The sequence below is a fragment of the Coptis chinensis genome, chromosome 1 (genome assembly GCF_015680905.1).
Source record: "Coptis chinensis isolate HL-2020 chromosome 1, ASM1568090v1, whole genome shotgun sequence".
Lineage (NCBI taxonomy): Eukaryota > Viridiplantae > Streptophyta > Magnoliopsida > Ranunculales > Ranunculaceae > Coptis > Coptis chinensis.
In genome coordinates, this window is record NC_141456.1 from 952,264 (window position 1) to 1,024,352 (window position 72,089).

Below are 72,089 nucleotides of genomic sequence, written 5' to 3' on the forward strand. Positions count from 1 at the left end.
GAAAAATATGTAATCTTGAGTTGTAAACAAAACTTTTTGACCAATTTTGAAATCTTATTGTAATATGTGCTTATCATGCACTCTTTTCATGTTGGCTTTATAGGATTTCGAGAGATCATAAGCATCATCCAATTTCCTCAAGCTCATTTAACCTGCAATTTCCTCTTTACCGCCGATTAGTATTATTATAATTGAGGCTTTTGATGGCCCATAGAGCACGGTGCTCAAGTTCAACCGACCGATGACAAGGTTTTCCAAAAACGAGGCGATAAAGAGACATCCCCATAGTGTCTTAAAAGTCGCTCAGATGCCCACAAGGCATCGATAATCGTAGAGACCAATCTTTTCTAGATGGATTAACAGTTTTTTCCAAAATGGATTTGATCTCTATTAGAGACTTCTACTTGGCCACTTGTTTGAGGATGATACGGAGTTGCCACTTTGTCGACTCCATATTTTTTTTACTAATGATTCAAAAATTTATTACGTAAATGTTTTCCCCCATCACTAATTATAGCTTTTGGAACGCCAAATCGAGAGAAAATATTTTCTTTTACGAACAAAATGACCGTTTTATGATCATTAGCACAACACGCCAATGCCTCAATCCATTTTGACACGTAGTCAACTGCTACCAGTATGTATAGGAAGCCCTGAAAATTTGGAAAGGGACCCATGAAGTCGATGCCCCATACATCAAAGATTTCCACAATTAAAATGGGATTTAAGGGTATCATATTACGTTGAGTAATGCGTCCTAGTTGCTGGCATCGGTCACATGCTTTGCAATGCTCATGTGCATCTCTAAACAGTGTTGGCCAATAAAATCCACATTGTAGAACCTTGGCTGCAGTTTTCTTACCACTAAAATGACCACCACAAGATTGTTCATGGCAGAAGGATAACACGTCATTGTGTTCCCAGTCGGGAATGCAACGCCGGATTAGTTGGTCAGAACAATACTTGAAAAGGTAGGGATCATCCCAGAAATAAAATTTCACAGTGGATAAGAACTTTTTTCGGTCATTACGAGACCAAGATGAAGGGACTTCCTCGGTAACTAAGTAATTTACTATGTCAGCGTACCAAGGGGACGAAAAAATGGAGTACAAGTGTTCATCCGAAAGGAATCACGATAGGTTCGGTATCGATTCAACATCAATCGACAAGTCTTGATAAATGGTCGGCAACCACATTTTCGCAACCTTTTTTATCTCTAATTTCTAGAGTAAACTCTTGCAAAAGGAGAATCCATCAGATCAACATTTGTTTTGCATCTTTTTTCGCTAATAGGTAAACGGTCGCGCCGCGATGGTCGGTAGACAATTGTTGTGGAGGAACCCACTAGGTAAGGACGAAACTTATCCAAGGCATATACAATGGCGAGAAACTCTTTCTCAGTGGTAGTATAGTTACGTTGAGCTTCATTAAGGGTTTTACTCACGTAGTAAATGACAATTGGCTTGTCTTCTCAGCGTTGCCCTAGTACAGCTCCAATAGCATAGTCGCTCGCGTCACACATTAATTCAAAAGGTTTAGACCAATCAGGTGGTGAATTATGGGAGCGGTAGTTAAGGCAGATTTTAAAGTCTCAAAGGCTTGTTTGCAATTGAAAGTGAAGTCAAAAACGGCATCTTTAAGCAGGAGATTGGTTAAAGGTCGAGCAACCTTTGAGAAATCTTGAATAAATCTCCTATAGAAACCTGCGTGTCCTAAAAATGCGCAAATGTCACAAACTGTTTTTGGTATAGGAAGTGAAGCAATTTTTTCTATCTTAGCTTTGTCGACTTCGATTCCGTCCTTTGAAACGATATGTTCTAAAACTATTCCTTTTGTAACCATGAAATGGCATTTTTCCCAATTAAGAACAAGGTTTTTCTCTTCACAACGTGTAAAGACCTTTTCAAGATTTGATAGACAGCTATCGAAAGAATCTCCATATATTGAGAAGTCGTCCATAAATACTTCCATAAAACGTTCAACCATATCACTGAAAATGTGAAGCATGCAAATATTGAAAGTACCGGTGCATTGCAAAGGCCGAAAGGCATTCGCTTATATGTAAATGTACCAAATGGACCAATGAACGTGGTCTTTTCTTGATCGGTGAGGGTCTATGACTATCCGAAAAATAACCAATAACTATCAAGAAAACAGTAATATGTATGACCGGCTAAGCGTTCGAGCATCTGATCGATGAATGGAAGTGGAAAGTGATCCTTACGAGTAACGACATTAAGTTTGCGATAGTCAATGCATATTCGCCATTTCACTGGAATACGAGCAGAAATGCATTCATCTTTATCATTTCGCACAACTATAATGCCAGATTTCTTGGGAACAACGTGTACTGGGCTTACCCAAACACTATCAGAGATAAGGTAAATAATACCCGCATCGAGTAATTTTAAAACTTCCTCTCATACCACATCTTTCATGGTAGGGTTTAGTCGATGCTACGGTTCACGCGACGTCTTAGCATTTTCTTCAAGGTGTATGTGATGGGTGCACACAGTAGGTTCAATGCCTTTAATGTCATCGAGGGACCATCCAATAGCATAACGATGTTGTTGAATGACATTAATTAAACGAGCTTCCTGATCGTCAGTCAATTGTGAAGAAATGATAACTGGGTGACGACCATTTGGATCAAGCTGTACGTATTTTAAGTTCGAAGGAAGAGGTTTTAAGTCAGGGGTGGGCGGAGTGAGTATTAAAGATTCTTGAGGAAAGTCATCTTCCATAGAGTAAACAAATTGATGTTCATCCAAGTCACTGGACATCACAGTAGTAGGGTCAAATAATGGTATTGACTCTAATAACTCATTTACTTCTTGTGTATAATCATCGTCCTCAAACTCAGATTTGCTAAAGGAAAGAAATTGGTATACTTCATCTTCAGGAAAAGAGTTTGTTAAATACTCTTGCGTAATGCTGTCAACCCTGTTCACCTCACCATCAATGTCAGGCTCTGGGAATTTGTTTCACCAACTTTAACACATTCACCTCGACCGAAAGATTTCCGAAGGACATGGTTATGGAACCATCCCTACAGTTAATAAGAGCATTAGCAGTTGCTAGGAACGGACGTCCTAAGATGATAGGAATGGAATCACACGCAACTTCTGTATCCAAAATAACAAAGTCCACAGGATAGTAAAAGTCTTGGACTTTTACAAGGACGTTTTCCACAATTCCTTTTGGATACTTAATGGAACGATCGGCTAACTGTAGAGTCATGGTGGTAGGTTTGAGCTCATGAAGACCTAGTTGTTTAAATAAGTAATATGGAAGTAAGTACACACTAGCTCCTGGGTCTAGTCCAGTGAGTCGATATATTTGTCACCTAAGGTGCATGGAACCGCCGGGTCTACCGGGGTCCTTGTATTTGACTATACCATTGTGGTTCGGTGATGGATGGAAACTATTCGGTGAGGAACGCTTTTGTTGAGGAACATTAGTTCTCCTTTTTTGTGGTGCACATATCTTCAGAAATTTTGCATGTTTTGGCAATAGCTTTAAGGCATCGAGAAAAGGTAAGTTGATTGTCAAATTCTGAAAAGTTTCTAATTTCAAAGAAAATTCTCATCGCTTTATTCTTTGCCAAGCATGTAGGAAACGGTGCCTTAGGGCGAATTTGGCAAAGGGGTCCATTTGCTTGTTTCCTAAATTCCGAGATGTTGATTTTGTTGGATCCGTGAATCCTCCGTGAGTTCATTATTGGTAATAGATTCATTGAACCTTCTTGATCCTTTGGTTGATCATCCGCATAATGATTTGATTGTCTACACGTTTTTCCGATCGTAGAGTAGTGATTGCATGCACCTCACCCTTGGTTGGGGTGCTTGTACCAGTGCATTGGTGAGTTCAAAGGTTGTGTTTGCTAGTTTAGGGTTTGGAACCGCTTGTCCAGAAACACGCCTTTGACTCTTTTTCTTGCTTCAATTGTTGAAGTGATTGTTGGATAGACGTTAAAATTTGAGATTGTTGGTTCATGTAAGCTAAGAAAGTCTCGCTTTGTCCTATCCGTGAACGAGTGGCAAGTTGTTACAACGGTAGTAGTTCTCGATTATTGCTGAGAAGTTGTTGATTATAGTTGGGATCTGGATTGGCTGGAATAAGGCTGCGGTTGGTTTGATAGTTAGCATTGGAATTATTTTGAAATTGACCTTGTTGGTATTGTTGATTATTTCCTTGGTAGTATGGAATAAAGTTGTTGGTTGGTCGAATAGGTGGATTAGCGAAACCTGGAGGAGCCCCCATCTGTTGGTTATTTTGGCGCCTGATAAACGCTGATATTTCACGTATATTGGATTTATTTTATTTAGTTAAGTCCGAAGACCAAAGTCCAAAGTCCAAAGTCCGTATAGTCGTCCGTTTTAGTCAAGTTACCTTACTTACGTAGATTTTGTAGGATAGGTCGAGTAAGGAATAGTCCAAACCTTAGGGCTCGGAAAGGTTCACAACTGGAATTACAACTTTTGGTGAGTAAGATTTTAGGTTTTTTAGTTGGTTTAATTAAATTAACAGTAATGCAAATAATGTAAATTACTACGGTGATTTTGATGTAGATAAACAAAGATAGAGAAACAGGGAAAGGGTTAATCATACTCATGCAAGAATCATTTTTCAACAGTTTATATTATCACATCACTACATCTCTAATCCATCTCGTGTTCTGAGACGACGTCGAGTATTGATCCCTAGCTTAATGCCCACATCTCTCGAAATGCGATCGACTAGCATAAGGAGTTGAACTAATATTTCATCTCTCGAATATCATTTCAGCCCCTGGCTCGATTCCACATCAATTTGGACAAATTGGAGAGTCATCCCGACACCATAGAGTCACGCCAGACATTTTGGTCGCGACAAGACAAAAATACAAGCATCAGCACTCCAAAATTGTACAGTCTCAGTCATTTTGGGACCGGATGTCTAATTTATGCCTAATTCCTAAGCAGTGATTCTAGAATATTAAAGAGTCAATCCAGATTCTCACACAAGCAACATAACCCTCCCCCTGAGGGGGGGGGATTAGCTCATGGTCATTGAAGGAATAATTAAACTTGCTGTATACATTAAATAAATAAATGCAGGACAGGAATTAAACTAGAAAAGAAATGACTATTATTAAGGGTAAAATGACTTACTATTTGCTAAGCAGAGGCTAAAGCATGAAAATGCTGAAGGCCGAATAATGAAGACTACCCCCTCATATATATAGGTTGGAGACCCTCGTGAAGGGATTTAATTGGGTTTTGTCTATTTCTGAAATTGAGACATTCAAAACTTTGAATAACAAAGTTTTGTCTCGAACTGTTTAAGTTTTTGTTTTTCTCCCATATCAATTCAAACATTTAAGTTTTGTTTTGTCTTTTTCTCCAATTCAATTCAAACATTGAATTGCTACGTGTCTTTCATATTGCGAGGTGGCACCAAATTAAGACCATCACTTGCCACCTGCCTATGCTGACTCGTCATGCCTTTAGGCCCGCAGAGTGGGTACACGTGGTGTAGTGGCAGCGCCGATTTTGGCATTTTTACAACTTTCTGTCCTTGCGTAGAGTTTGTCGCCCTGGTCTCTCTGGCAGTTCACTAGCCAACGTTGGCATCCGGATTTATCAGATGTGAGCTTCGGAAGTTTGCAGCTTCTTTATATGTAGACCCGTTCTGCACTGGTTTTGTTCTTTTTGAAACTTCGGCTCTAGTCAGGCCTTGTTGGGCTTCATTGGGTTTGAGTGGAAAACTTCAAATATTCCAATATTCCCGTACTTCAATGCATGGTTTATCATTATATTCATGTTAACTGCGGAAACCTGCAAAAGTACGAAAATACAATTATTACATGATTATTAAACACATAATTGACCAAAATGCTATGTCTCTCGGGGTTTAATATTACAATTTTGGGTGCTTATCACACCACCCCCAAACAGCACTTTGTTTGCCCTCAAGCAAAGAAGAGACATTAAAATAATAAGTGGCCAAAAATGTGTTGTCCTAAGCTAAGTCTCATTTCACAGAGTGCGGTTGCATTGACCGTATGCAACAAGGCCTTGAACCACTAGGAATTCCCTAGTGGACGAGTTATAGCCTCGTGAGAGTTTTCCAGAGAAGATACTCACAAACTTCATTTATACTTAGAGGTGTAAAAAAAAACCGTTGACCCATCATCCCAGGGGTATCCGTCTTCACCACCACCCAAACCCGCGACCGACCCAAAAAAACCATCCCGCCCGCCCGCCACCGCTTTTACGCGCGGTCGGGCTATGGAGTGTAGATTCTATGCTCAAACCCGACCCGTCAAGCCGCCCAACCCGCACCGTGTCAAAAGCCGTTGACCCAACCCCGTTGACCCGCACAATTTCAAGACTCTAACTCTAATATTTTTGTATTTTGTTTATATTTACTCTTAACTTTTGTAGAAATTTAGGAGATATGAACACAAACTTATGAGTTCAACATCAATTTCAAATATTCAAGTTTGAACATCGGGCAAATATCAAAAGTGTAAATTCAACTTACGAATTTTGGAGAATATTAATCATTCATCTTTGTATTAATTTCGTATTCTTTTAGTTTATATTTTATTGTTTTGTACCATAGATCATTGCTCCTATCTTCATTTTATCATGCTATGAAAAATAATCAATTTACAAATGATAAATCACGAGAAAAAAGTTTCAAATTTACAGATATGGTTTTGGGTTTTAGTTCAAGTTTTTTTATTTTTGTTTATTTTTAATTGATTGATTATATTTTTTTTCTCTATGTTGTGAATTGGAAATATATTACTTGCAGAATTAGAAAGTTTTTTCTGGGTGAAATTGGGTTAAAATGATAATTTCCACCGACCGGATGACTCGCTTTAAAACCCTCGCCCGTAAGAAGTGACCTAACGGGTCGGGTGATGGTACTAAGACATGACACTTCAACCCGCCCCGCCCTACCCCGTTGGTGACCATTGGGTTTGTATCCCCTAGACCCGCCCCGCCCCGACCCATTAATATTTGACCCGCGGTTGACCCGACCCGCCCCGTATTACACCCCTATTTATAATACAACGACTCAGTAACAAAGGCTTGTTTCCTTAATTAATCTCAGATATCTATACATCTCAATAGCGGGGGAAACAAGGATTTAATTCCTTCAAAATTAAAGTTAATATACATACAATAATCAAAACATCTATGTATGAGCATGCATGTAGTGATCTTATAATGAAATGTACGAAAGGGGCGCTTTGGATCCTTTGGATAGCTGTCCTTAAGTAGGTTCTCACAGTATGTGTGTCGAAACACAATTTCTCTTTATTTTTCCACTCAAGTTTTGCTATCTCCAATTAATGCGGTGGGCACACATTTCTCAAGATACTCAATGACAAATGAGGAGCCGAGGTCGAGAAGTCACAACTACTACTTATTATCACACTATCCTACTCTTTTAATTGAGCTAGAGGTCTTTATTAGGTGTTATGGGGCTTAGGAGGTAGTGTAGAAAAAACTGTAATGGAAAATTCAAAAATGATAAGTATGAGAGAATAAGGTCTTCGAGATATTTATATTAGAGAAATCCTTATTTTCTTTCCTGCTTCTAACATGGGTTTCCATACTTGGATTTTTCAAGCTTTTGTATTCCCTTTTGATTTGAATTTTGGGGGGAATTCTAATCTTGATATTTCTTTTGATTTTTTGAAACATATTTCTATTTTTTTTTTTCCTTTTCTTTTCTTCCAAACAGTAACCCATTTGATTTGTGACAAGGTTTTTCTCTTCATTTTTCTTCATCAGACTTCATCATATTTCTCATACTCATCAGCTAGGTAGGCTTATTTATTTGTGGTTAATAGATGGGTAATGATTTTTTTGGTGAAATAGAAAGGATTAATGAAAGGTTCAGTGGTGCGACTAGCGGTAAATTTTTTTTAACAGATGTGAATTTTTGGTTATATCCATCCAAATAAGGCCTAAATTCTCGCCTAGGACTTGGGTAGTGATCAAGTAAGTAGACGTGTGAACTTCTCTATTCGGAAAAACTACTCCTCTGTGTCATTACTCATATATCACACATTTTGAGGCTTTTGGTTAGATTCTTACAGGATATGGAAACTAAGTTGTCTAACCGTGGGTCCCGAAACTTCTTCACTGCGTGTACATTTAATGATAGTCATTGCATGAATGCTCATGAAAATATATAAAAACTATTGCATGCGTGATAAATTAAGTTTCTAAGAACAAGTCCTAATTCCGATGCTAGGTGAGATTTCTAAATATTTTTCATCATAGAAAGGGAAACAAGAATTTGTCACTAAATACGTTTATTTAGACATCAAGTAAACTATATACAACTATGCATGCCTAATTTTTGCAAAAGGTTCTCACCACCCCCAAACAGTCGGACGCTGTGTCCTCAAAGTGTTAAGAGGAAGAAAGAGTATACCTGAGAGGCTTGAGTGAAAATATAGCTGACATCTTCCACAGAAATTTATTGTAACATACTATATATTATACATCATAAAAGTAAAAGCACACTGTTAGAGTAGCACACTGTTAGGCTATTTATTTATCTCACATCAAAACGTAAAACAAATATGTACATGCATCAACTCACATTGCCCCAACCTTGAACTGGGGGATGGTCCATCCTTGCTTCGTCTCTATAGAAATGACATTCCTTTGCATCACGCCAATCTATCATAACTTTCCATACCTCGCTCCACTTCCTCTTCTTTGCACTGTCCAGATGAGCTATCATTTTATCATCATTAGGGAAAGAACGAACTTTCTTTAGATACCTAGCAGGGCGTCACCATGTCCGAAATCGCAAGGAACGAATTATCTTGTTTGTTGGACACATAGAGTCGACCTTTACCCAGTCCTGAAAGGTGGCCGCAAACTGTGGGAAGTACGTCCTCACTATCCTGCATGCTGTAACTGGCAGGGTGATATAGTGCTGCCGAAAAGACCGAGCCCTCTTAAGATTCTCAATTACTAGGTCCTCAGAATGTCAAAGGCGGTATGTTGTTGGGCCAAGGCATGGAACGCCTTACAAGTCGACTTTGATGCGAAAGTGGAAAAATGCCAATCCCCATGATGTTCGGAAGAATAAATAACATGGCAGTTCAACATTCATGGTCATCATCCGCTAGTGGAATAGTGAAGTCGACCCATCGGCCGCCTTTCAAAGACGCTTCATCGACGCTGGGCAAGGCCATCGCCATACCGAAAGCAAAGAAAATCTTCCCTAGAATAGTCATTAAAGTCATTTTCTATCATGTATTGAATGGGGAGGTCCGGCTGAAGAGGAGGAAGGTCTAGAGCCATAGCAACCGCTGGCTCGTAAAAGAGTGTCGGTGTTACCAATACGGATTGTAAATCCATTCAACAGAAACCCCAGATAACGGTAGATCTTCCATGTGATTGTAAAAATAAGTTGCCAAACCTGGGGAATATGTTTGCTCCGGGTGTAGAATAAGGGAGTTCCAACCAACTCGTTGATGAAATCTCTGAAGAGATGTCCATACGCAGGAGAATTCAGCAACGAATGGAAGGATTGCTCTAGAATCATCTTTGGAGATGCCATTGTAGAAGGCGTACAAAGAAAGATGCCACCTGTAGACAAATATTAATAAATATTAGAATAAGATGAGAATGATTAAGTAAAAACAAATTACCATAGGAAAATTTCACTATATTTAAAAACTAAAAAGAAAATGACAAAGAACATAAAATTGCAAAATTTAAATGGTGTCATGGGCCCAAGTAACGTCGAGGGTCCTTTTGTGCGAGGAATCCATTTATAAGATTTTCTATGCCGTCAATCCGTGCAACAGCCCATTGCAACATTTCGCTTTCTGTCTGGTAAATCTCGGCGTGGTTCTCCATTATGAGAGTGTGATTTACCAAGAACTGGTTGTGGCTATGCAAGAATTGTGATTGTTCCTCTTCTTGTATTGTCCGCAGGTCCTGAAATTCAAGAAGACTGGTGATGATAATTTTCTGACGTTTGAATAATGTCATCAGTCCTTGTTGAATTAAACGAAGCCCTTCCATGGGATTAAATACGTTGCATAATGCATTTTCAGCGAAGATGTTGTCAGCGGAACAATCTTCGTCTGTTTCTGCACCGACATAGTTCTTTGCAACGCCGGGTTCCGATCCGCGTCCTACAAACCGAGTGAATGGTAAGAATGTTAGCTGTTCGAAGAGGTGTATGAAGAGAAGTACTAGAAAAACCCCAACGTATCATGATAAGTGTCATAATGGTTGGCAAAGGAGCTGCCTTTTTCCTGGCACGTGTGATCGCGTTCCAGAGAAATTTAATAATGAAAAAATCATTGCAGCTACTCTGTAAGACCCAAAGTAGATGGAGGAGGGGCTTGGTTATTTCGAAGTTTTAGACGCGTCGAGCACATTATGAGCTACCCATTGGATCACAGATAATTGGTTCTTTTGCAAAGATCGCTGATAAACAATACAGTTTTTCCGGTTGTATTCGCCATAAAGGATAGTTGCAAACATCAGATGCCTGATATTGCCGAAAGGTGAATCCTGAAGGTGTACCCCTTGGTTTGTAATAGGAATTTGAAGTACCTCATAGATGATTTCCATAGTCAATTCACACTCGCATCCGTTTGCACGGACAAAGAATTGCCCGTTTTGGAAATAACCGCTTTTATAGAACAACAAGACCAATTCTCTGGAATAAAATGCCTGCTTATGATGTAAAAAAGTGTACCATCCTCGACGTAATATTTTAGTGTAAAAAAAGGGATGAAAAAGACCATTTTGGAAACTTTCCATAAAATTTTGCTCGGGCACGAAACTTCGAGTGAGGGCCATTAAAGATGGAGTGGTGAAGAAAAAAATTTTGGAAAAAGGGAAGTTTGATTTTTGAGGTGTCTATCCTTGTTATAAATAGGCACCAATCCAAAAATGTAAAAGATATGGATTGAGGTGTCACAAGGAAGTTAGACCACGTGTATCTTCTAAGATATGACACAAAAGTGGATGTAGTGTGGATGAGAAGAATGGGGCATGTGACAAGGAGTGTCTCCCTTTAAACGAAAATAGCATAAGTAGAAGGATAAGGAAACATTAGATATAATATCACAATAAGATGTAAGAACGTACAGCGGTGTGGAAACACAACATAATGGTACGGGGAATGAAATACAAACCTAAATATTAGATAGAACTATATGCCACATTAACAACATTACTATAATGAAACAAACGAGCATGAAGACTTGAGTAGCATATTCAATTTGCCGCTGCTCAAACTTTTCTAGGGCATCCATGAAGCTTGAAAGTTGGAGCGGACTAAAAACGATTTTTAGAATAAGAAGTTGATAAAACGCTCTTTACATGTTCCAGACTATCAACCAAGCTAATCTCACCCTCCATTATAGGATCGGGAAACTGTTTCATTAATTTGAACACGTTGAGTTCGACAGAAAGGTTCCCGAAAGACAATGTCATTGAACCGTCCTGACAATTTATGAGAGCGTTGGCGCTTGCAAGGAAAGGACGTCCCAAGATGATAGGGATGGAGTCACAGGCTACTTGAGTATCTAGAATGACAAAATCAACTGGGTAGTAAAAATCTTGGACCTTTACTATAACGTTCTCTACTATGCCTTTTGGGTACTTGATGGAGCAATTCGCGAAGTTGCAGAGTCATATTAGTAGGTTTCAATTCATGAAGACCTAACCGCTTAAAATAAGTAGTAGGGAAGTAGGTTAACACCGCACCTAGGTCTAAAAGTGCGCAAGAATGGGTATACTTTGTTTAACGTGCATGGTACATGGTTAATTCGACTGGTCCTTGTACTTTACCACACGATTGGTAGTGGTAATCGAGGGAAACCGCCGCGAGGAACGCTTTGTCGAGGTACATTCAGACGCCGTTTGGTGGTGCACATGTCCTTCAAAAACTTGGCATGCTTTAGGCAAATGCTTTAGCCGCGATCTAGGAAAGGTAAGTTTATGGTCAAATTTTGAAGGTTTCACGGATCTCATCAAAATGTTCGGCATGTTTGTTCTTTACCAAACGGGCAGGAACGGAGCTTTTGGACGAATCGCGTATAAGGATCCGTGGTATCTTTCCTAGGGACGGGTGTAGATTTTGAAGGTACAACTTCGTCCGCTATAGGTTCATGGGGTAGGAGTTGGAAGGACGTTAGTCGTGGCTTTCGCCGATTCCTCGCCCGCATAATGATATTATTGTCGATGGTTCGCCGTAATGAAGAGTGGTAATGGCATTTACCTCACCCCGGCTTGAATTACTAGGTCCCGTGCATTGTTGAATTCAAAGGCGGTGTTTGTAGGCTTAGGGTTTGAACCGCTTGGCCAGGAACACGCCCTTTGACTTTTATCCCGAAAGCTAACAAACAAGAGACCGGCTGATAGAAGCTAGGATTTGATTATATTGATTCATGTATGTCGTGAAAGTTTCAAATTCGCTTTATCGGGCGTGGATTGTACTCGCGGAGCAGCAGGAACTAGTTCATGGTTATTATTCACGGGTTGATTTTGGTAACCATATCCTTCGTTAAGGAAACAAGGTTGCGGTTGTTTTGGTACCCCATATTTGCGTTGTTGGGGAAAATTACTTGGCCCTTGCTGAAATTGTGTAGGATTTCCTTGACGATAGGAATTGTAGTTCAAGCGGTGGTCGTGACAGAACGCTGTTGCCACCGGCGAGCTTGTTTTTTGGACAAAAGGTGCCCAAGCTAAATTCGGATGTTGTCGCCAAGGTGCATTAGGGATGTTGAAAGCACAAGCCTCTTCGGAAGGTTGGGAGGACACTCGTGATACCAAAGGACAATAAGAATCGGTGTGCTCGGGACTTAAGCAAAGAGGGCATGGGGAAGCGTTGGCAGCCATGACCCGCTTGGGTTTTGTTCATTTACTTGTACCGAAAAGAGCATCGACCTTTTGTTTAGGGACTCGATTAGAGTTTTTAATTCGGATCGGGTTTGACCTCAACATAGACGTAACTTTGGTAGGAGTGTCTTTAGAAGATCTAGAAGAATCGGTGTTTCCCCTAATGGGTGCTTCGAGGCCTGCTTTCAAGAAAAGTGTATGCTTCGTAGAATACTTTGTCCATGAAACACCCACCGCTCATGATATCTAATGTTTCCTTTTGATGGTCGAGACCATTAAAGAATGAACGGACTAATACAAATGTGTCGAAGTTGATGATGGGGACATTCGAGAAGTAGATCAAGAATCCGCTTCCACACTTCCGGGGTATGGATTCCCTGGGTGCCGGGCGAAAGAATTGAATCTTTTGAAGCATTTCAGTAGTTTTCTTTCGAAAGTATAGAACTTTATCATGAATGCTTGAACAAGTTTGGCCCATGTGTCAATGGATTGCGGCGCTTTGTCCGGGCGAGCCAAACCGGCTTTATCAGCTAAGGTAAAGGGAAACAACCTAAGCAAGACTTGTTCGTTGGTAACGGTCGGATGGCGGAAAGTGGTGACTACTTGTTGCATCCGACGGAGATGATTGTACGGTTTTTCATGGTCTAAACCATGGTAAACAGGTAACAAACCGAAAATGTTTGGCGGAATACTGAAAATCACCTACAATCGATCGAAGTTTAATGCAGGAAGCGTGTCCTTCCCCCGTGATGGCAAGATAGAACCGAAAGGGGTTTCGACCGCGGAGATTTCTTTAGCCATAATTAAAGGAGATAATGGAAACGGATATGTTTGACGAGGTTGATTTATGGAGGAGGAACTATGCCTAGGAGATAACATAAACAGTTGTTTCTTGTATTTTCGACGATGATATGTAAGTTCTAATTCCTTATGTTTACCAGACCGTAGTCTCATACAAATATAAATTTTAATTTAGTGCTCATAAGGAACGAATAATGACTGGAGGTTTTAGAAATTAGGAAGGAGGGAGTTGAAGCACGTCTTCCTGAGTTGTTGCTAACTCGAGCAGGGAAGCTAGGACAACGTGTGAATATTCCAACAGCCAAGTTACCTGAGAGAATTGAGGGAGGTTGTTCGTGCTAGCACGTTCTTTAATTAGGCAACCTCAATTTTTTCAAGTTTCCTAGGCACTGATGGAATAGGATGATGATTTATGATGGTGTATTATGCGGGGTGTTATTAAGATGATTTAGATGAAATTTTTAATTACTATGATTTTATTATTATTATTATTTTATTATTATTATTATTATTTTTTTACGTAATTAGTGTATTATGGAGACGTGATTACGAAATATGCAATTAAAAACGATAGATGACAAAATAGAAACTAACTAACATATACTAGTTTACGCAGAAAGTCTACCCATGTAAATCTATATTACTTATACGTGCTACTATTTGTAAGTTATACGTGAGCTAGGGGGATGTTGAGAACGAACTCATGCAATTGAATACCGTGTACGTGAATTGATGTAACATACACGCACATACAAAAATATTCTAAGCAGGTGGTGTGACGCTACGCATATATCAAAATATATTCGAATCATATTAATTGTGTTACGTGAATATGTAATGACGAACCGCCTTACATGCATGGAGTTCTCATGCCAACATACAAATATACGAGGTAAAACAGGTTATAGCAAATAATATCCTCGACAAAGTTTGAGGAGTTTAAGAGTTTGAAACCTGGCGTCCCGCGATTCCTCGTATAGCGATTGACTACTCCCGAGCTTATGCTTACTAGCAAAACAGACCAAAGAGCCCAAAAGAGTAATCGAAAAGGAAAATGGCTCAGACTGAAAACCGGAGTGTTGATACTCCGTGTTAGTCTCGCGTGCTACTAATTCAGTCTCGTCCGAGACTCTTTTGTCTGCTCAAGATTTCAAATTCCTACGAGTACTTTACAACTGCGGCTAATGAAAATAAACAACTTGGTTCACAGATATTTGTTGGTAGAAAAAAGTTAGGGTAAAGAGTTATAGTAAATAGTTAGTATTGTAATAGAAATGAAAATTAAAAAGATGAGGAGGTAGGGGAGGGGGTTTTTATGGATGTATTCCAGTTATTACGTTAAGTCCGTGAGTCCTTCGTGCAATGGCGCCATTTGATAAAAACGCCTTTACACGCTTATTGGTTTTCGCCATTACTTATTTTCTTAAGTCCGAGGTCCACAAATTCAAAGTTCGAGGTCCACGGTCCAAGTCCGGTCCAAAAGTCCAACGTGACGTATAGTCGATCGTTTTAGTCAAGTTACCTTACTCACGCGGGCTTGGTAGGATAGGTCGAGTAAGGGATCGTCCAAACCTTAGGGCTCGGATAGGTTCACAACTGGAATTACAACTTAAGGTGAGTAGGATTTTTAGGTTCCTTTTTAGTTGGTTTAATTAAAATAACGGTAATGCAAATAATGTAAATTACTACGGCGATTAGATGTAAGTAAACAAAAATAGAGAAACAGGGAGAGAGTTAGTCATACTCATGCGAGAATCATTTTTCAACAGTTTATATTTCCATCGCCACTACATCTCTACTTCGCCTCGCTTTCGAGACGACGCCGAAAGTATTGATCCCTAGTGTATGCCCACATCTCTAGGTCGATTTCACTAGCATAAGGAGTTTCAATAATACCGCATCTCTCGTATATTATTTCAGCTCTGGCTCGATTTCACATCACCGGACGAATTGAGAGCTGTCCGACACCGAGAGTCGCTACAGACCGTCTGGAGCATCAGCAATCCAACTTTGTACGAGTCTCGATCATTTTGGGGACCGGATGTCAATTCTATGCCTAATTCCTAAGTAGTGATTCTAGAATATTAACGAGTCAATCCGGATTTTCACATGAGCAGCATAACCCTCCCCCTGAGGGGGGGGATTAGCTCATGGTCATAGGAGGAATAATAAAACTTGCTGTATACATTAAGTAAATAAATGCAGGACAAGAATTAAACTAGAAAAGAAATGACTGTTATTAAGGTAAAAATTAACTTACAGTATTTAAGCTACTGAAATGGAAATGGCAAAATATAAGTACTGAATTAACTTACATTTTTTTTTTTTTTTTATAGCGTAAGTAGAAGGACAAGGAAAATGTAGATATACTATCGCAATAAGATGTAAGAGCGTACAATGGTATGGAGACATATCATAATGATACGAGGAATTAAATACAAACCTAAATACTAGATAGAACTATATGCCACATTAACAACATGACTATAATAAAACAACCGAGCATGAAGACTTGAGTAGCATATTCAATTTGCTGCTGCTCAAACTTTTCTAGTGCATCCATGATTCTTGAGCTTGGAGTGATCTAAAAACGTTTTTTAGAATAAGAAGTGTAGAGGAAAGAATATGAAATGAGTGAATATGGAGGAAGAGTTAAACTTATTTATAGAAAGAAAATTTCCGTTTTCTGACCGTTTTTTAGATGTGGTTCATGACCGTTTTCTGACCGTTTTTTGATGCGTTTTCATTATCGGTTTCTGAACGTTTTAGTTTACGTTAAAATTTGTTGTTTAAGTATGACATTTAAAATATATATTTATATATATAATTTATTATTACCAATATATGTTCCTACCTATATACTAAAATATTAGATATAGCTAATATATCAAGATGGAAATATTTAGGAACCATCTACTATTACGCTGGAAAATGCAAACACGTAAATAAAGTATCTGATAAAAATATTATACAAGACCAGAAAAAAATAAATATAGCTACTGATGATCCTCGGTCTGGCGAGAATCCAATCCTGGGCCGCGTGAAGAAGAACCAGAGTCCCGCGACGTCGCAAGAAGACGAAGCCCCCGCGGAGGCTAACCGCCCCGGATATCACCAAGAGTATCCATCACCGAGCTCGAATCGATGTCGGCTCGCCATGATCATTCGCTGGAAATGGTTTTGGCGAGTAGGCATATTGTCTTGAAATGCAGTCATGGAGGCTCTCATTTCTTGCTGGAATTCGCCCATGATGTCTGTCATCGACTCGTGGCGAGTGGTCATATCTGTCCTTAACTCGCCTAAGGTACGTCTCATCGATACCTGGCGAGTGTACATGTCTCTCGCACCATCGCTCACGCGACGTAGGGCCTCTATGGGTTGGGTGATCTTACTCATGGCAGTCTCATCAAAGTATGGTGGGTGAGAGGATCCTACGCTAGCGTGCTCGGCAGCCTTAGGTGCTGTGGGTTCCTAAGGGTCTTGTATGCATTTCTTAAAGACCAACACATTCTCATATTGTGGTATAGGGAGTAGTGGTGTGGCAGACAGAAATCCCAGATTAATCATGACTTGCGTTACTAGAACGGCGAGGGGGGCTGACCTAAGAGTGGCATGTGTGATAATATCAAAAAGAAAGGTAACGATGCAGAAGTTACCCTTTCGCCCTGGAGGATCCAGAAGGTGGAGGAAGGTCTTGTTGATGTCGGAAGGCTTTGAGGTGCCAATGACGCTCGAATCCGACCATTGAGTCATCAAGTAGCTGGTTCCGTCGCGACCGAAAATGATACGCGATTTCCGTCGATGTTGTACTCTCCCTCGATTAGCGGTCGAGCATTAGGTCGAAGTCCGCGGGTACACGGACTCTTCGAAGTCGATCGGGGTCGACCAGATGGAATGCCCGCGATCCCGAGAGCAACACCGGTGTGACTTCGCGGGCGACACACCCTCGATGGCGACTCCAAAAATGGTCGCCATTAAAGCTTCCATTGTCGTAGAATTTCATCACCAAATCCTTAGAATAATGCCCTCCATTGGCATATAACAAACTCTCCCATCCTCTAGAGTGAATTTCGTGATCAAAGAATGGAGCAAACATCCCGTTTTCAAACAAATTTCCAAAAATTTTTTCCACACAAATACGTCTGTTTCCAGCCATTGCTGATCTAAGAGAGAGGATGGCTATTGATTACTGATGAGGGGAAAAAATGGGATGATCTGACGGAAGGAAAACTTGGTCGGAGCTGTGAGGGTCTCGCGCGAGACCTAGTTTTAGTGTGGGTCTGTCTCGTGCGAGACTAATTCGAGAGGGGGCAAGATCCGGTTTTTTAGGAAGACGAATCGTGTATTTGTGACGCGTGTTATCGGGTTTTGGGTTTAAATGGACCGAAAATCGATATTTTGGTTGGGCCAAAATTTTCGAAGCCCAAATCAAGCCTAAAGCCCGATTTAAACCTAAAAATCTAAATGCTGCATCCACGAATTCGTTTGGACTCGGTGGACCCGAATGAGATATCGAACGATCGGGCACGAAAAATTCTATCCAATTGTCTGAGTCATTCTTGAAAGTCACAATTTTTTTTTTTTTTTTTTTTTTTTTTTAGAAAAGGAGAGTGTAAAGGTTTTATTTACATACAAGGGAGATATACGCGAAAAAACACCGATGTCCGTGGAGTCACCATCTTAAATCATAGACAACTGTCATGTCGGCCTCGAGCGAAACCCAATCCAGCCAAACCGTGGCTTTTACCTTTATGTATTATAGGGTTAGGGGCAGGACGGTACCATCCTAGACCGTGCGCGCTACGGTCTAATAAATTTGCCCTTTTACATAATGGCTATCCTCAAACTGCCCCAAGGGACTCAAAGTAACCAATTCTAGGGTTGGTCCGGTGTAATCCATTGCCCGCTTGTGTTCCAAGTATGCAACATCCGAGGTTTGACCACCTAATCCCTTTGTGCAAAACTTAATGCAAAGGGAAAAGGTAACAAAATAAACATATTTACAAGGTGAGTCTTTTAACGCCGATCCTCAAGACGAATCGAAGTCTTTTAACGCCGATCCTCAAGACGAATCGAAGTCTTTTAACGCCGATTCTCAAGATCGAATCCCAACCTCGTGGAGAAACGGCCCGGCGACGAAGGTTATCCCGCGCGGTGGTCGGACAAAAGTATACCTTAAACCGGCTAGTATCGGATAGGAAGTCGTGGCCTAGATGTAAGGGGTGTTTGGCAATGCATACACCAGCCTATCCTTCGCGCACGCCGTCGTTCGAAAGCAAAAGAACTATGACCATTCCCTATTCGGATGGATGAGTGAGACTTACACCAAATGATTAGCTGAAGTTCGCGAGGTAGAGAGTAGAAAAGGGAAGAGAAGGAAGGAGGTGAAATTTTAGGTACCCATCGCTTACCGAAGGTACGCTCGCTCGTGGTTGCGTAAGACATTTATACTCGGCTCAAAAAAAGAGTTTTCGTGGACTAAGGTTCCGCTTGCAACCACACACTTCAAAGAACTTTGAGATCATAAGATAGAAGATGGCCCGGCTACCAAAATGGCGCACCCTCTATAGAAACAAGATTGAGCACGCCAAATGAAACATCTAGTCGGTAATCGGATTCGGAAGAAGAGTTTGTTCAACATCCGGTGAGCGTAATTGTGGTAATGTTTTAGGCGTTGTCCATCGACTTGAAATTCACCGTTATCTTTTGATTAAGCAAAGAGATTGCCCCATAATGTTTCACAAATGACACAATGAAAGGACCGCACCATCGTTTTTTCAATTTACCAGAAAGATGTGTAACTGGAGTTGACAAGAAAACTTTTGGCCAATTTTGAAATTCTTACGCAAAATGTGCTTGTCGTGCACTCTTTCATGTTAGCTTTGTAGATTTCGAGAGATCATAAGCATCACTCGAATCTCCTCCACCATTTAATTGCAGTTTTAAGCTTCTCGCGCCCTCGATGATATTGTAATTGAGGCTTTTGATGGCCCAAAGGGCACGATGCTCAAGTTCAACCGGCGATGACAAGGTTTTCCAAAACAATGCGGTAAGGAGACATCCCTATAGTGTCTTAAATGTCGCTTCGGTATGCCCACAAGGCATCCGATAAAAGCGGAGAGACCAATCCTTTCTTGACGGGTTGACAGTTTTCTCCGTAATAGACTTTATCTCTCATTGGAGACTTCCACTTGGCCACTCGTTTGTGGGTGGTATGGAGTAGCAACCTTGTGAGTAACTCCATATTTCTTCATTAAAAACCCAAAAATTTTGTTACAAAAATGTGTACCCCCATCACTGATGATAGCTTTGGGAACACCAAAACAAGAGAAAATGTTTTCTTTTACAAATCTCACGACATTCTTATGGTCATTTGAGCGATATGCGAGTGCCTCAATCCATTTGGACACATAGTCTACCGCGACTAAAATGTATAGAAAACCTTGAGAAATAGGGAAAGGTCCCATAAAATCAATGCCCCAAACATCAAAAATTTCCACAATCAAGATTGGATTTAGGGGCATCATATTTTGTTTGGTAATTCGACCTAGGTGCTGACAACGAATTCAAGCTATGCAATGTTCGTGTGCATCGCGAAAAATGGTAGGCCAGTAAAAACCACATTGTAACACCTTGGCCGCAGTTTTCTTTCCACTGAAATGACCTCCGCAAGATTGTTCATGGCAAAAGGATAATATGTCGGTGTGTTCCCGGTCGGAATGCAAATGACGAATGAGTTGGTCGGAACAATACTTAAAGAGGTAGGGTTGATCCCATAAATAATATTTTACAGTGGATAAGAACTTTTTATGATCAGGACGTGACCAAAAGGAGGGAACTTCCTCAGTAACTAGGTAGTTAATGATATCCGCGTACCATAGAGATGAGAAAATATAGTACAAGTATTCGTCTGGGAAGGAATCACCGATAGCTTTAGAATCACTATCGATGTCACCAACCAGCCTTGATAAATGGTCGGCTACGACATTTTCGGTTCCTTTCTTGTCTTTGATTTCCAGGGTGAATTCTTGTAAGAGAAGGATCCAGCGGAACAATCGTTGTTTTAAGGCGTCCTTTTCGCTGATAGTAAGTACCGAATGCGGCATAGTCGAAGATATATCGATGGTCGATGTTCCAACTAGGTAGGGCTTAAACTTATCCAAAGCATAGACAACAGCTAGGAACTCTTTCTCGGTTGTGGTATAATTACGCTTGAGCGCCGTTAAGAGTTTTACTAGCGTAGTAAATGACAACGGGTTTGTCGTCACGTCGTTCGTTGGCTAGCACGACACCAATAGCAAAGTCGCTAGTGTCACACATCATCACCAATGGTTGAGACCAATCGGGGATGAATGATAGGAGCGGTAGTCAAAGCATTTTTAGAGTATCAAAAGCTTGTTTGCAATTGAAATTGAAGTCGAATATCGCATCCTTAAGCGGGAGATTGGTTAAGGGTCGAGCAACTTTAGAAAAATCCTGAATGAATCTCCTCAAAACCCAGCCGGGCCTAAAAAGGCACGGATATCACGAACCGTGACGCCGGAAAGGTAGCGAAGAAATTTTAACAATTTTAGCTTTATCAACCTCTATCCCGCTTTTGAAACAATATGACCTAGAACCAAATCCTTTGGTAACCATGAAATGACACTTCTCCCAATTGAGTACCAGATTTTTCTCTTCGCAACGCCAAGCTAATACTTTGGAAAGGTTGGATAAACAAATGTTAAAGGAATTTCCGTAAATGGAAAAGTCGCCCATGAAGACTTCCATATAACGCTCCACCATATCACTAAAAATGTGAAGCATGCGCAAGCGTTGAAAGTGCCCGGGGCATTACAAAGACCAAAAGGTATTCGCCCCAGATGCAAAGGTTCCAAAGGGACACGGAAAGTTGTCTTTTCTTGATCGGGCGGATCGATGACAATTTGGAAGTATCCGAATAGCCATCAAGAAAAACAAGAGTAAGCATGACCGCTAAACGTTCTAGCATCCGGTCAATGAATGGGAGAGGGAAGTGATCTTTACGGGTTCGGCATTAAGTTTGTGATAGTCAATGCAAATTCTCCATTTCAAAGGAATGCGAAAGTGGAGATGCACTCACCATTTTCATTTTGCACAACTTGAATGCCGGACTTTTGGGAACAACGTGGACGGGACTAACCCAATCACTATCCGAGATAGGGTATATGATACCCGCGATCAAGTAAACGTAGAACTTCCTCTTTGCACTACTTCCTTCATGGCGAGATTAAAGGCGGGCGTGGTTCTCGCGATGTTTTTGTCGCCATCAAGATGTATACGATGCGCGCATATGCTAGGGTCTATTCCCTTGATATCATCTAAGGACCACCCGATAAGCGAGCGGTGTTCACGAATGACATGAATCAAACGCGTGCCTCCTCGCCCTCAGAATCAAGTGAGCAGAAATTATTATAGGGTGACTAACATCGAGATCGAGATGCACGTCTTTCAAATCGGGGGTAGAGGTTTTAAACCGGAGTTGGAGGATCGGGGATCAAGGATTCGCGAGGATCATCTCTTCAATGGAAAAGAGCGAAATCTGTTCTTCCGAATCGGTTTGCCTTTGAAGCATTAGGGTCAATAGTGGTACCGACTCTAATAATGAATGGACATCCCTTTATGTAATGAAGCCATCGCCAAACTCCGGATTATCAAAAAGAAAGAAATTGGTGTATCTCGCCCGGGGGAAAGAGTTTGTGAAATAATCATGTTCCGACTATCAACCAAGCTAATCTCGCCTCCATTATAGAATCGAAATCGTTTCATTAATTTGAACACGCTGAGTTCGATGAAAGGTTCCCGAAAAGACAATGTCATTGAACCGTCCCGGAAATTTATGAGAGCGTTGGCGTTGCAAGGAAAGGGACGTCCCAAGATGATAGGGATGGAGTCACGGGCTACTTCAGATTATCTAGAATGACAAAATCAACCGGGTAGTAAAAATCTTGACCTTTACTATAACGTTCTCTACTATGCCTTTTGGTACTTGATGGAGCGATCCGCTGAGTTGCAGAGTCATATTAGTAGGTTTCAATTCATGAAGACCTAACCGCTTAAATAAGTAGTAGGGAAGTAGGTTAACACCGCACCTAGGTCTAAAAGTGCGATAGCGGTATACTTGTCGCCTAACGTGCATGGTACAGTTTAGTCGACTGGTCCTTGTACTTTACCACACCATTGGTAGTGGTAATCGAGGGAAACCGCCGCGAGGAACGCTTTGTCGAGGTACATTCGATGCGCCGTTTGGTGGTGCACATGTCCTTCAAAAACTTGGCATGCTTGGGCAAATGCTTTAGCGCATCTAGGAAAGGTAAGTTTATGGTCAAATTTTTGAAGGTTTCACGGATCTCATCAAAATGTTCGTCATGTTTGTTCTTTACCAAACGGGCAGGGAACGGAGCTTTTGGACGGAATCGCGTATAAGGATCCGTGGTATCTTTTCCTAGGGACATGGGTGTAGATTTTGAAGGTACAACTTCGTCCATTATAGGTTGCGGGGTAGGAGTTGGAAGGACGTTAGTCGTGGCTTTCGTCGATTCCTCGTCTGGCATACGTATATTATTGTCGATGGTTCGGCCAGAATGAAGAGTGGTAATGGCATTTACTTCACCCTGGCTTGGATTACTAGGTCCTGGTGCATTGTTGAGTTCAAAGGCAGTGTTTGTAGGCTTAGGGTTTGAACCGCTTGGCCGGAAACACGCCTTTGACTTTATCCCGAAGCTAACAATTGAAGAGACCGCTGGATAGAAGCTAGGATTTGATTCTCGTTGATTCATGTATGTCGAAAGTTTCAGCCGTTTTATCGGCAATTGGATTGTACCAAGGAGCAGCAGAACTAGTTCACGGTTATTATTCACGGGTTGATTTTGGTAGCCATATCCTTGGTTAGCGGGAACAAGGTTCGCGGTTGTTTTGGTACCCCATATTTGCGCGTTGTTGGGAAAATTACTTTGCCCTTGCTGAAATTGTGTAGGATTTCCTTGACGATAGGAATTGTAGTTCGGTGGGTGGTCGCACAGAACGTTGTTGCCACCGAAGGAGCTTGTTTTTGGGCGGGGTGCCCAAGCTAAATTCGGATGTTGTCGCCAAGGTGCATTAGGGATGTTGAAAGCACAAGCCTCTTCGGAAGGTTGGGAGGACACTCGTATACCAAAGGACAATAAGAATCGGTGTGCTCAGGACTTAAGCAAAGAGGGCATGGGGAAGCGTTGGCAGCCATGACCTGTTTGGGTTTTTGTTCATTTACTTGTACCGAAAGAGCATCGACCTTTTTGTTTAGGGACTCGATTAGAGTTTTTAATTCCGGATCGGGTTTGACCTCGAACATAGATGTAACTTTGGTAGGAGTGTCTTTAGAAGATCTAGAAGAATCAGTGTTTCCCCAATGGGTGCTTCGTGAGGCCTGTTTCTCAAGAAAAGTGTATGCTTTGGTAGCGCCCTTGTCCATGAAACACCCACCGTTCATGATATCTAATGTTTCCTTTTGATGGTCAGAGAGACCATTAAAGAATGAACGGACTAATACAGCGGTGTCGAGTTGATGATGGGGACATTCGAGAAGTAGATCAGTAAATCTGCTCCACGCTTCCGAAAAGGATTCCTGGGGGTGCTGGCGAAAGAATTGAATCTTTTGAAGCATTTCTGTAGTTTTCTTACGGTATAGAACTTTATCATGAATGCTTGAACAAGTTTGGCCCATGTGTCAATGGATTGGCGGGCGCTTTGTCCGGGCGAGCCAAACCGAAGCTTTATCGCCTAAGGTGAAGGGAAACAACCTAAGCAAGACTTGTTCGTTGGTAACGGTCGGATGGCGGAAAGTGGTGACTACTTGTTGCATCCGGACGAAGATGATTGTACGGTTTTTCATGGTCTAAAACCATGGTAAACAGGGTAACAAACCGAAAATGTTTGGCGGAATACGAAAATCACCTACAATCGCGATCGAAGTTTAATGCGTGAAGCGTGTCCTTCCCGTAAAGGCGATAGAAACCGAAAGGGGTTTCTCGACCGTGAGATTTTCTTCACCATAATTAAAAGAGATAATGGAAACGGAGATGTTTGTCGAGGTTGATTTTACGGAGGAGGAACTATGCCTAGGAGATAACATAAACAGTTGTTTCTTGTATTTTCGACGATGATATGTAAGTTCTAATTCCTTATGTTTACCAGACCGTAGTCTCATACAAATATAAATTTTAATTTAGTGCTCATAAGGAACGAATAATGACTGGAGGTTTTAGAAATTAGGAAGGAGGGAGTTGAAGCACGTCTTCCTAAGCTGTTGCTAACTCAAGCAGGGAAGCTAGGACAACGTGTGAATATTCCAGCAGCCAAGTTACCTGAGAGAATTGAGGGAGGTTGTTCGTGCTAGCACGTTCCTTAATTAGGCAACCTCAATTTTTTCAAGTTTCCTAGGCACTAATGGAATAGGATGATGATTTATGATGGTGTATTATGCAGGGTGTTATTAAGATGATTTAGATGAAATTTTCAATTACTATGATTTTTTTTTATTTTATTATTATTTTATTTTATTATTATTTTTTTTTACGTAATTACTGTATTATGGAGACGTGATTACGAAATATGCAATTAAAAACGATAGATGACAAAATAGAAACTAACTAACATATACTAGTTTACGCAGAAAGTCTACCCATGCAAATCTATATTACTTATAATGCAACTATTTGTAAGTTATAATGCGTGAGCTAGGGGATGTCGAGAACTTAACTCACGCATTGAATACCGCGGTAATGGAATTGATGTAACATACACATACAAAAATATTCTAAGTAGGTGGTTTGACGCTACGCATATATCAAAATATATTCGAATCATATTAATTGTGTTACGTGAATATGTAATGACGAACCGCCTTACATGCACGGAGTTCTCATGCCAACATACAAATATACGAGGTAAAACAGGTTATAGCAAATAATATCCTCGACAAAGTTTGAGGAGTTTAAGAGTTTGAAACCTGGCGTCCCGCGATTCCTCGTATAGCGATTGACTACTCCCGAGCTTATGCTTACTAGCAAAACAGGACCAAATAGCCCAAAAGAGTACTGAAAAGGAAAATGGCTCAGACTGAAAACCGGAGTGTTGATACTCCGTGTTAGTCTCAAGGTGCTACTAATTCAGCCTTCTCGGTCCGAGACTCTTTTGTCCGTTCAAGATTTCAAATTCCTACGGAGTACTTAGATCGTGCTAATGAAAATAAACAACTTGGTTCACGATATTTGTTAGTAGAAAAAAAGTTAGGGTAAAGAGTTACAAGAAAAGAGTTAGTATTGTAATAGAAATGAAAATTAAAAAGATGAGGAGGTAGGGGAGGGGTTTTATGGATGTATTCCAGCTTATTACGTTAAGTCCGTGAGTCCTTTCGGCGGCAAATGGCCATTTGATAAAACGCTCTTTACACGCTTATTGGTTTTCGCCATTTTATTTTCTTAAGTCCGAGGTCCACAAATCAAAGTTCGAGGTCCACAGTCCAAGTCCGAAGTCCAAAGTCCAACGTCCGTGATAGTCGATGCGCTTTAGTCAAGTTACCTTACTCACGGGGTTTGGTAGGATAGGTCGAGTAAGGGATCGCCCAAACCTTAGGGCTCGATAGGTTCACAACCGGAATTACAATTTAAGGTGAGTAGGATTTTAGGTTCCTTTTAGTTGGTTTAATTAAAATAACGGTAATGCAAATAATGTAAATTACTACGGGCGATTAGATGTAAGTAAACAAAAATAGAGAAACAGGGAGAGAGTTAGTCATACTCATGCGAGAATCATTTTTCAACAGTTTATATTTCCATCGCTACTACATCTCTACTTCGCCTCGCTTTGGAGACGACGCCGAAAGTATTGATCCCTAGTGCATGCCCACATCTCTAGGTCGCATTTCACTAGCATAAGGAGTTTCAATAATACCGCATCTCTGGTATATTATTTCAGCTCCTGGCTCGATTTCACATCAGCTGGACGAATTGGAGAGTCGGCCCGACACTGCAGAGTCGTCGCCTTTGACATTTTGTCGCTACGACTGGGTCCCGAGCATCGCCAGGTCCAACTTTGTACAGTCTCAGTCATTTTGGGACCGGATGTCAATTCTATGCCTAATTCCTAAGTAGTGATTTTAGAATATTAACGAGTCAATCCGGATTTTCACACGAGCAGCATAACCCTCCCGGGGGGATTAGCTCATGGTCATAGGAGGAATAATAAAACTTGCTGTATACATTAAGTAAATAAATGCAGGACAAGAATTAAACTAGAAAATAAATGACCAAGTATTAAGGTAAAAATTAACTTACGATTTAAAATTTCGCTTGAAATGGAAATGGCAAAATGTAAGTCTTGAAGAAGAAAATCTAACTAGGCGTAGCTAAAGCATTAATATGCTGAAGGGGTAATAATGAAGGCGACCCCTTCATATATATAGGCTGATACAAGAGTGATCCGTGAATATTTAAGATTTTGTTTTTATGCTAATTGAATGGTTCGAAACAAAACTTTGTTTTCAACTGTTTTAATTTTTGTCCTTTTGTTGATTTAAGGTTTTGTTTTTAGCTTATGTCAATTCAAACCACCTGGTTTGAATTGGTACGTGTCTTCTCTCTTGCCAGGTGGTATCAATTTGAAACCATCCTTTGCCACCTGCCTATGCTGACTCATCATGCCTAATGGGCCCGCAGATCGCGGTCCAAAGCATGCGGTAGCCGATTTTGGCGTTTTACGACTTTTGTCCTTGCGCTAGAGTTCGCCCCGTCGCTATGGCAGCTTCACTAGCCAACGTCGGCACCTAGATTTATCCGATTTGAGCTTCGGAAGTTTCCTTCTTCTTTATATGTGGGCCCGTTCTGCACTGGTTTTGTTCTTTTGGAAACTTCGGCTCTAGTCAGGGTTTGTTGGGCTTCACGGGGATTGAGTGGGAATTCCAAATATTTCCGTATTCCTGTACTTGGCAGCTTCACTAGCCAATGTCGGCATCTAGATTTATCTAATTTGAGCTTCGAAAGTTTGCTGCTTCTTCATATGTGGACCCGTTCCGCACTGGTTCTGTTCTTTTGGAAACTTTGGCTTTAGTCAGGCTTTGTTGGGCTTCATGGGGGTCGAGTGGGAAACTTCAATTATTCCCGTATTCCCGTACTTCGATGCATGTTTTATCACTATATTTATTTTAATTGAGGAATCCTGCAAAAGTACGAAAATATAATTATTACATGATTATTAAACACATAATCGACCAAAATGTTATGTCTCTCGGGGTTTAATATTACAGTTTTGGGTGCTTATCAGAAGTGTAAAGGGAAGAATATGAAATGAGTGAATGTGAAAGAAGTGTTGAACTTATTTATAGAAACAAAATTGTCATTTTCTGACCCTTTTTAGATGCGATTTCATGACCGTTTTCTGACCGTTTTGTAAAACATTTTCATGACCATTTTCTGACCGTTTTGTAAAACGTTAGTTTACGGTAAAATTTGCTGATAAGTATGACATCTAAAATATATATGTATATATATTTATATATATCTATATAAATTATTATTACTAATATTATTATATATCTTCCTACCTATATACTATAATATTAGAGATAACTAATATATCAAGGCAGAAATTTTTAGGAAATAACCTACTATTAAGCTGGAAATGCAAACGCGTAAATAAAATATCTGACATAAATATTATACAAGACCGGAAAATATCTTTGCTTTAATCAAGGCTCCAATTATTTTTGTTGGTTCATTTAATCTACCTTTATTATGTTAGTTGCAGTAAATTATGTTCAACGGAATCACTATTGTGCAACTTCAATGGAAGAGGTGAGTTCAACGAGTTTTTATTCTTACTATTCATAAATTCAACCTTTTTATTTATGCTTATGCTACAAATTTTGGATATGCTTCCCGAATTTTTATTCCACCGCTCCTAAATTTTGGATAGACTTAAAAAATGAACTTCACGAACGACGCCTTTTACGCTTTGGCGATATTCCTAATTAAAACCTGTTTCTCTTCTTCTCATAAAAAAAAAGTTATACAGCAACACTCTGAACTTTCGCCATCCTCTTTTTGGGTTTTCCATTATCTATCATTTGACGAAACTTTCCTCCTAAAACGTGCGAAGCAAAACGTGGTGAAGAACAATGGAGTATAGCACTCTGATGCAAGAAATCATTATATACTACTATCACACTTTCATTTTGTTTACTAGCACACGTAGTCATTCGTATTTCTTTACATTTTTGTCCGCCTTTTTCTTTTTAACTGATTTTCCTCCCAAGAGTTGTGGACGTGTTTCTATTACAGGGCCAAGATTTTGGAGCCAACGGTGAAAATGGAACAACAATCATAGGTACATGTTTCTATTACCAATCCTTTCATTTAATCACCTTCAAAATTTAAGTTTGATCTTCTGAAGTATTGTTATTTGTTATTTGTTATTTCCAATCTGTCTCCGATCTCTTCTCCCAGAATCATTCCTTCCAGTTTCATATTTATGGTTGGTTGTTCCTACTTTCCAATTGAGTGGTAATGCAAACATGTAACAGTTGTGATCATTTTCAACGTGTTATGCTCTACGTTGTTATGTATTAATAGATTTTGCCAGTTTTCTATTTATAGGTTGGAAATTTTTTCTTTGTGAAGAAGTGTCGCTCATTATTTGATTGAGTGCGCTCATTATTTGATTGATTGTCTTAATGAGTGACAATCCTGAGCCAGCTAAATACAGGACCTTGGTAAACGCAATGATCAGCAAAGAACAAGAAGAACGGGGGTTATGGCAAAGAATAGGAAGAAAGCTACTGAGGCCCTTGGGCCAGTTAAGAGAGTCAATCTTCTTTAGTATCCCATCTGTCTATTAGTCAAAGCGGAATCACAACTGTCTCACGAAAGAAGGGCCTACAGCAGTGTATTCATGGTCACTCCAAACATAGGATTTTCGTCTAGGTAATCTCGCTTTCCTCGTAAATGCATTTCAATCGCCCGATTTTTTTTTTTTTCTTTTCGGTTTTATTTTTTGCTTCTTTTCCCATCTTAAGTATTCGCTAATATCGCTACTCTGCATGTTACAGGGTTACTGTGGTTGCGCGCTTCAATTTTTGTATCATACTCAAAGGTGAGTTTAGTTTTTAAGGGATTGTTTCAATTTAAATAATGCTACAGTTTCTTTGAAAGACATTCAATGAGCACAATGTCCATACGATATCTTTGCAATTTGTTGGGACTAGATTATGAAGCTAAGAAGAATTAAATCAAGTCTTATATATAAAGCCGATACTTGCTTCTTAACTTGGTTGCAATCAAGTCTTATATATCAAGTCTTATATATTAAATCAAGTCTTACTGTTCTATTCTAATATATTGGTTGCAATTAGTTTTTTGGTATTAGTTTTGTCGTGCTTTGAATTCGTTCTCATAAAGGTTTGGCTTTCTTATTAACAGAGTACCAGAGAACGAGAAATAAGCAAAAGCAGACATCGATAACGAACGATGCATGATGCTCAACAAGAACAGAATCATAGGGGATAATCACTATTAAAGAAGACCTATCAATACATTGTCGATGATCAAGTACAAAGTACAAATTTTCTCACCTTATCAATACTTAGTTTAACTTGTTGGTTTTTTTCATTTCCTAAACAAATTCAAGGGTATACTGCCCATGCGAAGACTGAATCAGTAGATGATTAAGAAAGAAAAATGAGTAAGTAGTGACTACTTAAATTCAATTCAATATTGAATTCGATAGATCCCACCTACCATATGCTAATATGCTAATGTATAGGTGTAATAGGTACTAAAACTTTTGTGTAGCAGTTTTGGTTAGCTTTAGAGAATATGCTTAAAACTTTTGCTCAGTGGTGACAGCGTGCACGCCGTCGAGATCTTTCCGAATTGAGCTCACAAGCGTGATTCAGATAACCGTAGCCAAAGTTATGGCCAAAATACCAAAACACACCCTAATTACTATGTATAACTCCTAAGTTATATATGCCAACATGCAAATAACCACTCATACGATAATATATATGCTAAGCATGCGACTTATATATATATATATATATATATATATATATATATATATATATATATATATATTTACATGCATATTCACACATGATTCATGCATATTACTAACCTAATACGCAAAATATAGTCCATTAACTACGATATAATGACTACATACATGTGAAGCATGCAAAAATATTGAAAAATTGGAACCTACAAGCTTCCCGCAAGTCCACCAAATAAAAGAAATGTGCACAGCAGACCAAATATTTCACAGTAAGCTTAGTGGTTGTTGTAGCCTAGTTTCCAGGTCCTAGTATTTGGAACCTGTCAGTATAACCAAAACCAGTATGCAGATCAGTAGCAAAAATGAGGGAAATTTCAAAAAAAAAAAAAAAAAAACGAAGAAAACATAAGAAAAAGAAATATATGAAAGGATGAGCGTGGGGGGCTTCCTCTTGGAGCAATTCCAGTTTGCAAGCACAGGTCCTTGGGTCTTTAGAATGGCAGCGGCGCCATTTTGGTATTCACCTTTTTGCTATGTTAGAGATTTGAATCTCTTCCTTGGCCAAAGTACGAATTCAAAGATATTTTTCCTTACTCACGATCTTTGTGTGCGTATAATTTGGAGTAGGGATTCGAACCAACCTAAATTCTAGGACCACTTACAACTTGGTTTTACTTTTTTAAGAAACTAGTGAGTAAGTTTAGCTATGATTGTGTAAATACTAAATACTTGGTTTCTTTACTACACAAAAATTGAAAACATTAAGTTACGTAAACATGCAACTAAGACACGATAAAATTTTACTAAAATGAAAGTGGAGAGTTAATTCTCCTCATGTGAAGATAACTTTTGTTATTTGATTTTAGTAAGTGCATCTAATCTTCCTAGAACTCTTAGACAAGTCCTAATAAAAGAAAACTTGATCCCTAACATATATGACTCATCTCTAAGCTCATACATGCTAGCATGTAGAACCAAAACAATGACTTATCTCTAAGCTCATCACTTTGATCCCTAACTAGACACTACACCAACTATCATTTTGGGATAGGATGTAGGTCTAGTTGTTCTTCCTAAACAACTTAGTAAACCAAATAACAGAGATTTTCCCTCACATGAGTATTATTAACTCCCCACAAAAGGAAGGTTTAGCTCATGATCCTTGGGCTAAAAGATGAGAAGTGCAAAAAATATAATTGTAAAAAGAGAGAGAGAACTAAAAGAAGAAGAAAATATATATATAAACTCACTTGCATGAAGAAGTGAGATTTTTTTCAAGAGGAACACAAGGTTTCCTCCATTAAAACTATTACAATCTTTTTTGTTCAAAAAACTAAAACTAAATAAAATCTAAGACTAAGGAACTAAAATAATACATGGTAAAGGAAAAGAAGTCAAGGGAGTAAATAGAGTGTCCCCCCCCCTTGTTTTGTTTTCTTCTCCATTTGAGAGAAATCTCATTTCCTCCCACATGAAACACCAAACTACATTTACTTCATTTTTATCCACTACATTAAAACAAAGTGACACCTTGCCTTTTTTTCACTATTAACACCTAATCTAATTAATTACATGCAAAGTGTCAACTTTGCACCAATAATTTGGCATTTTTGTCTTGACATGCTCCATGATTAATGACTCATCAAATCTTGCGGGCCCACATAGTGGGTCCATGTGTAGTCCAGTGGCGGTTCGATCTTTTGGCAATTTTACAACTTCCCGCCTATGCGTAGAGTTCATCGCCCTGATTGTCTGAGCAGCTCACTTATCGCATTCGGAGTCCTGGTTCAAGAGGTAGGAGCTTCAGAAGTTTGATGCTCCTGTGCGGATTTGTTGGGCTTTACATGGTTGATTTGGAAGAATTCATATATACGTCGTTCCCCGTGCTTTAACGCAGTTTTAACCAATATTTTCATGTTTACTGCGAATACCTGCGAAAGTACGAAAATATACTTATTTCATGATTATTAAACACATAATTAACCAAATTTATATGTCTCAATGGGGTTTCATATTACAGTTTTGGGTGCTTATCACAAAGCAAAGTAAAGCACATGCGCGCCTTCTTCTTCTCCAACTTCCAGTAACTTTAGGGCGTGCGCCCCTTGGTTTTGGCTATAGTCAAGCGCGTGCGCGCCCTCTTCTCTAAACTAAAAAACGTGAAGGCAACATGGTCGGACACCAGAGCAAAGCTCGACGGTTCCATAACCTAACATTGAAATCTAGCAAAAGCTTAATTAAGCACAATTACATCAATAAATCAGCAGAACATCCGAATAATTATTAGAGGCCGCGTTCTAAATAAACATGAATGGGTATAAGTGAATCATGTACTAAATTATTTTTCAAATAATTTATATGTGTTCTAACAGTATTTCCAATGCTTTCCCCAACAAGTCAAGAGCGTTCTTATGTCTTGCAACAGTTCCCATGCATTGCCAAACCAGTTAAAGATGCTCTCCAATGATTACTCTGCAAAACTCAAAGTAATTGTCGAAGGCCCTATATATATACCTAAAAATGTAAAATTGTAAGTTCCACCACATGAAATACAAGTGGTGGAAATGTCAGAGATCCAAACTAGCATGAAACAATACCTTACCTACTGCTCTGCCTCTCTTTCAAAACATTCATCAGGACCACTTGAAGAGTCATGACTATTGCCATTTATAATATCCATCACCTGGTTATTTGATGCTTGCCCATGTGTTCTACTTGGCTTGGTATTGAGATCAATCATTTTGGTGTCTAATTTTGAGTGTTTCTCATTTTTTGCATGTAGTACTGGAACAGGGGATGCCCTATTGTTTTGTAGGTTTTCCTTCATTGTTTATTTCGGTGGTTGGTTTTGCTCTTTTTTCACCTCACTTGGAATAATGGGCTACATGGCTAGGTCCCCAACAGGGCCAGTTTTATCCCCCGGAAACTGAATCCTCTGCCTCGGTCAGAGATACCTTCCATGGGTCCTTTTACCCCCCAACATGTATAGTCATATCACATTGCAAGCAAAGAGAACTTCCATCTACCTCACAATAAAAGAAAGCAGGTGCATTTTCACATATATCACAGCGAGGAACCTCATTTGGATCAGCGAGACCTACGCGTACATGCTTGCTAGCTAACTTGTTACACAAGTGCACTTTCTCATCACATGAGAGACAAAGAGCAGCCTCATCAACAGCACAGAAATAGAAGCAACAGCACTCTCACAAACATAGTTTTCTCTTCTCACCACAATCTCTTTAAACAATAACAACATGTACGGCTGTATGCATAGTTTTCTCTTCTCACCACAATCTCTTTAAACAATATAGACACTAATAAAGGAAATTTGCTCTTTCAGCAGTAGCACTCTCACAAACACTAACAACATGTACTAAATTATTGAATCGTTGCGTAGAAGAAAAAGTCTAAGAAAATCTAATACGACATTGAAACAAATTATCTAAGAGTGTGGGACGACTTCTTCAGATTGTGGTGGGCAATTCATTGTTCATAATGATTGCTCCTACATGAAAGGAAGAACTGATGTTAGCATATTTAAGTTTGTAAAGAAGAGCATCGCGTAAAACATGATACATAGATTGCAAAAAAAAGGCACTTACCGGTTTGGGTCATTCAAATCTAGAAAAAAAATTCCATGACCTTGATGCGAAATTTCGTTATGCTTAAAAGTTGTTCCCTATGAAATACAAGTAGTTTACGATAACCATTTCACCAAAAGTAGTTTATAGAATTAAAGGTTCAAAGCATACCAGTCCATAATGGGGGTTTTGAGAAAGAATACTAGTTCTTTGGTGATATGCATTACTATTCACAACGTAATACTGGTTATCAACAGACCTTCCAAGTTGTCCAAGCATTAGAGACCCTTGTTCATTCGAGCATTACTAATTTTATTTTGTGCAAACATATTGCAAATATTTGATAATGAAAGAAACAAAAAATAAAAACCTGATTGAATTGGTGGAGTTGATTGCTAGGTGCAACAACTGAGAATGGGCATTGCAAATCATTGTCACCCAAAGTTGTAAAACTATGCCCATCCATAGTTGAATATGTTTGCTTGTCTCTCAGGTGGGAAGTCTGAGAAGTTCATCAAAGTAGCAAAGTTAAACGCATCACAACTATTGTTAACATCATATAATGTCAGTCTAATAATATTACCTCACTCAAAGAACTAAACTCAAAATTTGTTAAGTTGGATGGACGATATTGATGACTGCCATAACAAACAAATAATATTGATTAGAAAGAACCAATAGTGTAACCAATTAAAGATATGATAGATCAATACCGCCTCCCTTGTTCATCAAGTTTCTGACATTTAATTGGTTGCTCTAAAGTCTCCAGTTGATCATCAATTCTTATAGGAGAGTCTTGCAGACCTTGTCCTACACAAACTACACACTCAAAAATTTCATAATATGTATTATCTTACAACATGAACCAAGTAATAGGACTGCAAGTATTTATTCAGTAAAAAATATAGTTACTTACCACCAATCTCGTGCTCTATTGGTCCATTATGAGGTAGAGCCCTTGTACTGCTACTTGTTGCAACCAAGGTTTTTTATATATATTAGCCAGTATAAAATATTTAATGGTTCCATCAACGTGAAAAAGTAGTGACTAGCAAATACCTAGAAAACACCTTAGATCATTTTGATATCTTCAAGTTATAACTTAGCCTTTTTGATGTCTTTGAGTTAGGACTTCTCTTCTTCTTGGGAGGCTTGTCCATACATGACGTGATTAGCTTTTTTCTCCCTTTATGCTTAGCAACAAGTGGATTGAGTAAAGGCTTCTGGTTGTGCGAACGAATCTCTGTATATTCTTGGATTTTAGTAGCTTTTACTTCTTCGACAGAATCCTTATTTGATCCAATTGACATTTGTTTATATGCAGCTTCCACTTCTTTTCTTGCGTTCTGCAAAATCTGAATTGCTACCAAATACATTTCTTTTGATGTTGAACCTTTTGCTACAATATTAATTGCCTCTTGACAAAGTTTGCTATACCTAACAGTGACGGTTTCATGACAATCAGCTTGCATCTCTTCACCATGAGCATCAATTACAGACCCCAACTTAGCGTCTCTTGTCCACCTTTTAATAATGTAATGTGTTAGAAGCTTACGAACATCTTCAACTAAGAAAATCTTCAACACGTGCCTACACAAATAGGCTGCAAACTCAAACAACTGACAGCTACACTTTACAGTTATGTTAGAAGAATCAAATGTGACTATACGAACACTGACCGTTCATAGTCTTCTCTCCATACATTGTAAACAACCTTTGAGCCATTCCCTTCAATTTTTTTGTGACGGTAGGAAATACTTTGAACAAACTGATCTTGAAACATTTTAAAGACTGACCTTGTGTAAAACTCAACTGCGTCCTTTTCAATACCAATTGAAAACTTTAAAATTGGTTTCGTATAGTTTGTTGTGTAGTCTTCATCATTTTCTTTCTCTCGTCTGTCTACTACAGCTTGTTCATATTGTTTCACAAACTTGTATAAAGACATTGTTCCTTCAACATAGTCTTTGAAATATGCATTTATGCTTTCACTTCTCTGCGTTGTGTACTTAGATCCACAAAAAATATAACGCGCATAAACTGATGCCCACTTTTCTCGTTTTCCATACAAATTATCTAGCCATTTGTTCTCCCTCAATTCGTAACTCTCAAGCAGTAACTTCCAATTAGATTCAAACTCTTCCACAATCTCATTTCCATACAAACAATTATTAAAATCACGAGTAAAAGTAATATTTCCCGTAACCGAATGAGGCAAATGCTTAGGAGCATTTCGTGTTATGTGCCACAAGCAGTACCTATGGCGAGTACCCGGCAAAACATATTCTATAGCTCCTCCAATAGCTTACTCTTGATCCGTGATAATTACTTTTGGTTGCTTACCACCCATTGCCCTCATCCATGTTTTCATTACCCAGATAAAAGACTCTTCTGTTTCTAAATAAAGAAGTGCGCCACCAAATAATACAGTCTGAAAATGATGATTGATACCGACAATGGGGACAAATGGCATACTTTATTTATTTGTCCCATACGTAGGATCAAAGCAAACCACGTCACCAAAATGGTGGTAGTCAATCCTAGATCTAGCATCAACCCAGAAAAAGTTAGTCATACGACCCTCTGAATCAGCCTGCATTGTATAGAAAAAGGAGGGATTCTCTGATTGTTGACGCTCAAAGTAGTCAAGTAGAGTAGCGGCATCTCCATTTTAAAGCTCTTTTTGACGTTTTGAGCTTAAAAAAATTCAACGCATCTCTCCTATTGAAACCGACATTACGACTCCCACCAGCTTCCTGAGACATGAACTTCATCAAGAGTTTTGCTTTGACACCAGTGGCACTCATATTCTGAACTACTTGTTGCTGCCCACCAGTCATTTTCTTATGACATCGAAGATTGTGTTTTTTGCTTGGAGTCACTAGATTATGATTATGCTCCTTAACTACTTGTGTGACAACCCATTTCTTATGTCTTTTCCTTATTGACATCATCGCTTTGCATCCTGTTCTTGCATCTGCGCGAACCTTCGTTCTTTCTCCCAAATCTCTTTGAGTATTACGTAATCCTTCAAGAGAGCAGCAAAAAGTTCGTCCAATTAACTCATTCGAACGAGACCTAGATTTACATGTTGATGATCTCCGGATGCTAAATCCCTCATTTTTCGCATATTGATTGTAAAAATCATATGCTTCTTCTTTAGATTCGAACTCCATAGTAATGTAAGGATGATACTCATTCACCATCTCATCGTCTTCGGCATACCTACTTGTGATGTCTACTACATCTACATCTTCTTCTTTCATTCCTTCATCTAAAATGTTCATCTCATCAATTTCTATATAATTCGTGGGTTTTTCTTCCTTAAAAAGACAATCAACAAATGGTTCGGTTAGGATTTCTTCGTCCATATGAAAGAAAAATTGGAGAATAGAGGTAAGAAAATAGGAGGGAAGAAGCTAGATGAGTTTTTCGTGGGCTCTCTTTTGGATTTTGGATTTGTGTCGATTGGTTTAGATCTTGTTACCAAAATAAAAGATTTTGACAGCTAACGTAATAGAAAACGGTGTTAAACTATTAAGAGTCTCGTTATCTAATCTTAATCTCAAAATTAATCTAATGGGATTAGTTGCGCCCACACAAGTTGACTTGTGCGGTTACCCTCACTGAATCCGGACTCAAAATTATATTACCCATGGCCCCGGGTATGGAGGTGCTAAGTGGGTGTTGGGGTGGGTGGTCGGCTGCGTATGGGGCCGACTCTTTAAATCCGAGTTTAATTTTTTTTGAAGGCTTTATTTGAGCCTCCCAAGCAAGTAGGAAAATGATACTGTTAGGGGTGTGCACAGGTTAATTCTGATTGGATTAGGGACTAAATCGACGCTTTTATGGGTTTATATTTTTTTGAAATTAAACCGAACCAATTGTGTTATACTAACCGAACTAAATCGAATTAAGTTCTAGTTGAACTGATATTCAAACCGAATAAATTGGGTTACGGTTTAATTAATATTAATTGACCCGAACCAACCGGTTTTATATATTTTTAAATTAAATCAATATGTATATTTCAAATTTTTAATATATATTATATATAATGGGTCGGGTTTGAAACTAAACCGATGACCAAACTGATATATCGGTTTTCACATATATTTAACCTGTTCGGTTCGGCCAGTTTTATGTACACCCGTAGATACTATGACACGACACGTCACTCTGTCAGAGAAAAGTGGTAGTTAAAAAGTCAAGCTGGATTTAGTAAAACTGTTAAAGCACGTGTGAGGCCGCAGAGTTCTGTTGGTGAAAAGGTTGTTGAAAATAGAAAGAAGTCAGGAGGCACTGGCCCTGCCTAGAGCAAAACAATAATCGCCGTCGGAATGGAGATTTAGGAATTTGATTCCAAATATATATACAGGTATTCTTCTTTTGTTTCTCTGTCTTACAGTCACCGGCCATAATTCATTCCGAATCCGAGTAGAATATTAATCTTAGAAATTTGAATCCAAAATAGAATCGGAAATGGTTTATATCAGCGAGTGGGCAAGGCTATCTTTCTCTCTCTATATATATATATACGTAACGTAAGTTTCATATTTCACTCATCTTTAATTGGTTGGCAGGATTTGACGTATCTGTATTTCATCCGAGAGATGGAGGATGGTTCGTGTCTCGAACTCCCAAAACATGTTTGGGAGATGATGATATTACCCCGACTAGGCCTAAGAGATTATATCCGTTTCGCTGCAGTTTGTCATTCTTGGAGACGCATGGCAGCACAGAACCGGCATTCCCTTCATCGACTTCCGTGGTTGATGATCTCTCGAGATGAGGTCATGCAAACTGGGGCGTTCTTAAGTCTCTCAGAAGGAGAAGTCTATAATCTTAAGCTGACGGCATCAGCAAGTGGGAGTTTTTGTTGCGCTTCATCACAAGGCCACTTGATAATGGCAAATCATAATGGTAACTTTCTTTTTGATCCTTTTTCAGGACGTGAAATTAGCCTTCCACCACAATTTGTGCCACCACGCACCTACAATACAAAACCTTACCAGAAGTTGCCATTCTATTTTTCAAGATCAATTTTGTCACCTACCACTTCTTCCCAATTTATAGTTGCGTCCTTGTGTAGTGATAATGGTCTTGTTGAAATCTGTAGACCGAACGACAAAGAATGGTTAGTTTATGGTACTGAAAATTGCCCTTATTTAATGTCAATGTCAGAGGGAGAGGACGAAGAAGAGGAAGAAGAAGAGGAGGAGGAACCTTTAGATTTTTTTTCATGGTCATACAATGACATTATGTTCTATAAGGGGATGTTGTATGCTTTAAGCAAAAGGAAATCACTAGTATGCTTTAATTTGGAGGATCAAAAACCACCAGTTGGCCATCAAATGGAGAACATGATGGACATGGATAACCTCATATCCACTAGGTGTATGCGACCTAAGCATTATTTAGTGGAATCATGTGGTGAGCTTTTGATGGTCTATAGAAATCGTGATACCATCTATAGCTCCGATGGCATTAAGTATGTCACCAAAAGTTTTTTAGTATTTAAACTTGACAAATCTGGTGATGCTCTCCATTGGCTTCAAGTGGATAGCTTGGGTGATCAAATGTTGTTCTTGGGAGGAAACTCTTCCATGTCTATCTCTGCTAAAGGCATCCATGGATTTAAAGGTAACTGCATCTATTTCAGTGATGATGCTCATATGTTCTTTCGGTTTGGACCCATACATCCCTGTCATATATGCTCGGATAATGGTGTTTTCTATTTAGACGATGGACGCATAGACTCATTGTCTCCACATGATATTTCTCATTTTGATAATTATCCTCCTGTTTGGATTTCACCAAATGTAGTACTTGGTAATTAAGTAACATAATCAGGATAATAGCGCAGTTGGCCTGAAGCTTGACGAAAACCGAAGGAATCGTAAGTTCAAGTCTCCAGACTTGCAATTCTACTGAAAGTGACTTATAAAGAGGCTGGAGTGATAGCCTACTCCTTGGCTTACCTTGAGAAATGCCTGGTGGGCGGGCTGGACTCCATGGTGACTAGGTACACTCGAAGAGCGGTGAACACCACGTTAACAAAAAAAAAAGTTTACCAACGGTTAGTTCGTACGACCATGCAAGTCATGGTGTATGTTAAATGACAACACGCACTTGACCTTGTAGCTCAACTGGTTGCGAGTTTGAAACTTACTGGTGTTGTTGGTGGTGATAGTTTTTGTGAACAGTGACTGGCTGTTTAGGTGGACCATGATGGGGTTGCTTAGGTGGAGGTGATGAGACGACTCAAGTGGCAACGTGTTCAAGTTTCTTTTTGTAACTAGTCATTTGGCCCGGCCTATGGCCGGACTTGCTACATAGATAGCTAATGACTCAAAAATCTAAAGTCAACTTGAATAAATAATATATGTATATTGATAGCTAATGATTCATTGCTTATAATTTATATATATTTTATTTGATGGGTTTATGTTTTTCTAATTTTTTTTAAGTATTATTGTCCTAAATAACAATTCTTATCATCCTCACCTAGGTTATTATTGTCCTAAATAACAATTTACTATCAAAATATAATGCAACAATCAAGGAATAGAACACTCAAAATATACCATATGTTTAAGCGATAATCGAATCATATTCATTGCATACAATGATCTTTCTATCTGCAAACCATATGCTTGAAGGAATGAAATAAGTCGATTTCTGTACTAACACACTACCCAGAAACACTTAAATATATAATAATGGCTTGGAAAAAAACAAAGTAAATCTAAAATAAAGCAATCGATAAGAAGACATATATACAGAAAGTCGAAGCTTAAAGTATATAAGTGCTAAAATATTATAACTTAAGTATCCATGATAACAATCTCCTGAAAAATTGTTCCAAATTTGGGTGTAATATTACCGACGCTCTTCAGTAGGCCAATAACGTCTACAATTGTTTTCACATAAATGTCAGGAGTAACCTAATCAACAAATAGCCAAGTTAACAAAGGAAAGTGGTTATTGAAATAAAATATTACCTATTAGGTGAGTTTTGTTTTCAACTTGACTTGAAATAGTGTCGAACTGAGAGAAAACGAATTTGTGCCTTGCAATGTCAATACCTTCTTCATTCATTGGCGTGACTAATGTGCCAGTTTTGAAAAAGATCTTGTGATCATTCTCAATTGGCCTATAACTTTTCGCAAACCACACGTCGAATTTCTCTAATGTGTAGATAGTGCCTTCCTTCAACACATTTCCTTTAAGTATATCTCCAAAATCCTTAAAGTTCAATAATACATGAGCCTTAGTTAACCATTAATTCAATTGTTTGCCATTAATTTATATAAAATGGGTATTGACTATTGATATAATTTTTTTAATTATTGGTAATGTTTGATAATAAAAGTTTATGAATTAGTATGTATCAAAAATCTTTCAAAATATATTGAAACTCAGTAGCAACGCCAATAATTGATGAGGCTAAAAGGCTCTATTTTTGTATTAATGGGCCTTAGAGCGTATTATTATTAAGAAGTCCAATTTTTTATGGGTTTCATGATGAAGGTTGGCTTAATTGTTAAGGCTTAATTTTTAAGCCCATTAGTATACTTAACACGTGGAGTCACATTCACCATTTGTATCTCTAATTTCCACACGTGTATTCTCACTCTGATTTTTTTAAGAAAGCAAATGGTTAATCTCTCTCTAGTCTCTTGAGTATCTATTTTCAGTTTACTTTAGCAAAAAAAGTAACTTCAGGTGCTCTCAAAAGTACTTCTCTTTTTCGCAAAATCCCTTGAACTCGCTATCGTTATTTATAGTTTTGTAATTTGCTATATTCATTCTTATTGGAATTGAGTCAGTGTGCTTCTGGTTCCTTCCCTTAAACGTTTAATTATCAGATTTGTTGAATTGTAATACTTTGAGAAACAATTAAAACATTTTTATGGAACCTACATTTAAATCATATCATATTCTTAGTGTTTTTGATATATTGATTGTTTTTAAGTATTAGAGATATCTTTACATTTGAAGAATGGTTTGTTTGATGGTCTTGTTGTCAAATTTTAGTAAAGTTTTTTTCGTGACTTGTGAGATACATTGCCCTTAATCCGTTATAAAGACCTACAAAGAAACACGATAAAACCTCACTGAAGTTGCCAAAATACACAATAAAAAGATTTAGATAAGCTGTATTCATTTCTTGAGTCTATGTGCATGGGTATCCTAGTGAACAAATATTAGAAATTCAAACATAAACAGCACTTGGCACTAGGAGAGGGTCTCCTGACAATTTCCACTGAAAAGTTTTCAAAATATCTCCGAAACAAAGATAGGAAAAGCAGAGAAAGCTTTAAAGCCCACCACTATTGCATATCAGCCTTTTAGTTTGGTTTTATTCTTTTTCTGATCATCAGCATTTGTCATACATACAACATTTATCATACAAACTCATGGGTGTATGATGCATACAGTACTTCCTTATCTCTGCATTTCTTGACTTCTCTCTCTCTTATCTATAGAGATCTAACAGACCCAAAAGGAGAAAATTTCTTAAGAACAAAAAGAAGATTGGGAGAGAAGAAATAGGTACATCATACTTCTCTCTATCTATCGTTCTAGTGTTAGTGATTACAGTTTCAATGCTGTTCATAAAGGGAGATTCAAGAACTCATTGGGGGAGATATAGAAGTCTTAAAACAGTTGAAAAAGAGATTTGATCCTTCTTCAGTGACTCTTGGATCTTGTGTGAGCTCATGGGACTTCAAACTGGATCCATGTGACCACATCTATAGTGAACAATTCACTTGTGGATTCAGATGTGACATTGTTGTGTCTGAGAAAAGCGGAGTCACATAAATCATTCTAGACCGAGCTGGCTACATTGGTTCACTCTCTTCAGTATTTTGGAACTTACCTTATCTTGAAACTGTTGATCTTTCTGAGAACAAAAAAAAAGAGAATAGATTTGGTGAAAACATACCGATAAATTTCATCAGATCAAGTAATCCCAAGAAGAGGAGTGCACGATGCAATGAACTTCATTAGCCAATGTGAACATTCCAGATATTCAATATCCATCTACACCAATACAAAATATTAGAGAAATTTGTTAATTAACACCAACAAAACAATGGGTTAAACTGTTAAAGGAGGTAGTAAAATCATCATTTGTCATCGACTTGGTTTGAAAGCAAATAACATATTACTGAAAAAAATAGAGAAGCAATTATACCCTGAAATCAGAATTGAACTTTCCTAACAACCACTCAATGCAAGGTAAATAAATTATGTTTTGTCGAGTCCAACGCCCCAAAACTGAAACAATTATATACCTAAAGTATGTGACTTTTCTTAAAATTTTTGACAGAGTCTTCTCTGTATTTTCGACATTTCATAAATATAAAACCTGTCACCTAAAAATTTAAAACAATATACTTCTCATTGATTAACCCAACTACTTAACCATCTCGATGAATGCCAGAGCAGTTAAATAACTGGTTAAAAAAATGAGATCACTGCAACATTAGGACTTAGTACAGCAAAGAACTTGAATGTCTCGATTGATAATAACCTCGATCTTGCATAAAGCGATGAATTACATCACCATCCTTATTCAAACCACCATATTGAATTGGTACTTGCTCAGGAGAAATATATCTATCTATAAACACCCAAATAGATGGGTATCATTCAAAAGATTCATATAGATGACCGGGTTCTGAACCAGCTCCCTAAGTTCAGTCATAACCATCATTGGGTAATTGATTCAAGATTTTAAAATTCTTGATTAAATCATAGAGCATCTTGATATTAGGCATGCTCTTGCACCTCAAGCAACTCTTTTCCATTCAAATTTGAAAATAGCCAATTAGAATTAGTAAGATGTACAACTAACCAAATTACACTATGACCAATCAAATAAATCCACTCATAAAAAAAGGCGAGCTATTTAAATTAATCTCGCACCTTAGAGTTCGAAGTAAAGGAGATTGAAGTCTTACAGAGTTCAAAGATAACTTACAGGTATAGGAGATTGAAGTTCAATGAGGCTGCTTTGGAGAACACCAATGCTAACTGATAGAAACACTGATTCTCCATCTTAACTGTGAATCTATTTCCTAAACATTGAACTTCCTTAACAACCTGCATATAGTAATACCACCCATTTTATATTTAAGCACAAATAATGGGTCATAAACTTAGAAAAGAATTACATGTAAAGGAGATTGAAATTCAATGAGGTTAATAATTTTTTTGGTGGTGAAATGTTGTATTATTCAAATTACCCATTTTTTTTGGTGGCAGTCCTAACTAATAGTTTACAAGATTGCCCAAGTTGCAAGTTTACACTCAAGCTGCACCATTCAACCAAACTCCATTTGAAATTTTCTTTAAGGCATATCATTGACCCACACCAAGTAATGAAGAACAAAAGCATTCATAAGCAAGACAACTCAATTGAGATTTAACATTCGAAAAAATCATTACATTTATTCATTTGTTATGGAATCACTATAGCCATTAACAGTAATAAAGAATGGACTGAAATTTTTCAATTTTGAATTTTACCTTGGTGCCAAGTATCACCTTGCAGGTCTAAAGTGGGAGAAGAGGAAATATAAAAGCAAAGAATAAGTAACCTGTTTTTTGCTTTAAAAGGTCCTAATAAGATTAATCGATAAAGATGATCCAAAATTGGAAGGAGTGTAGCCTTCACTTGATGACAATAAATTTTGGCTTAGCTTGATGTTTTATAAATGTTCAAAAAATCAATATATTAAGTGGTGTATATTCACGAATAGAAATAAGGCAAATCAATAATAGAATTGTTGTTTCATAGTAGAATACATTGACCAATCCAATAAATATTATCGAAATTAATTTTTTTTTTATGCAGCTTGAAACAAAAAAGAAAATAAATCCTCATTCAAAAACAACTCCAAATAATGTAAAATATTCAAAAACAAATGAAATGATATACTTGAAGGAGTTTAAGACTACCGTCTTTGATGATAACAATGACGGAAGTTGAAGAAGCATCTAGACCATTCTTGATGAATTCTTTGAATCACTTGTAAAGAATACAATGCTTTTTAGACATCAATAAAAGTTTATACAGTGATACTAATTAATGAAAAAGAAAAACTAACCCAACAGAGCCACCACCATATCCAACTAAGCACCGGTGCTTGCAGTGAAGACGGTTGACATCATTGAGCATCGACTTCATTACTTGTGTTGCCAGTCCACTTGGGTATTCTTGCTGACAAAATCAAAATTTAATGAGAAATTAAAAATTAGAATTTCCTTTGTTGACAAACATAAAGAAGAAGTTACCTTTGTTGACAAAAAAATGGTGATAGAAAAAGCAGCACTATAGGATGTATGAAATCTAACATTTTAAAAAAATTCAAACTTCTTGTTTATTTAAAAATTCATTTTATTCAGGTGTCTTAATATCTCATATCCACTGAAAATCAAGATAATATTATTGTCTGAATTTTCAGTGAAATGAAGCATCTACTCTTGAAGTAATATGATGGATGTGCATGTCTAATGTACCATAGAAAATTTGAGATGTAATGGTGTTCCTAGCATGGACATTCCACTCCATATTCTTATGTTAGTGAAGTGCTACCAACCCACCTCTCAACATGCCCCCTACCAAAGCCTTTTTATTAATTATTGGAAATACACCGTAATTTTGTCGCACACTATGCTAGCCCAATGAAGCTCTACATCCAATTGGTGCCTCTTACATGATACTATTGAAATAATAACCTTTTGAACTACATATCTTAATAATACCAGTGAGTGAATGAATGATAGATTAATATCTTGTTTACTCAAATTATAGGAAAACCCGCTATACAACCCTCTCGATTGTCATTAAGGTGTATATCGATATGTCTTAACCGAATTATCAATCTAAGTGACTGAATTCACATAGTGCATTTTTTGAAGCACCCAATTAACAAATATATAAAATAGATTGGGAATTGTGAATGAAGAAAGGGCTATTGCACGTTATGGCATTGTTTTAATTGAAGAAATCGGTAATGGATAGCAATTGAAGAACTCAACTATTGATTATAAGTCAATAGCAAACAATGACTTGACACAGACTTCTTGGGATGGCCTTGGAGTAGGATCAAGCTTATACTGGACAAATTTAAGTTCATCAAACGGGTCATCCTTTTAGAAGAATGTCATAGTTCCAAAACATTTGGTTTGTGTGAAAGAGTGATATATAAAACGGGTACATATTAAAGACTAAGAAGGCGACAATTAAGAATTCAAAGACTTTTTCTATGAAAAACATTAGTGGCGCAACCCCATTGCATGAAACTTATCTCTTAAGATTAGCAGAGAATCAAGCCGATAACCAAGGTATGGCCGAAAATTTAGGGGGGGGAGGGCAAGAGGAAGGGCTTAAAACGTGTTGGATTATTCATCTTGAACAATTATATTTTTTTAGGGTTTTTTTTATGGATAAAACCATTGAGTTAGAGCAACACCAAAGCAAAGATTGCTTAGGTAGCCATTGATCACAGACATGCATAGTCTGAATAGAGATCAATGTCGATACTTGGTAACTAAAAATATAAACAAATATAAAAACCAACTGATGATCTAATATTGATAATTAAAAACCAAAATACAGTTGTTAAACATTATGTACCTGAACAGTAGTTGATTGAAGGTGAAACGCAACTGATTTCAAGCTTGGGAGATCAATGTCGATACTCAGTAGTCAGTACTATGATGGAAAGGCGACAATCTATTATTTTGTTTTGCTGAAAACCAATTTAAGAATTAAAATAGAGAATTGGGTTTTAGCACCTACTGCACAGGAAAAAAAAATATTAGTAAACTAAGAAGTAAGTGAGAATAGTGAGAAAAAATTGGCAATGCAAGAGTAACTCATTGGTGGTTGCGTTGGAAAGTTTAAAATCCTTGCAAAGCATCCTTGACTAAAAGTACGACTAATAAAATCACTATCCCATTGACTAAAATAGTGGGATACTTTTGGTCCTTCTAACTTGGGTTCAGGAGTTGCCACAACATATGACTCCAAAAACAATGAGCCCAAATAAAAAAAATTATAAACCAAGCCCTCGAAGCTCACCTCATTCGATTGGGCTTTTCACCACAGTTGAATGGTTCCTCTTCGACTACAGATCCTACAGAGTCCAATGTTACCAACATCATCATTACTTCATGGTTCCTATAAAATTTTAGAAGACTCATTTGTTTGCACTGCTTGCAACTTGGTTTATAAGTTTCGATAAAACGATAACCAAAACAAAACAAAACCAAAAACATAAAAATTAAATAAGCAATTAGAGCCTACACGCAGCTTGACCTCTCATTGCTTTTGGAGATCTTAAACAAAATGGTTTGCCCATAGTGTTGTTGTAAGCGATTAAATGCAAATCCAAACTATATTCTCAATGCACAACCAACAGGAGTTCTTCATACCGGAGTTGTCATTGTATCCAAACTCCAATTGCTAGCTAACTCTCGTTCTTACTTAAATTTCCAGCTTATATATTGAACCTAAAAAACCACGTCCAGATTTCATTTAGGAGACGTACAATGCAAATCTCTATTGTCTATATATTAAGCAACTATATGTAAACAATAAATTTGATTATATGCAAAAAGTTCAATTATATGTATGTTAAAAAAACAAACTTGATTACATGCAAGTATACAACATGTAAAAAAAGATCAATGTACCTTTGTTCGAAACAATTTCAAATCAACATATGCTCAAATTCTAGAGGAGAAAGAATGTTTGTATCTTTCTCTTGATCGATATGATCAATATGTTGGAGTTATCCCTCACATGAGGAGAGAAAACAGAGCTGGAGAGAAACGGGCGAATTCGGCGTTGAAATGTCGAGCCCAGCCAGCAGCTGAGATAGAGCGCTGACTTCGGCGCCAGTTCCAATAGACTAGGGCGACCAGCGTCATATATAGAAGCGACCAGCGCTCGAGACTCAAGATACATTGGCGCCCGGCGCTCAAAGAGGGCCTTCCTTTCCAGTCTAATTTCGTGGGCCTTTGCTACAGTACCCGCGAATTTGGTTTTTTGGAGATAAAAACCAAAATCAAGGTCTTGGAAAACCAAAAAAACCTAACAAGTCAGAAGGATTGGAATCCAGACTAAAACAAAGAGAGAGAACCTTTACAGAGATACAACCCTGTAAAGAGATAAGAGTGATCTAGTAAGGTGAGAGACTGTAAGGAGAGATTGTAATCTTCCTTCCCACTTTATTAAGAACTGGCTCTTGTGGAAGTAGGCATCATTGGCCGAACCACGGTAAATCTTTGTGTTGTGGTTTGCTTTTACTGCTTTACATTATTATCTGTTGTTAATAGTTGTTTAGCGAGTTGGGCATGTTAGTATAGGTTGTAGTTGATATTTAGATTTTGTCCGGAGTTGAATTGTGTTCAAATACAAGTTATCTGTGTAGTGGGGAATCGATTGGTATTGATATAATCCCCAACAAGTGGTATCAGAGCCTTGGTTAGAATAGCCTAGGGTGTTATCCGAATCTTGGTCAGAAGGTGTTTGACGAAATTCCTGAGAGAAGATTTGAGGTTAAATAACTTGTAGAGATGGACCATTCCGTGAACACTCGTATGATGAGTCTGAATAGGAAGAACTACACCATCTGGAAAGTCAAGATGGAAGACTTGCTATACTGCAAGGACTTGGCACTTCCCATTGAGAATGAGGGAGTAAAACCAGAAAAGACTGATGAGGCTGAGTGGAAAAAGCTTGACAGAAAAGCTATAGTGGATTGACGACAGTGTCTTTCACCATGTGTCCCAAGAGACTACAGCCTTCAGTCTATGGAAGAAACTCGAAGACCTATATGAAAGGAAGTCGGGTGGAAACAAAGTGCTAGTCGTTAAGAAGTTTGCAGACACGAAGTACAAAGAAGGTTCTTCAATGTCTGAGCATCTTAATGAAGTACAGAGTATCATCAATCAGATGCATTTGATGAAGATCGATTTGGGAGACGAAGTTGAGGCTTTGTTTCTATTAGGCTCTCTTCCCGAAAGTTGGGAGACATTAGCAGTTTCTCTACATGGAGCAGCCAAGGATGGAATTGTTACCATGGAGATGGCTACCATGTCTCTGTTGAATGAAGAGACTAGAAGGAGTGCAAGAAGCAGCTCCTCTCACTCAGAGGTCCTTTTCACAGAGAAACGGGGGAGAGGTCAAAACAGAAAACCATCTCGTTCTAGAGGTGATGATAGAAGTAAATCTAGGGGTGAAGCTAGAACTCCTAAGGCGCAGAGGCAATGTTACTATTGTGCCACCAAAGGCCACTTCAGATATGAGTGCAGAACACTGAAGAGGGATGAGAAGAATAACTGTGTACATGAAGACATGGTGCAGAGGAACGGAAACACAGGCAGAGATACTACCGCACTAGTCGAGGACCTAGTGGGAATTGTGTCAGATTGTGGTGTGTCTTTGTCTTAGTACCTCATGTCGGGATCTGAGTGGGTGATAGATACGGGAGCATCCTATCCGTCACACCAAGCGGGGATTCTTCACTACCTACAGCTGTGGTGAATATGGTGAAGTGAGGATGGGTAACAGTGGCGTCTCGAAGATTATAGGCATTGGAGATGTTCATGTAGAAACCAATGTCGGCTACACCTTGACACTCAAGGATGTAAGACATGTCCCTGACATACGGTTAAGCCTAATTTCGGTTTTGGAAATTAGATGACGATGGCTTTGTAAACTCGTTTGGTAATGGGGTATGGAACCGAGCGAGGGTTCCATTGTAGCAGCGGAGGAAAGAAAACTTCGCTCTCTTTACAAAACACAGGGCTAGTTTGTGTAAAGCGGCGAATCGCGTAAGAAAGAAGCTTCATCCGAATCGTGGCACAAGAGACCGTGGTCACATGGGCATAAAAGGGATGGAAGTTCTTGCTAAGCAAAAGGCCTTGCCGGACATCAAAGGTACACATTTAAATACATGTACTCATTGTTTGGTAGGAAAGCAACACAGGTGTCTTTCCAAAGATTCCCGTCTCACGAAAAGGACATCGCCCTTGAACTAGTGCACACAGACTTATGTGGTCCTATGAGAGTGAAGTCCCACCGGGGAAGCCGTGCTTCTTGACATTCATTGATGATCGTCCAAGAAAGATATGGGCATATAGTCCGAAGACCAAGGATGAAGTACTTGGCGTGTTTGAGAAATTCCACAATGGTGGAAAGAGAGACCCGAAGTTGTTGAAGTGTATTCGCCGGATAATGGGGGTGAGTACATTGGGCCATTTGAAGAGTATTGCCGAGTCATGGGATTAAATCATGAGCGGACCGTTCCCAAGACACCGCGCGAAAATGGAATAGCGAGAGAATGAACCGTACCATTGTAGAGAGGATGAGATGCATGCTATCTCACTCTAAGCTACCTAGAAGCTCTTGGGTAGAAGCAATGCGTCTGTGCATTACATGTGATCAACTTTGTCACCATGAAAAGCCTCTGAATAGTGACTATCCGAGAGAGAGTATGGTCAAGCGAGATGTTGATTATGGATACTTGAGGGTATTTGGGTGCGGGGGCATTTGTGCATATTCCGAAGGATGAGAGATCCAAGCTTGATGACAAAGCCAAGCGGTGCATTTTTCCTGGTTATGGAGATGAAAAGTTTGGTTACAAACTCTATGATCCGATTAACAAGAAGGTAATCCAAGTCGAGATGTTGTGTTCTGGAAGACCAAACCATAGCAGACTTTGAGGAGGGTGAGAAGCTACGGCTTTCACCAATGATCTTGTTGATTGAGAACCGAAGTTCCTACCGTGGAACGTCACGAGAAGGCATTGAGAATCAGAGAAACCATGAGTTTGAAGCTCATGATGAGAATCCTATTGCTCATAATGGGATAGAACCTATTGGTATAGAAGATGCGGATGAGATGCATGAACCACCACCGAGCAAGCAGAAATGCATCCTCCGAGGCACCGGCCAGATGGGGCAAGGAGGTCCATTGAGAGGGAGACTAGCTTCAACCCAGGTATCCACCACACATACGCGTCTTTACTATCGGATGGTGGAGAACCTATGTACTATCAAGAGGCACTTGAAGGTACAGACAAAGAAAAATGGTTGAAGGCCATGCATGACGAGATGGATTCTTTACATAAGAATCACACCTATGAGTTAGTTGAGAAACCCACAGGGAGAAAAGTTCTCAAAAATAGGTGGATATACAAAGTCAAGCATGAGGAGAACAATCCTCACCCAAGGCACAAAGCTCGCCTTGTTGTGAAGGGATTCGGTCAAAGGAAAGGAATTGACTTTGATGAGATTTTCTCTCCTGTAGTGAAGATGACTTCTATCCGGGTGGTATTGGGTATGGCCGCAAGTATGAACCTAGAGGTTGAGCAGCTAGATGTTAAGACAGCCTTTCTTCATGGAGACCTTGAAGAAGATGTCTACATGGACCAACCCATAGGGGTTTGAGGTCAAAGGCAAGGAGCACCTAGTATGCAAGCTGATAAAAGAGCTTGTATGGGTTGAAGCAAGCACCTAGGCGTGGTACATAAAGTTTGACTCCTTTATGGCCCGAAGCAAGGATATAAGAAGTCCGCCTTCCGATCATTGTGTGTTTGTTCAGAGATTTCCATATGGAGATTTCATTGTGCTATTGCTGTATGTGGATGATATGTTGATAGTTGGCCCAAACATCAACAAAATATCAAAATTGAAGAAAGACTTGAGTAAGTCCTTTGAGTTGAAGGATTTGGGTCAAGCAAAGCAGATACTTGGGATCGCGGATCACTCGTGACGAAAAGAGTGGGAAGTTGTGGCTTTCTCGAAAACTACATTGAGAAGGTGTTGAAGAGATTCAACATGGATCAAGCCCGGTCGGTTATCCGCTTGGTGGCCGTTCGCATGACCAAAGAGATGTGTCCTAAGGGTGAGCATGAGCGAGTCGGATGGAAAAGATTCCTTATGCATCCGATGGGCGGTTTGATGTATGCCATGGTGTGTACTAGACCGGATATTGCTTTTCGCCCGTTGGGGTTGTAAGCAGATTTACATCAAATCGGGTAAAGAGCATTGGGAAGGTGTTAAGTGGATATTGAGATATCTCAAAGGCACTTCCAAATCGTGTTTGTGTTTTGGTGGAAGTAAGCCCTTACTTGAAGGCTAACCGATCACGGAACATGGCGGTGATGTTGACTCGATGAAGTCCACCTCCGGTTATCTGGTTACTTTTGCAGGGGGAGCAATTTCTTGGCAATCAAAGTTGCAAAATGTGTTGCCCTCTCCACTACAGAAGCCGAGTATATTGCAGCCACTGAGTGTTGCAAAGAGTTGCTATGGATGAAGAGGTTTTTCGACGAACTAGGGCTAAAGCGAAACGGTTTGTAGTTCTATGTGACGGTCGAGGCGCCATTCACTTGAGCAAGAATCCGAAGCTTTCATTCTAGATCCAAGCACATACACGCGTTATCATTGGATTAGAAAGAAGTTTCGAAGACAAGCATTTGTGTATCGAGAAGATCCATACCGACAAGAACGGGTCGGATATGATGACCAAAGTCTTACCGAAGGTAAGTTTGATGTTTGTTGTTGCTATTGCGGAATGGCGACCACTCCTCCCCGCTGATTTGGAAATTGCATGGAGGAAACCCCTCACTTGTTCGAGGGGAGATTGTGGAGTTATCCCTCACATGAGGAGAAAAACAGAAAGCGAGAAAGAAACGGCTTAATTCGGTCGCTGAAATGCCAGCTTCCGGATAGATAGACTTCGGCGCTCGCCAGTTCCGATGAACTAGGGCAACCCAGCATATATGGGGCGCGACCAGCCTTCGAACTCGAAGACATTGAAGCGCCAGCGCAAAGAGAGGGCGCTTTCAGCCAGTCTAATTTCGTGGGCCTTTGCTTCTGAAGATTCGCGAATTTGGTTTTTGGAGATAAAAACCAAAATCAAGGTCTTGGAAAACCAAAAAACCTAACAAGTCGGAAGATTGGAATCGGACTAAAACAAAGAGAGAACCTTTGAGAGATACAACCACAGTAAAGAGATAAGAGTGATCTAGTAAGGTGAGACTGTAAGGGAGAGATTGTAATATTCCTTCCCACTTTATTAAGAACTGGCTCTTGTGGAAGTAGGCATCATTGGCCGAACCACGGTAAATCTTTGTGTTGTGGTTTGCTTTTACTGCTTTACATTATTATTTGTTGTTGATAGTTGTTTAGCGAGTTGGGCATGTTAGTATAGGTTGTAGTTGATATTTAGATTTTGTCCGGAGTTGAATTGTGTTCAAATACAAGTTATCTGTGTAGTGGGGGAATCGATTGGTATTGATATAATCCCCAACACAATATGCTTTGATCGGGGACTTGGGCAAATCCTTTGTAGGTTGTAGCTGGACACACCGGATGCTTGTTATATTATTTCACAAATCAAGTGATGTGAGGAAGGTAGGCCTATATTTCCACCAATGTGACACACCATAAAGTTAGCTTTCTCTTTAGGTGGGGGAAAGTTAATCAGTATGGAACGAAAAAGTATTCACTAACTACTTTAGAACCATGAAACACATAATAAAACAATTGCATAGAATCAAAGGAAATAAAGATTATAGATAAACTAAATGAAACCCGGTAACTAAAAGATCCTTACCATGTGAATTGCATTTTTCTAAGAAAAACACAAATGAAAAATCAATGAAGGGCCAGAGTCCAATATCAGACAAAGATGCAGAAAGAAGACATAGTTGAACTATGCGTGCAATCTATCAAGCTGAACTTTATAGTAAAAATATAAAGCACACTGTGTACAACATATCGATGATTCATTGTACTCATATAAATACGCCGACAACAAATTGATGATGGTATGCATCAATGAAGAAAGAATGAGCTATTTTGTAATGAAGATAAATAAGACTAATATACTCATCTCTCAACAAACCTCAAGAAGCTTCATGTGTACCCTAGAAATCTCTAGACGCTCCATTCATTATTATTATTGAATTCTCCTAGAATACAAAAGCAAATTGAAGTAAAACACGTGTACATTCAAGCACTTCTTACTGATAATGTGTACCCACATTACACATTTGTGAGGCCTCTATTAAGACTTTGTAGCCAAGGATTGGAGGAGCAGAAGTGTATCCCTTTGCCTCAGAGTCTCATACTACTAAGGACTTGAGACTTTGAAAGCATTCATAAACCACATAAGGCAGCGGCAAAAGCCATGGTGATACAACACAAAGAGTGAAGGCACAGTTTATTGTTTGGCCGGAGTTAGCTTTATCTTTAGGTGGGGGAAAGTTAATCAGTATGGAACGAAAAAGTAATCACTAACTACTTTATAACCATGAACCATGAAACACATAATAAAACAATTGCATAGAATCAAAGGAAATAAAGATTATAGATAAACTAAATGAAACCCGATAACTAAAAGAACTACCATGTGAATTGCATTTTTCTGAGAAAAACACAAATGAAAAATCAATGAAGGGCCAGAATCCAATATCAGACAAAGACGCAGAAAGAAGACATAGTTGAACTATGCGTGCAATCTATCAAGCTGAACTTTATAATAAAAATATAAAGCACAGTATGTACAACATATCGATGATTCATTGTACTCATATAAATGTGCCGACAACAAATTGATGATGGTATGCATCAATGAAGAAAGAATGAGCTATTTTGTAATGAAGATAAATAAGACTAATATACTCATCTCTTAACAAACCTCAAGAAGCTTCATGTGTACCCTAGAAATCTCTAGACACTCCATTCATTATTATTATTGAATTCTCCTAGAATACAAAAGCATATTGAAGTAAAACACGTGTACATTCAAGCACTTCTTACTGATAATGTGTACCCACATTACACATTTGTGAGGCCTCTATTAAGACTTTGTAGCCAAGGATTGGAGGAGTAGAAGTGTATCCCTTTGCCTCAGAGTCTCATACTACTAAGGACTTGAGACTTAGAAAGCATTCATAAACCACATAAGGCAGCGGCAAAAGCCATGGTGATACAACACAAAGAGTGAAGGCACAGTTTTTATTGTTTGGCCAGAGGTCAGAATTTTAGGATAAGTTCTGCCAATTTAAAAAATTGCCAAAAAAAAACAAAAGGGATTTAAAAACAAACTGTCCTGTCAAAGCATATTAATGGAGTTATAGAGCCTATCAAAGGTGTTAACATATATTAGTTGGTCAGAATTGCAGATAATAAATAGGGGAAAATTAATACACAATAGAGACAAAAATAAGAGATTAGGAAAAAACAATAAGAACCAAAAATGCACCTTTTTTCTTGGATCCGCAGAGGAGTTCGGTTCAGCGGATGGAATGCCACCAAAGCAATCCACCTTGAACTCCAAATAAATGGTGCACAAAGATGGTCATTTATAGCAAACACCCTACACATATAGGAAGTCTGGAATCATCTGTTGCAAGCTCATAACATTATCAATCAAATCCTTCAACTCCTCCAATCATATTTCAATTTTGTCAAACTGCAATACATAGACTAAGAAAAGTACTAAAATCTATTTAAAAAAAAAAAAAAAAAAAAACTACAAGTTAAACAGTTGTTCTTTTAAGTTAAGATAAACAGAATAAATTCTTTAGCTACCCATCGATTACAATATACCAACCAAGGATTAAATACCAATCAATTCTTATAAGAACCATATTACCAAATTAAACACTTACCCTTACACTAACATAATCAGCATCATCCCAACCATTTATCTGCTACCCACTGACCTGAGCTCCTTTAATGCCAGCTTAATCTGATCTTGAACCAATTCCACCTGCTTCGAATAAACCTCCAACTCTAAAATCTGCTGCTTCCTCCATTTCTCATCTATCACCTCCTTCTCTCCACCACTCAAAAAACCCAACATCGATGAAAAATCACCCCCGCCACCAAAATTCTTCGCAAACGGATTCAACCCCATTCCTCCAAACCCCCTAAAATTCCCAAGTCCATTAATAGCAAAAGCCATCAACTCCTTAAACAAAGGTGACAAACAACTCCTCACTGTTTGTTTTTCTTTTTGGTTATAAGGTTTGGTGAGAAGAAAAAGACCATTCTTCTGAAGATGTTTTCTTGATTCTTCAGAGGCACAGAGTTTTAATTCAAGTGTGTTTGTGGAAATAGGGAGACCTAAAGAGAAATCGATTGATTCTTTAATGAACTCGTTGTTTTGAAGATTTTTTTTTTTTTTTTTTTTTTTTTTTTTTGGGGTTTTGAGTTTTGACGAAAGGTTTATTTTTATTTTTCTTTTATTTCGGATTGATACGCAAACAGTTTTCAAAAATGGGCGTGAGTTTGTTTTTTTTTTCTCCCGAATCATTGTAAAAGCTGAGGTGTCGATTTAAGAGATAAAAGGGGGCTGACGTGTTTCACTGGGAGCATTCTCGACTGTTCAGTATTAATGGTCTTTGATGGCTTAGCTTGAGTTTCATTCCGTATTGCACAGGGATACCGCTCCCTTGTTGCAATACGTGATGAAGTGTTCTTTTCACGTGAAAAAGAAATACTGTTGGATTTTGCAATTGGGGCTATCCCTATTTTTTGTTTTTGAAAACGTGGGGTCATCTCTAATTGCAACTAGTAATGGAGGGTCATCCTTAACTAATTCTTTTTTTTCCTCCAATATATACATTTTTTTTGTTAAGGGTAATTAGTTGTAATTAGTTGTATTGATGGCAAAAATAAAATATTGTTACATTGTGTGCTGGTGAGAACCTTGAGTGGGTTCTCCGACATTACAAGAGTTCAAAATAGAAATCGAAAATATGTCGAATGAGGGCTTTCCACCCTATGCACAAAAGTAGGCCTATTCAACCACTATTGATTTACTCCTTCAGGCAGCGTTGCTCCTCTCTTAGCACACTAGTCGGCAGCAAAGTTTACTTCCCTCTAAGTGCTTGTGAGAATGATGTTAGTTTTATGCTTCACTCAGTTCCATTGTGATATTGAACTTTCCAGTGGACGTTATCTCTTTGGAAGGCTTTAACTACATCAGTGGAATCTGACTCAACCCATATGCAACTACCCATGTATATGGCCTTTTCAATTCCATGTACTATAGCTTTCAACTCGGCAACATAGTTTGTAGTGATGCCAAACCCTCCAATGTATGTTCAATGACTTCACATGTGTGTGTCCTTAGGACTACCCCCCAGCCAGCAGGGCCTAGGTTTCCTCTTGCACAACCATCGGTGTTGAGTTTGAGCACATTAAGAGGTGGAGCAGTCCAGTAACATTCCAAGCATCTTAATGCTCTCGTGAACTTGTTAGATAGACACAGAGCACGCAGAGTTGCTAGGTCCTGAGTTGTGTTATCTATAGAGTGAGAAATTAGCTCATGAGCTCTCTCAATTGATTGTTTTACCTGAATCCGTATATGGGCTTCATTGATTATGCCATCTTCATACAAAATCTTGTTTCTTGTTTTCCAAATGGCGACCAATCTATACATAAGTGATGTGTCTGTTTCGACAAGATTATTGCCAAAACACACTAGTTGGGTCATAAGTTATCTTGTTCATATGAGATTGCGAAGGATATATTTGTTGGGGAGAGTTGAGACTAGACTTCGGTTTTGAAGTTGCCTACGTACCCAAAGATATTGCTTGGGATCAAGTCTCGATTGCGTAGTTCTAAAAAAAAATGACGAATGTTGAATTTTATAGGTAGGATTGGTGATAGTTACTTCCTCGTTCTCCAATATTCCAATCGTGGGATGAAATTGGAGAACTGGCGGAAGAACTGTCCAATCGTGGGATGAAGTTGGAGAACTAGCGGGAGAACAGTCACACGATATGAAGTTGATGGAAGTGAATCTTGAATGTGGACGAAGTTGTGGAAGTTGTGGACGAAGTTGTGGAAGTTGTTTGACTTGCAAAACATGTGCGCAATTGATATTGATTTTTCATGTAGGTATGTAGGCTTTGAGCATAGGCTTTGAACATGGGCTCTGAGTGTGGGTTTTATTGTAGATAAGCTCTAAGCATGGGTTCTAAGCGTGGGTTTTTTGTAGATAAGCTCTGAGCATGGGCTCTAAGCGTGGGCTTTTTGTAGATAAGCTCTGAGTGTGGGCTTTTTGGGCTCTGAGCATGGGCTATGAGCGTGGGCTTTTTGGGTTCTAAGCATGGGCTTTGAGTGTGAGTTTGTATTGAATTGGGCTTTTATTAGGCCACATTTATGGGGGCCGGAACATCGCCCTCTCTTTGTTATATGGGCAAAGCCTGTGTGGCAAAGAAGTAATTTTTTTTTTTTTTTTTTTTTTACAACTGAACTTTTATAACATTTTGCTATGTAGGAAAGATCAGTTCAGAAGTCATAGAGAAGTATCGTGATACAGGGTTGTCATTGCAATGCCTCAAGTTGATTGAAATTCGTGAAATCCTAGGATGTTGTAATGGACTTGACTTTCTGGAAGTTTTGCTGAAGAATGTTGTGGTCTTGGAGGTGATGAATGTGGTCGTTTCCAAAAGAGAATTTGACAGAGAAGAAAGAGCGGCCAAATTTATTATGAAGCTACAAGAGTTTCCTCGAAGTACATCTTCAAGAATCACAACATCGTTCTTCTAAATAGTTGTTAGCAGTCCTGACTTTTTGGAGTACAAACAGGTGGATGTACTTTTGACATTTTTTGGAGTTTCCCGCATATCAGGTGCCACATTTCTCATGAGTAAGGTGACAATACTCGATAGATGCTTGTCTGATTCTAACTATTCCGGGAGTTCTATTTTGTCCTTGTTCTGATCATTTCTCTGTAACCAATGTGTTTATATATATATAGTATGTCATTTAAAATTCAGATCATATCGTATGTTGATAGCATGCTTTTGTCATCGATGTAAGGGCTTCAGAATGGTTCTACTGAAAAACTAACACCTGGTGGACTGATATAACTGAACTGAATGCATCCAATCAACCAAATATAGAAATATGCAAGAGTTGTTGTCTGTATAACAGTTCCATCATCCATTGATGCCTCATTTAGAACTCTATCCAGCCTAACTTCATCAGGTTCCAAAGTAGAATTGCTGGTGTCCAACATAGAGTGATCAATAACAATTAACATAGAGTGACTTGTCAGTAGATGATATTGGAGCTTGTCCATTAGGCTGAAAACAAAAGAAGATACCACCCTTTGTATCATTAAACCCTTCCTACATGCCAAATCTGGCAAAAGAAGATACCACCCTTTGCATGGACAGCATCTAAAATGGATTTCCAAGCTTCCACCTGCTCCTTGATTAACTGGCAAACTTTCTTTAAACAAACAATTCAATCAATTCCAGCACGGCAATTCAACTTCATACGATAGAAAACACAGCGGCAATTCAATTTTACTACAGCTAGCGACAAATCAAGTAGCAGCAATTCAAGCAAATCTGAAGTTGGTAATTCAAGCAGCGGAAATTCAAATTTACTACAGCCAGCGGCAAATCAATAGCGGCAATTCAAGCAAATCTGAAGCTGGTAATTCAAGCAGCGACAATTCAAATTTACTACAACCAGCGGCAAATCAATAACGGCAATTCAAGTTTACTACAGCCAGCAGCAAATCAAGTTTACTACAGCCAGCGACAAACTTTCTTCCTAAATATTGATCAGCAACGTATCCAGAAAACACACATCCAGCGGCATTTCAATTCAAAGGGATCGGCCGTAACAGCGGAAATTCAATCGAAGGGATAGGCAGCTCAACGGGATAGGCAAAAAAAGATCGACAGTCTAGGGATCGGCAAAAAGGGATCGGCAATTATTTAAACGGATTGGCAATTCTTTGATCGGCAAAAAGGATGGGCAATTCAAATAGATCGGCACTCATTCAGCGGCAATTAAATGCACAACAGTTCAAAGGGATTGGCAGTTCAAAGTTTTGGAATCCAGCTTGTATTAAAGCCAAGTTTCAAACTGATTTGCAACATTATCGAGTGGCAAGTTGATTAGAAATATAAATGATCGATAATTAAAAAGTTAGGAATTTACCGGTTAGGAATTGATCAAGTGTTTAGTCGAGTGAGTGTCTTTGATTGGTAAGTGAAATTGGGTTGATAGGCAATTTATACAAACTGGCTTGGTTTATCGAAAGTAGTTGGTTTTTCGTCGGCAAGTAGTTGAATTTGGTTTCATAGAAAGTAGGATCGGCTTGGGAGTGGCGACAAAATTAGGATCGGTTTCGGGACCGCTTTCTCATATTGGACAAAGTGGGTGGGTCAATTAGCCCAAAGGAAATTAAAGGGTTGGCAAAAAAAAAAAAAAATTTTTGATCGATATAGATCGGCAAAAAAGGTAAGCTTCTCAGGTGAGCTAGAGCTATACAAACTGATAAGTCTAAAAAAGGAATTTTTGGTTTAATTTAGATAGGGTATTAATTCCATCAAAGGGTAGGCAAATTTAAAAATTGGTGTTTGGGCAGTACCCAAAATTAGTATGGATCAATAGACAGAGGAAAATGGTTCAACAAATGATCTGCTCAATTCCATATATATTGCTTTTAAAAAAAACAAAAAAGAGGACGATTTACAAAATTGGAGGGGTCGGCACAAAAGTAATTATTCACAAAAGGGTTGATCCGGTCATCTCAATATTCTTTTGAAAAATTGATTGGTTGGGATCTGGAGAACGAATTGATCGATTACAGCCAGCAAGATGTAATTGGATTGATTGATTGGCTATTTGAGTTGATGATTAAATGTGTAGTGATTGATCGGCAAGTTGAGTTTGATAAGCAAGATGAATTTGAATTGTTGGATTTGAATTTGATTGGCAAGTAATCAAATTGATCAGTTGTATATTATTGATATTATTGATCGGCTAATATTTTCTGGCTACCAATTGGAATAGGAAGTTAAGTTACCAAAATTGAATTCATCGGTCAATAGTGATTAGTTGGCAAATTATTTGATTGGGCATGTAATTGTATTGATGGGCCATTAATTTTGTTCGGCTAGTCCGATGTATTGATAACGTAATTAAATCTAGGGTGTCGCCGCCCCCATAATATAATGATAACGTAATGAAATATGGCGTGTCGCCGCTCCCAAAGTGTAATGATAATATAATAAAATTTGGGGTGTCGCCGCCCCCATAGTATAGTGATAACATAATGAAATTTGGGGTGTCGCCGCCCCCATAATATAATGATAACGTAATGAAATTTGGGGTGTCGCCGCCCCCATAGTATAGTGATAACATAATGAAATTTGGGGTGTCGCCGCCCCCATAATATAATGATAACATAATTAAATTTGGGGTGTCGCCGCCCCCAAAGTATAATGATAATATAATGAAATTTGGGGTGTCGCCGCTCCCATAGTATAGTGATAACATAATGAAATTTGGGGTGTAAGCCCCCCATAATATAATAATAACGTAATGAAATTTGGGGTGTCGCCACCCCCATAGTGTAATGATAACATAATGAAATTTGGGGTGCCGTCGCCCCCATAGTGTAATGATAACGTAATGAATTAAATTTGGGGTGTCGCCGTCCCCAAAGTGTAATGATAACGTAATGAAATTTGGGGTGTCGCCGCCCCCATAGTGTAATGATAACGTAATGAAATTTGGGGTGTCGCCCCCCCCAAAGTGTAATGATAACGTAATGAAATTTGGGGTGTCGGCGCCCCTATAGTGTAATGATAACGTAATGAAATTTGGGGTGTCGCCGCCCCCAAAGTGTAATGATAACATAATGAAATTTGGGGTGTCACCGCCCTCATATTGTAATGATAATGAAATTTGAGGTGACGCCCCCAGATTGTAACGATTATATATTGAAAGTTGGGGTGACGCTGCCCCCATAGTGTAACAATAACGTAATGGAATTTGGGGGGTCGTCGCCTCCATAGTATTGTAATGATAACGTAATGGAATTTGGGGTGTCGCCACCCCCATAATGTATTGATAACGGAATTAAATTTGGGGTGTCTCCGTCCCCGTGATATAATGATAACGTAATAAAATTTGGGGTGTCGCCGCCCCCGAAGTGTAATGATAACATAATAGAATTTGGGGTGTCACTGCCCCCATAATGTATTGATAACGTAATTAAATTTGGGATGCGCCACCCCCAAAGTGTAATGATAACGTAATGAAATTTGGGGTGTCGCCACCCCGATAGTACAATGATTAAAATACTTTGAATGAAATGCTATTTATGAATGCTAATTTAAATGTATGCATGTATGAATAATAGATAAATTATAAATGTAAAATGATATTTAAGATGCCCCTATGTATATATGGTCTTTCATTTTGACTATGTGAGACTCTGTCCAACTTTAGTAATAAAGTGAATGTCGTCATTCCTTATAAATTGCAATATTTTTTGCAGTGAATCAATATAACTTTGAGGCAGAAGAATTTTAAGTATCATCATCATTCTTTGAGAAGTGGTAAAACACTTCTTGTTGTATGGCTGATCCATTCTTTATTTAGGCTATAAACAGAAGAATATCGATACCATCATATTGGATTGATCAGCATGTCGATGAGCCATAGGCTTGGCATGTTATCAATTGTGTGAGTTCCTTGACGAGATCAATCACTTCTTGTTGTATACCAATCCATTATTCGGTGAGGCACCAAATAGAAGGCTATCGACATCATCATATATATAGACGGATCAGCATGTCGATGAACCCAAAGGTTTGGGCTACTATCGCTGTGCGGTTCCACAACGAGGTCAATCACTTCTAACTCTGATCCTTTCTTCAGTAAGGCAACAAATAGAAGGCTATTGACATCATTATATAGACAAATCAGCATGTCGATAATCCCTAAGGTTTTGGCTACTATCAATTGTGCGAGTTCCATGACAAGTCAACCACTCCTTGTTAGATGCCAATCCATTCTTCAGTGAGGCAACAAATAGAAGGGCTATCGGCCATCATATGGACAGATCAGCATGTTGATGAGCCCTAAGGTTTGAGCTACTATCAACTGTGCGAGTTCCATGACAAGTCAACCACTCTTTGTTATATGCCGATCCATTCTTCAGTGAGGCAACAAATAGAAGGGCTATTGACCATCATATGGACAAATCAGCATGTTGATGAGCCCTAAGGTTTGAACTACTATCAACTGTGCGAGTTCCATGACGAGGTCAATCACATACTTCTAATAGTATGCTAATCCATTCGTTGGTGAAGCTATAAATAGAAGGCTATCGACCTCATCATATTGGACAGATCAGCACATCGATAAGCCCTAAAATTTGGGCTGTTATCGATTGTGCGAGTTCGATGACGAGATCATCCACTTCTAGTTGTATGCCGATCTATTCTTCAGTGAGGCTACAAATAGAACGCTATTGACATCATCATATGGAACAGATCAGCCACGTCAATGAGCCCTAAGGTTTGGGCTACTATCAACTGTGCGAGTTCCATGACGAGGTCAACTACTGTCCTTGTTGTATGCCAATTTCTCGTAGTTATATCTTGATGATCAAGCTAGTCAATATGAATTGATGGCAAACAGATCGAAATTGTTAAACTAGTGTATTGGTCATCAAATTGAGTCTTTTTGCATGATGACCAAATTGAAAGAGCTTTTCGAAATAAAATTCTTGGAGCGCCAAAATTGAAAAAAATTTGGTTTTTTTTTTTTTTTTTTCCGATCATTTGGATCAGCAAAATATTCTCTAAAACATTTGGTCAACAAGTTTTTTTTTTCTTTTTTTTTTGCCGATCATTTGGATCACCAAAATAGTCTCTGAAACATTTGGTCGACAAGTTTTTTTTTTTTTCCACTTAAAAAAAAATTAGGACAAGCGTACAACAAGATGCGTCGCAAGTACTTTCTGAATAGCAAATCATATCCTTCTAAAAACAAACTCGTTAGAACCAGCTGTCATAACGTTACTATTCATAACTTTCTGAAGTCTCTTAAGAAGCTCAACAGACTGTTGTTCCAAGAAATCGAAAGTGTCAAAACTAAACGGAATGAAACAATGGTGGTTAGCCCTGCAAGCTTCCTCATGCTTCTCCATCTTCCCTGTCGCTGCTCTCTTAGCTGCTTCCCCCACATCAACGTCACCATTCCCCAACCCTACCAACGGAGATACTCCAGTTACATCAACACATGCATGTTTTCCCTCAGACCAACTGTAAATCAAGACACCGTAAGCCGAAGAGTCGATCTTCCCTCATTCAGATCAGTGAGAAAGTTAACAGGAGCTTCTTTCTTCACTTGTACCCTAGCCCTCCAAAATGCATCACATAAAATATCTCTGACATGATCATGTCGGTATTTGAAACCTGGAAAATATCGACAATGTGATGCATGGTCCCCGAAAGCATCCAATCTACTCTTTTTGCAAACAGGGCATAAACCACCATCAGAGTACAAAGGAATCATGAGACGGTATCGGAGAATAGAACGATACTCCACCAGCGACATACGCTGTCTAAGTCCCTCCATCGGAATAGCAAATAGAAAATCTTTTGCGTGTTCCGTTTTTTTCTACGGCACAATAAAACCCTAAACCCACCCAGACGTAATGGTGATTTTTTTTTTAAAAGGTAGGTAAAATTAGATATTGCAAATTGGCAATTGAAAAGACTGAGCCAATTATGAAGATTGGTTCTTTCTTCGCCTAGGGTGAACATTTGGAGTATATGGACGGAAGGTTGGGATCCAATCACTCTTTTCATGGTCCTCTGTAAGTGAGTCACCATCTACAAAACTACTATTGTCAACTGACATGTAATGTGAAACATGCATTGGTCAAGAATGAGCTCGAAGGTTGGGACCACGACTTGTAGAGGGACCTTTCAGAGAGGTTGGACTACTAAAGCATGGTAAGTGATACACTCAGATAATTTCTTCTAGGAGAGAACCGATCTCTTATAGCCTTTTGGCTAAGATTGGCTACACCAACATTATTTTTCTTCATATCTTCGATGAGTTGTCTACCCCTCCATGAGTGGTCGACAGTCAAGTTAGCAGAAGAGTTTTTGAACTCACTCACGATCACACTTGAAACTATGTGTCTTCATATTGTAGTTTTGTTTGCTTCCCTTAATCGCATGATTCTTTTTGGTGCGTAAGGAAGTGCTTTGATTCTGTAGTTACTTCGCCCGACAACTATACATGTATTTGTTTCTTCAATTTTCGGAGACGATGGTCGACTTGAGTTGTTGGATCTGCAATATAAATACTCACTCTCTTAGTCGCAGATGGATGAGAACCATCGGACTTGGAAATAGAATTCTCATTCGCAGAAGTTAAGTGTTGAACTTGAGCGGCAAGAGGAGAGCCTTCACCATTGTTTGTTCTTTGTGAAGCTATTGACGCAACTTTTTTGTGGTTAAGGGTAGGAGCACATACGGCGCCAAATATGTTTCGACAAGATTATTGCCAAAATACACTAGTTGGGTCATAAGTGATCTTGTTCGGATGAGATTGCGAAGGATATATTTGTTGGGGATAGTTGAGACTGGACTTCGGTTTTGAAGTTGCCTACGTACCCAAAGATATTGTTTAGGATCAAGTCTCGATTGCGTAGTTCTGAAAAAAAAATGACGAATGTTGGATTTTATAGGTAGGATTGGTGATAGTTACTTCCTCGTTCTCCAATATTCCAATCGTGGGATGAAATTGGAGAACTGGCGGAAGAATTTTCCAATTGTGGGATGAAGTTGGAGAACTAGCGGGAGAACAGTCACACGATATGAAGTTTATGGAAGTGAATCTTGAATGTGGATGAAGTTGTGGAAGTTGTGGACAAAGTTGTGGAAATTGTTTGACTTGCACAACATGTACGCAATTGATATTGATTTTACGTGTAGATATGTAGGCTTTGAGCATAGGCTTTGAACATGGGCTCTGAGTGTGGGTTTTATTGTAGATAAGCTCTGAGCATGGGTTCTAAGCGTGGGTTTTTTGTAGATAAGCTCTGAGCATGGGCTCTAAGCGTGGGCTTTTTGTAGATAAGCTCTGAGCATGGGCTCTGAGTGTGGGCTTTTTGGGCTCTGAGCATGGGCTTTTTAGGTTCTGAGTATGGGCTTTGAGTGTGAGTTTGTATTGAATTGGGCTTTTATTAGGCCACATTTATGGGGGCTAGAACAGTGTCATTATCGCTTTTATAGCTGATTTAAATTCTTTTGTTCTCATGTAATTGAATTGTCACTTGATTAATAAAAACATTGCCTTGGGGGGATTTTGCTGCATCAAACCGAATATCACCATCTGGTAGTGACTTTCATTTTTTATCTTTATCTGAATCTCTTGCAATTGACATCACCATAAATAATGGCAAAGAAGATGGTTAACTAGTATTACCCCTTCTTGACTCTTTTTTTGTGTGTACCTGGGGAGATCCCCATCTAATAGGGAGAAAATCCTAATTGGCTCATCTAGTGGGGGCATAGTACAAAATATCACGATATATATCGAGATTTCAATAAAGGATAAGTAAATATCACGATATGCTTAGAGATATTTACAATTGCAAATATCAGTGATATTTCGACCATATTATCGATATTTTAATATATATTGCAATATTTATGGATATTTGGCGATATTTTGTGTATGTAACAATTTTATTTAATATTTACCATTATATTTTAAATAAATATAAATTATATATCAAGAAATGTCCACAATATCCATGATATTTGTCGATATTTTGGATAAATTCACGATATTTGCATATGAAACAATATCAAATACAAGGAGTGACTCTCAAAGACAAAACTGCCAAAAACGTAACTCTCAAGGACACCTTTTTTTTTCGTAACTCACAAGGACCGGGTAGATGAAAGGTCAAGTATACTCTTGACGCGAAATAAAAAATGGGTCGGGTAGATGAAATGTCAAGTATACCCCTGATGCGAAATAATTAACGGCCCGACCCAGACAAAACGACTTGGTGTATTTAGTATGAACAATCATTGTTCATACCTTTAAGTAAGTATGAACACTCATTGTTCATACCCCCAATTACAAACATTAGCTATGAACAATGAGTGTTCATACCTATTGGAGTTATGAACAATTATCCAATAGGTATGAACATTGATCCAGTTATAAACATGGATTGTTCATACCTATTTGGGAGTATGAAAATCCACTGGTCATACATCAAAAGTGTTCATACATCAAACATGAACAATCATTGTTCATGACTACTTTTAAATTTTTTTCAATTGGTAGGTATGAACACTGATTGTTCATAGTCCTTGGGTATGAACATTCAATATTCATAGTCCTTGGGTATGAACATTGATTGAGTATGAACATTCAATGTTCATAGAATCATAGTCCTTTGGGTATGAACATTGATTAGGTATGAACATTCGATGTTCATAGTCCTTGGATATGAACATTCAATGTTCATAGTCAAGCTTGGGTATGAACATTGATTGGGTATGAATATTTAATGTTCATAGTCCTTTGGGTATGAACATTCGATGTTCATAGTTCTTGGTCCTTTGGGTATGAACATTCAATGTTCATAGTCTTTGGGTATGAACATTCAATGTTCATACATCAATATATTGTATAAGGTACATTCACCTATTTGGATATGAACAATCATTGTTCATACACCAGCAGAAGGTATGAACACTCATTGTTCATAGTAAAATGACAAAAAAGGTAAAATCGGAAAATATTTATTTTAAATCCGGGCCATTTGTCCTTGAGGGTTATTTTCACGGAAGGGTATAACTGGCATTTAAAAAAATATAAAAAGGTGGGGCCAACTTATTTTGTCATTGAGGGTTACTAATTTTGAAATAGTGGGTTCGTGAGTTACTTTTCCCCAAAATTTGTCCTTGTGAGTTACTCACAAAAAACCGTGTCCTCTAGACTTCATTTTCTCCAAATTAAATTGGGCCTTGGGACCAATTTCTTGTATCAAATATCCCCAAAGAGGAAGAAATATCCACGATACATATCCATAAATCAGGAATCAATATTTTACCATATACTGATATTTTGTACTATGGTGGGGGTAACACTAAATAACCCAAAAAAAAATCCTTCCATAAGAATCTGTCAAAAGAAAAAAGGAATAAATTTCATAGTATGTTGTTGTGAAATATGGTAACATGTGCACTTCCAAAATTGAAACAATTCACATAATTTCAGGCCCGAATTTAATTGCATCTTTCTGAACTCTGAAGTATTTAAGCGGTTCATTTGAAGGAAGAAAAAAGATAATTCGTTCAGAACACTGGTAATGTAAATGGCTTTAATTTCAAGAATAGGGAGTGACTCTCAAGGACAAAAATGCCGAAAAAGTAACTCTAAAGGACACCTTTTTATTTTTGTAACTCTCAAGGACCGGGTAGATGAAAGTTCAAGTATACCCTTGACGCGAAATAAAAAACGGATTGGGTAGATGAAATGTCAAGTATACCCCTAACGCAAAATAATTAACGGCCCAGCCCAGACGAAACGACCTGGTGTATTTAGTATGAACATTGAATGTTCATAGTCTTTGGGTATGAACATTGAATGTTCATAGTCCTTTGGGTATGAACATTCGATGTTTATAGTGAACATTCAATGTTCATAGTCCTTTAGGTATGAACATTCGATGTTCATAGTGAATATTCAATGTTCATAGTCCTTTGGGTATGAACATTTGATGTTCATAGTCCTTGGGTATGAATATTGATGGGGTATGAACATTCGATGTTCATAGTGAACATTCAATGTTCACAGTCCTTGGGTATGAATATTGATTGGGTATGAACATTCAATGTTCATAGTGAACATTCAATGTTCACAGTCCTTGGGTATGAATATTGATTGGGTATGAACATTCAATGTTCATAGTCCTTTGGGTATGAACATTCGATGTTCATAGTGAACATTCAATGTTCATAGTCCTTGGGTATGAATATTGATTGGGTATGAACATTCAATATTCATAGTCCTTTGGGTATGAACATTTGATGTTCATAGTCCTTGGATATGAACATTCAATGTTCACAGTGAACATTCAATGTTCATAGTCCTTTGGGTATGAACATTCAATGTTCACAGTCCTTGGGTATGAATATTAATTGGGTATGAACATTCAATGTTCATAGTCTTTTAGGTATGAACATTCGATGTTCATAGTCCTTGGATATGAACATTCAATGTTTATAATCCTTGGGTATGAACATTCAATGTTCATAGTCCTTTGGGTATGAACATTCGATGTTCATAGTCCTTGGTCCTTTGGGTATGAACATTCAATGTTCATAGTCTTTGGGTATGAACATTGATTGGGTATGAACATTGAATGTTCATAGTCATTTGGGTATGAACATTGTATGTTCATACATCAATATATTGTATGAGGTACATTCACCTATTTGGATATGAACAATCATTGTTCATACACCAGCAGAATGTATGAACACTCATTGTTCATAGTAAAATAACAGAAAGGGTAAAATTGGAAAATATTTATTTTAAATCCGGACCATTTGTCCTTGAGGGTTATTTTCACGAAAGGGTATAACTAGCATTTAAAAAAAGTAAAATGGCCGGGCCAACTTATTTTGTCCTTGAGGGTTACAAATTTTGAAATAGTGGGTTCGTGAGTTACTAATTGCTAGAATTTGTCCTTGTGAGTTACTCACCAAAAAGTGTGTCCTCTAGACTTCATTTTCTTCAAAATTGGGTGTTAGGCCCAATTTCTTGTTTCAAGAATTGCAAATGGCATGCAATGGTATCATTTTGTGACCGTACCCTCCACCATAAGTTGACTTGGATGTGATGTGTGCACGTGTCGTTGTACTAGGCTTGAGTTGCGCTGACAATATGTCCAGCATTGGGGCTTGGTAAAATCGAGGGCAGAGATCACACCTGAGTTATTTTCATTTATATAATTATTTTCATTTTTTTTTTATTATGTATCAAAAATCTTACTTCTAAACTATATTGAAACTCGGAAAGTAAATTAATTTATCGAAGTTCCCAGTGCCAATAATTTGTTAGACTAAATGGCATTTTTTTTTTGTATCAATAGACCTTATAGTGTATTAAGATATCCAAATTTTGGGCTGTCTTTTAATTTTCATTTTTTTAATGGGTTTTATGATAAATGTTGGCTTAATTCTTAGCCCATTAGTATACTTAATTAGCACGTGGTCTCACTTTTACCACTTGTATCTCTAATTTCCACACGTGTATTCTCACTCTCATTTTTTTAAGAAAGCAAATGGGTTAACCTATCTCTCGAGTATCTATCTTTAGTTGACGTTAGCGATGAAGTAAATTCAGTCGCTCTTAAATGTACTTTTATTTTTCCCAATATCCCTTGAACTCGCTCTCATTTTTTATAGTTTCCTAATTTTCTATCGTTAGTTCGTTGCCAAGTTCATGATAAGCTTACTGATGTACACGTAATGTGTAAAGTAAGGTTTTTCATCTATCACGGAAAAGAAATCCAATGCTAAAATTTATAGGTTGTTGGTGGGTAAATTTATAGGTTTTTCATCTTTTGATTGATTTCTAAAGCATTTGCGCTGGGAATGGCTATGCGAAGAGTTAAATCTGTCAAAGTATTGACGTATTATGAGGGGTTTACGGCTGGTTTATCTGCTGGTGTCCTTGAGTAGTTGTTTATTTTTCTACTATTAATTAATGTTGTGTTCTCATACTTGGTAACAAAATTTGCTCATTTCTCTCAATTGAAAATTCCATGTCTTTTGTGCTCAAGGCTTGATCATGTTTTTGGAAATGAAAACCCTGGATTTTATAGACATTTAATTTGTGGTGCTCATAAAACGAAGATCTCATCATTAGTTGTTCGTTGTTAAGTTCATGATAAGCTTGTTGCTGTACATAGAATGTGTGAAGCTTGCCTTTTTTCATCTGTCACGAAAATGAAATCCAATGCTGAAACTTATAGGTTGTTGGTGGGTAAATTGGGAATTGATCATGAAGGTTTTGTAGATAAGAAACGGCTACTTAAGCATCCTATGCTTTCTTCATTGAGTGAAAGGTTTGTATACCATATAGCTGTAGTGTACTTGGATATTTAAATCATATCATATTCTTAGTGTTTTTTATATACTGATTGTTTCTAGTTATTAGAGATATCTTTCCATTTGAAGAATGTTTTGTTTGAAGACCTTCTTGTCAAATTTTAGTAAAGTTTTTTTCCATGTCTTATATGTATTTTTATTTATTTATTGCTTTATAGGTTCTCTTGGAATTTACTGAACGGTTGCCATTAAATGAAATAATTTTTTGCAAGTATTTTTTGGAAGTATTTGTTAAAAGACTTGCAAGTATTTGTAGTTAAGCTATAAACATGACACATTAGCCATTAATCAGTAGATTATATACTTTTCCTTCAATAAAAATTTCATTTATTGACGAAATCATGAACAATTTACAGTCTATACATGACTTGCATGAACTCTAAAAATCTTGAGTCAATATCTACTTACTCAACATAAGTTTCATTATGAAGTCAGTGCATGAAGCTTAGGCCACGCTCAATGAAATGATCCGAGAGAGTTAAAAATTTGATATACCTTCGCATATTCGTGAAAAGTAAGAGATGATTTTACAGGTGCAAACATCTCTAACTACAACAGAATGCCACTAACTACAACAAAATGGCATACACTTTCAATAAAAGTATGAAATGAAAACCTAAACCAACGATTAAGATTAATAACACTAAAAGCAATTTTTTGCAAGTACATTGAAGTCCAATGACTTCAAATATAGTCATCTACCATGATCAAGTTGTCATCTATGTTGATTATTATAT

General features: G+C 38.3%; 1 protein-coding gene and 2 pseudogenes across 2 annotated transcripts; 1 reads left to right on the forward strand and 2 right to left on the reverse strand.

Moving 5' to 3' along the window:
* Positions 1-33,336: 33,336 nt before the first annotated feature.
* On the reverse strand, positions 33,337-34,784 carry LOC147521084 (B-box zinc finger protein 19 pseudogene; annotated as a pseudogene).
* A 610-nt stretch (positions 34,785-35,394) lies between these two features.
* LOC147521085 (protein FAR1-RELATED SEQUENCE 5 pseudogene) lies at positions 35,395-37,500 on the reverse strand (annotated as a pseudogene).
* A 1,072-nt stretch (positions 37,501-38,572) lies between these two features.
* Positions 38,573-40,754, forward strand: LOC147521086 (F-box protein SKIP23-like). Of its 2 annotated transcripts, XM_086558593.1 has the most exons (3): positions 38,573-38,696; positions 38,902-39,241; positions 39,503-40,754. In XM_086558593.1, exons 2-3 carry the CDS (start codon positions 38,932-38,934, stop codon positions 40,156-40,158), a joined length of 966 nt encoding a protein of 321 aa, XP_086414719.1. In that variant the 5' UTR covers positions 38,573-38,696; positions 38,902-38,931; the 3' UTR covers positions 40,159-40,754. The 2 variants fall into 2 exon arrangements, with proteins under 2 accessions (XP_086414719.1, XP_086414709.1); XM_086558583.1 differs by having other exon boundaries at positions 38,902-40,754.
* The last annotated feature ends 31,335 nt before the right edge of the window (positions 40,755-72,089 follow it).

Coding starts and splice junctions, on each gene's coding strand:
- LOC147521086 (XM_086558583.1), top strand. CDS start 38,932: ATGGAGGATGGTTCGTGTCTCGAACTCCCAAAACATGTTTGGGAGATG.